This window comes from Macaca thibetana, chromosome 4 (assembly GCF_024542745.1).
Source record: "Macaca thibetana thibetana isolate TM-01 chromosome 4, ASM2454274v1, whole genome shotgun sequence".
NCBI lineage: Eukaryota > Metazoa > Chordata > Mammalia > Primates > Cercopithecidae > Macaca > Macaca thibetana.
This window is the reverse complement of record NC_065581.1, coordinates 33861650-33918980: the sequence shown is the minus strand read 5'-3', so window position 1 is coordinate 33918980 and position 57331 is coordinate 33861650. Positions and strand designations below refer to the sequence as shown.

The 57331-nt window shown below is 42.2% G+C and overlaps 2 protein-coding genes and 2 pseudogenes across 3 annotated transcripts; 2 read left to right on the top strand and 2 right to left on the bottom strand.

The window, feature by feature from the left end:
• Positions 1-4667: 4667 nt before the first annotated feature.
• Positions 4668-8578, top strand: LOC126953360 (collagen alpha-2(XI) chain-like; annotated as a pseudogene).
• A 9188-nt stretch (positions 8579-17766) lies between these two features.
• On the top strand, positions 17767-46571 carry LOC126952777 (HLA class II histocompatibility antigen, DP alpha 1 chain). 2 transcript variants are annotated; one of them, XM_050787791.1, is made up of 6 exons: positions 17767-17785; positions 37518-37718; positions 41706-41951; positions 42297-42578; positions 42792-42958; positions 46227-46571. In XM_050787791.1, exons 1-5 carry the CDS (start codon positions 17782-17784, stop codon positions 42944-42946), a joined length of 888 nt encoding a protein of 295 aa, XP_050643748.1. In that variant the 5' UTR covers positions 17767-17781; the 3' UTR covers positions 42947-42958; positions 46227-46571. The 2 variants fall into 2 exon arrangements, with proteins under 2 accessions (XP_050643748.1, XP_050643749.1); XM_050787792.1 differs by lacking the exon at positions 17767-17785 and adding an exon at positions 35374-35422.
• On the bottom strand, positions 24347-35253 carry LOC126952793 (HLA class II histocompatibility antigen, DP beta 1 chain). Its single transcript, XM_050787821.1, has 6 exons — positions 35043-35253; positions 30292-30555; positions 26185-26466; positions 25540-25650; positions 25188-25211; positions 24347-24578 (listed from the first exon to the last, which is right to left on the bottom strand). Exons 1-5 carry the CDS (start codon positions 35140-35142, stop codon positions 25192-25194), a joined length of 777 nt encoding a protein of 258 aa, XP_050643778.1. The 5' UTR covers positions 35143-35253; the 3' UTR covers positions 24347-24578; positions 25188-25191.
• LOC126952223 (60S ribosomal protein L32-like) lies at positions 31895-34843 on the bottom strand (annotated as a pseudogene).
• Positions 46572-57331: the final 10760 nt, after the last annotated feature.

Here is a 57331-nt window from a genome sequence, read left to right as displayed (position 1 = left end):
ACAGATGGAGAACAGTGACACTCATTTTAACCAGTGAGAGTCATGAGTTTTGGGGAGATGATGTGTTTTCTTTGCTCTGAAGGTGATCTCATATTCTGCTGACCCATCTATGGGCATTACCATTTCCTGAATTCTGCCACACCTCACACACCCACAGGACATGGCCTGGTGTGGAAGAAATACTATCTCAGTGTGTAAAAGGTTATTCAATGGCATGATTTAGAGAGATTAGAGTACCCATTCCAGAACTGAAAATGAGGCCTGGAGTCTGTCTTGGCTTTGTTCAAGGCCATGCTTCAGATTAGTGCCCATTCATGTTTTCTTTCTCCCACATGTCTGTGGGTCCTGAGATGTGCGGAGGATACTGGCTCCTTCCATAGGACCGTCATCGGGGTCAACAGGGCTCAAACTAGGGACCTTACACCTGGGAGCATGGACACACCAACTACACGACCATGTAAGTATGCATGTAAGGACACCGCCTCTCTTGGACTTCAATACTTTGTCTTCAATATGGGGATGATATAACCTGCCTCTACAGCAGGACTCTTAAGATCAAATTAGATCAACAGATCTGTAACTGCTTTGGAAAAATGAGACTATAAATTATACAGTGAATGAGGAAGAAATGAAAAAAATGTCATAAAAGACCCTACCTTTTCCAAAACATCTGATTCGGTTGTGTTTATACTGAATAGTTTAGTAAATTTTCAAAGAATATTACTCCTTAATTTAAAGACCTATAAATGTGATCCTGTATGACCTCCTAATTTAATAAAGAAAATGTAAAAGTGGCTTCATTTATTTATCTAAACATTAAAATTTAAATAGAAGACTAGCATGTAAAATTCAAGAGAAGAAAATAATTATGCAGTAAAAGGGGTCAGTATAGGATTGTGGGGAAAAAGCTCAGGTTCCCTGCCATAGTCACCAAGACAGCGTGGTACTGGTGTAAAAACAGGCACATAGACAAAGGTAACAGAGTAGAGAACCCAGGAATAAACTCAAATACTTACAGCCAACTGATCTTCGACAAAGCAAACAAAAACATAAAGTGGGGAAAGAACACCCTTTTCAACAAATGGTGCTGGGATAATTGGTTATCCACACGTAAGAGAATGAAACTGGATCCTCATCTCTCACCTTACACAAAAATCAACTCAAGATGGATTAAGGACTTAAACCTGAGACCTGAGACTATACGAATTCTAGAAGATAACATGGGAAAAACCCTTCTAGACCTTGGCTTAGGCAGGGATTTCATGACCAAGAACCCAAAAGCAAATGCAATAAAAACAAAGATAAATAGTTGAGACTTAATTAAACTAAAGAGCTTTTGCACGGCAAAAGGAATCATCAGCAGAATAAACAGACAACCCACAGAGTAGTCACAATCTATACATCTCACAAAGGACTAATATCCAGAATCTACAATGAACACAAGCAAATCGGTAAGAAAAAACAACCCCATCAGAAAGTGGGCTAAGGACATGAATAGACAGTTCTCAAAAGAAGATGTACAAATGGCCAAGAAACACAAAAAATGCTCAACATCACTAATGATCAGGGAAACGCAAATCAAAACCACAATGTGGTACCACCTTACTCCTGCAAGAATGGCCATAATCAAAAAATCAAAAAACAGTAGATGTTGGTGTGGATATGGTGATCAGGGAACACTTCTACACTGCTGGTGGGAATGTAAACTAGTACAGTCACTATGGAAAACAGTGAGGAGATTCCTTAAAGAACTAAAAGTGGAACTACAATTTGATCCAGCAATCCTGCTACTAGGTATCTACCCAGAGGAAAAGAAGTCATTATATGAAAAAGACACTTGCACATGCGTGTTTATAGCAGCACAATTCGCAATCACAAAATCATGGAACCAACTCAAATGCCCATCAGTCAACGAGTGGATAAAGAAACTGTGAGATGTATCTATATCTATATATTGTAAGATATATATATCGAGATATATAGATATAGATATATATGATGGAATACTACTCAGCCATAAAAAGGAATGAGTTAATGGCATTTGCAGCAACCTGGATGAGATTGGAGACTTATTCTAAATGAACTAACTCAGAAATGGAAAACTAAACATATGTTCTCACTGATATGTGGGAGCTAAGCTAAGAGGACGAAAAGCATAAGAATGATACAATAGACTTTGGGGACCTGGGAGGAAAGGTGTCAGGGGGCGAGGGATAAAAGACTACAAATAGGGTACAGTGTATACTGCTCAGGTGATAGGTGCACCAAAATCTCACAAGTCATCAGTAAAGAACTTACTCGTGTAACCAAATATCACTTGTACCACTATAACCTACGGGGGAAAAAACAACATAACTATGAACCAACTAATAAAAAAGCAACCTTGCCTTCAGTCTGCATCCTACCCTAGAGACACTCTCTCTGTGTCCTCCCACTTGGAGCTAAGCTTCTGACTTTTGTCTCCAGTACATCCCTGAGGACCCTCTCATCATGGCCATCAGGAACCTCTGCAGAAGGTCAAATCCAGTGGGTTCTTCTCAGTGCCTCTGACTTGAGTTACTGATAATATTTGCACTGTAATCCACTTCTTTCTAATGAGCTACTCTGTCCTTATTTTTCTCCTATTTACTGAATCCCCCTTATCATCCTTTGAAATCATCTCTTAATTATCATGTTCTCTCATCATATCCTGAGATCCCTGCATTTCTGATTTTTGGCACTCTTCCTGGAAAAGCTCATCTAACCTGCAACTATGCCTGATGACTCTCAGTTCTCTGGCTTAAACTCCTCTCCTGAGACCACCCATCATACATGAATGTTTATGTATTATTATTCCTTAGATAACTTTCAGATATGCTAAGTGCAATAGCCCCACACTGAACTCAGTGTCTTCTCTCAGCCAGGCTGTCTTCTCTCATTACCCTTTCTAATGAATGGAATTGAGATGTTTTCACTGGGCTGGGGAGACGTTGGTCAAAGGATACATCCATTTCATTTCATTTAGGATACATTTCAAAGGACACATTTCATTTAGATTGGAGGAATAATTTTAAGAGTTTTATTGTATAACATGGACTATAGTTGCTAACAATGTATTGTTGAAAATTGCCAAAAGGGTGGATTTTAAGTGTTCTCACCACAAAAAATAAGTATATGAGGTGAGCCATAAATTCTTTAGCTTGATGTAGCCGGTCCATGATGTACCTACACTTCAAAACAACATACATGATAAATATAAACATTTTTTGTCAACCAAAATAATTTAGAAAAGTCACACACACACACACACACACACACACACACACAGAAAAGAGAGATGATTGCATTGGCTAGTCTAGGAATAAGAGTTATCTGGGAGTTTTCTACGTCGGATACCACCGACATCACTCACCAATAATCCCTTTAATGTCAATCAAATTAAGTCCTCTTCTTCCATCATTTTGCTCCTGTGCCCATTTCCTCTCTCTTTATTCAGGCACTGTTGGTCTTGCCTCTTGAACCAACTTCTTCCACTCATGCTGCCCACTGTTGCCATAGTGATCTTCCTAAATTGCAAATGTGCCATCACTCTCCCGCTTAAAATCCTTCAATAATTCCTTATGACTTCCAGGACTCCCGAGTAACGACTCCTGAGTTTTGCATGTAACATCTGTCATGATCCAGCCCCTGCCCATCTATTTTTCCTCTTTTCTTGCTGCTGTTCCACATCCAAAGCAGGCTCCATTCATACTGAAGCATCCGAAGTTCTTCAAATATGTCATGTGCCACACTGGGCCCACGCTTTTGAACCTGCTTCCTGCTGTGTGAGAGTGGCTTCTGCCCTGTTTTCGGACTGTCTACACTGAAGCCATCTGTTCCCCAGGAAGCCTTCCCTGATGCCTTGACAGCAGCATCTTGTGCATGCCCCATATCTGCACTTATCCATCTGGGCCTGTGTTGTCTTGTCACTTGTGGTCCCTTCTGTGAATTGTAAGCATCTGGAGGACAAGATGTATATCTTACTTTTATTTGAATATTTAGCGTCTAACAGTGTTTGACATATAGTAGGTTTTTAATACTATCTTTTTACTATGACATTATAGTATATGTTAATATACAGTAGGACATAGGATATATTCTCTCTCTTTCCAATTTTTCATTGTTTACACACATTTATAATTCTATCTATAAGGATTTACAATGACTTATATAAAATGAATGAAATGGATGGAGAATGTTAGATATTAAGAGACAGTGTGGAAAGCCGGGCTGGGACTAGGGATGCACTTACCTTAGGTACAAAATTTAGGAAGATATCAAAAGAACTCAGTAATAAAAGTCAATCATATTTTAATGAAATATCTTAAGAAATCTAAATTAATGGAACAAAATGTCAAAAGAGAACTATTCAAAGAAAATGGAGAAGCAGAGAGGCAGAAGATTAGTGGAATATGCTGGCACATAAGCCAAGGAAGTAAAGATTTCCAGGAAGGAGGAAGTAGAGTGGAGTCAGAAGTTCAACAAAAGTCATTTCAGAAATCTTACCTTGGTGTTGAAATCCTTACAGAGAGCAGTTTTACATAACGTGAGCAATTATTTCTCCTTCATCCCCATCATTCCAGAATTGAGCTTCTTCTCTGGCTTCAGAAATGTGGCCCTTCCCCTTGTCAGGTTATGTTGGAGACGCGATGCTTACAGATGCCCTCAAAGTCAGCAGGGGTTTGGGGGTGAAATTCATTGACTTTAGGGAACTCCTTGACTTCTAAGTGCTGTTCACCTGGAGGACCAGAGCAGGCACAGAGATGACCATGTAGCTTCTGCCTGGGACCTAAACAGGGCAGAGAAATAGGAGGATCAAGTATAAAGGGAGTGGGAAAGATGGGTCTGGGCTTACAGTACTGAACCCAGGGATGATCGTAACTGTATGTGTCTCGAGGACGGTGACGAAATATGTGAAAGAAAGAGGACTTAGGAGAGCTCTGAATTCCAGCTGTCCTACAAACTCCATCTCAGCTTTCTTTCTCAGTTCATGTGCTCTCTACCCCAAAGCCTGATGGAATTGCTGACCCTTCAAGTTCTCTTTTCATCTGCACACCTTCCCTCCTGCTGCACACCATTCAGCATCATCACACACTTCTCCAGCCTCCTCTCTTCCCAGTCTCACCCCTTCCTAGTTCCCACAGCTGAACTGTCCTGCTGAGGAGTTCTTAGCAGCCCACTGTGGCCACAAGTGCAAGTTCTGCTCCCTTCTGAAACAAAGTCTCCCATTTATTCCCTCCTGAGGGCATGTCCCTTCCCCTGACCCACATGGACTCTCCTAGGTGCACCCCCTGTGGATTTGTTCCTGGGTCTGAGATTCCTTCCTTCCCTGATGGTGTCTGGAGGGCAAGGGGTATCTGTCCCCCTACTGAGTGTCATAAGCTGCCCAACTCAGCACACCCACCCTCTACCTCTTCCTAGGTGTAGTGACATGGTGAGGGAGGTAATGGGGTGGGGTCTGGAATCAGACTCCAGGAGGAAAGGGGTTGTGGCTCTCTTTGCCTCTCACTCTGTGTGTATTTCTCTCGGGCATCAGGAGGATTTCCCAAAGATTTTTCTCTTGACTATTTTCTGGACCCGTCCTGGTCTCCAAGCTCCCCCTCCTGACTCTCTACAGTGCCCAGGGAGTCCAACAGTTGAGCCTGGAGCTGGGCCAACCTGTCTGCTTCCTGTATGAGGATTGGACTGGACGATTTCAACCCCCTGCTCAGCTGGTCTTCTGGGGCCTCACCCTAGTAGTTGGTAAGTAAATCAATTTGCTCCTCTGGTCTGCCCGGCCCACACTTTTGGGAGAAAGTGCCCTAGAACCTGTATACTCTAAACTGTGAAACCCTGTTCCTTCTTTTGGCCACACTACACCTATGCACTGCCCAAAGTTCAGTCAATTCTAGCCCAGAGTTTGGGCTCAGAGTGCATCGTTCTCTGCATGTTGTGTTAGCCTGTACCTTGGGCAAGTTACTTAAATTTTTTGAGCCTCAGTTTCTACATCTTAGGATGGACAGTAAATAGAATCAGCACAATCAAGTGAGAAAGTGATGGCCCAGTGTCTGGTGAATGGTAAGCACTCAATAAATGGTAGCTATTGTGATTACTGTTCTCATCATCATTGGTTTCAACTTTCATCAACCGCTCTCCAACCCTGTTGATGCCCCTGATTCAGTCAGTCACTTGAACCTCTCACTCTTTGACCAGGTGGCACCGTGTGGCTATGGCCGTGAAGGGCCAGTCTGTCACCCTCATTGTTGACTGCAAGATGTGAGTCACCTGGCCTCTCCCCTGAAGCACTGGTTTAGTGTTGGACACCTGTGGGGTGATAATCCTTGGTGCCTGTATTCTGGATGAAGAAGTCTTTGAGGTAACCACTGAAATCAGAGAAAGGAGTGACTTCTGGTCCCCTATCTTGTGCCCACTCCCTTTCTGGCCCCAGTATGCAATGTTCCTATTTCTTAAGCCTTCATTTTTTTTTCTCATGAATTTTTATTTGCATTTCCTATCTTCAGGACTACTGATCTCTGCAGAATAACTAGATGTCCACTTATGTGGCAGGACTGTCCACAGCCGCTTATTCTGTCCTTCAGTCTTCATCTCCCCATCTATTCATCCCTTGAACCCATCTCTCTCCTCATCCACCCCATCCATCCACTCATTCACCAGCCCATGTACGCACACATCCACCAACCACTCCCCCAACCATTTACCCACCTATGCATCACATGCTTACCCATCTACTCATGCATGAAGGCTTATATCCACTCACCTGCCCATCCTCCCCCTGCTTAACGACTCTCCCCTTCTTTACACCCATCTATTTGACTATGCTTTTGTTCATCTGTCCTCTTCAACTTATCCATCCATCTATTCACTCACCCACCCACTCACACGCCCCATCTACCCATGCATACAAGGATGCATGCATGCATCCGTTCAGCCACCCATCTATCCATTATCCTTCCTGGAACTCAACTACTCTCTCCTTCAATACACTCACGCACCCATCTCCTCACCCACTCACTTCCCATCCAACCATTCATTCACCCACCTATTCAATTCCACTCATCTATCTATTCACTCATCTGATTCCATCTACTCTGTACCTCCTGCTCATCTACCCACCAAGCCTCGCATGCATAATTCCCTTTGCAGGAGCCCCATTCTACCTGTTTTGTGCCTTTCTTTTCACTCTGGATCACGGTAGCCATATTGTTGAAAGTTCACTTCCTGGATCCTCCTTTCTTGGTTGCTTCCTGTCTGTACAGCCACTTCCTGTTTGTCCGGATTGTTTTGTGGCCATCTTGGCTATGTTTAATTTTCCTTAGCCCTGGCATCACTCTTGCATCCAAGTATTTGTCATTTTGTTCTGTGTCCTTTAGTTGCTCTCATATCTTCCAGTATTCCTTGTCAGTGGGACTGCTTCCTGTCTACTCTGCTCCATCTTCTGCCCTCCTTGCAGTTATGGATGCCTTCTCTACCCTGCTGCTGCATCCCACACCTCCCACTCTTGGCACCCTTAACCTTCTGATGCCTTTCCTTTATGCTGTTGTCTGGGTCTTTGGGGTTGATGTTGGATATGGGAGAATTTTGAAACTGATCATTGCTGTCAGGATGAAGGTGGAGAGGGGCATTCTGAAGATCTTTGTTTTGGTGAGTTGGGGTGGTGGTGAATGTTTCACCTTCTCCATACTCTTATCTTGGCTAGGGCCTGGATTGGGAACAGGCATCTGAGTGGAGGTGTGCAAGGGAGGAAACTGGTTGGCTTGGAGTGTACATGAGGGCCAGAGGAAGGGCAAAGCATCCTTGCTGGGAGAGGAGCTGTGTGATGTATTGTAGGGGGCTGCTCTGGGGCTTGGATAACTGAGCCCGATAACTATGTCTTTTGCAAAAGCCAGTTATGAGGCCTCAGTTTGGAATATCTCTGGGGAATGCTCTCCAAATTTACTTGGAGTATGGATACTTAACTTGTGTGGGGTTTTTACATTTTTTAACTCCTTCAAATTCTAAATAAAACTTTGTGCATAAGGGCATATACTTTTTCTTTTCTGGAGAAAGACCTAAAGACTCAAAGTCCTCTTTCTGAAAGCTGCTCTCCGGGATTTGGAGAGGTTGTGTTTGCTGAGGTGGGACTGGGAACAGGGGTACTGGGAACCCTGAGGTCTCCTTGGCAGGCCTGAGAGTTTTGTGAACAGAGGTATTTAGGGGAGGCCTGTGGGGCTTGGGGGTAGGGCTGGTTTGGTTCCAGAGGACCTAAGAATCAAGGTTAGAGTTGAGATGGGGGCAGGCCTGGTGTCCTGGCTGCTCATGGGCCCCACTGGGGTTACATGTATGTCTCCCTCAGGTTGCCCATGGACCCTGGGAGCTGAAGGGAGAGAAGAGAGAGCCTGCAGTGCTGGAACCTGTAAGTTATGCTGGTCACAGGGCTGAGGTGGTGGAAAGAGGAGAAGCGAGTGGGGTTTGGTGTGCCGGCCCTGTTGCCTCTGAGTTTTAACCTTTGACTCCATAGGGTATGCTCCTGGAGGGGCCCCCTGGTTTTGAAGTCCCCGCCGTGAGTCTAGCAGTGACCTAGTAGCCATTATTTTCTCAGAGATCCCTCCTATGTGTTCATCTGTGCCTTCTTCACATATACTCAGGCCTCCTCCTCAGAACTCCGGAGCGTCCTTCCCATAAAAGTTTTTTTTAAAAAAATTATTTCAATAGTTTTTGGGGAACAGGTGGTGTTTGGTTATATGGATAATTTCTTTAGTGATGATTTCTGAGGTTTTGGTGCACCTATCACCTGAGGAATGTACACTGTATCCAGTGTGTAGTCTTTTATCCTTTACTCAGCTCCTACTCATACCCCTAAGTCCTCAAAGTCCATTATATCATTCTAATGCCTCTGTGTCTTCATAGCTTAGCTCCCACTTATAAGTGAGAACATACAATATTTGGTTTTCCATTCTTGAGTTACTTCCCTTAAAATAATGGTCTCTAACTCCCCCTAGGTTGCTTCAAATGCTATTATTTCATTCCTTCTCCGGGCTGAGTAGTATTCTAAGGTATATAGATCATATATATCTCATATATATAATATACATATATCACATTTTCTTCACTCACCTATTGATTGATGGACATTTGGGGTGGTTCCATATTTTTGCAATTGTGAATTGTGGTGCTGTAAACATGTGTGTGCAAATGTCTTTTTCATACAATGACTTCTTTTCCTCCAGTAGTGGGATTGCTGGATCGAATGGTAGATCTATTTTAGTTCTTTAAGGCATCTCTGTACTGTTTCCCATAGTGGTTGTACTAGTTTAATTTCCCACTAGTAGTGTAGAAGTGTTCCCTTTTCATCACACCTACTCCAACGTCTATTATTTTTTTGATTTTTAACTTATGACCATTATTGCAAGAGTAAAGTGGTTTTGAAATCACATAATGGTTTTGATTTGCATTTCCCTGATAATTAGTGATGTTGAGCATTTTTTCATATGTTTGTCTACCATTTGTATATCTTCTTTTGAGAATTGTCTGTTCCTCTCCTTAGCCCACTCTTTGATGGGATTATTTGTTTATTTCTTGCTGATTTGTTTGAGTTCGTTGTAGATTCTGGATATTAGCCCTTTTTTGTATGTATAGCTTGCAAATATTTTCTCCCACTCTGTGGACTGTTTACTCTGATGATTATTTCTTTTCCTTTGAATAAACTTTTTAGTTTAATTAGGTCCCATCTGCTTATTTTGTTTCTTTTGCATTTGCTTTTGGGTTCTTGGTCATGAACTCTTTGCCTACGCCAATGTTTACAAGAATTTTTCCCATGTTATCTTCCAGAATTGTTATGATTTCAGGTCTTAGATTTAAGTCTTTGATCTCTCTTGGTTGATTTTTGTATAAGGTGAGAGATGAGGATCCAGTTTAATTCTTCCACATGTGGCTTGCCAATTTCCCCAGTACCATCTGTTGAACATGATGTCCTTCCCCCATTTTATGTTTTTGTTTGATCAGTTGGCTGTAAATATTTGGCTTTATTTCTGGGACTTCTATTCTGTTCAATTTGTCTATGTGCCTGTTTTTATATCATTCCCATGCTGTTTTGGTGACTATAGCCTTGCAGGTAATGTGATGCCTCCAGATTTATTCTTTTTGATTAATCTTGCTTTGGGTATGTGGGCTCTTTTGTGGTTCCATATGAATTTTAGGATTGTTTTTTCTAGTTCTGTAAAGAATGATGACGGCATTTTGATGGGAATTGCATTGAATTTGTAATTGCTTTTGGCAGTACGGTCATTTTCACAATATTGATTCTACTCATCCATGAGCATGGGACGTGGTTCTACTTGTTTGTGTCATCTATAATTTCTTTCGGCCATGTTTTTAGTTTTCCTTGTAGAGGTCTTTTACCTCCTTGGTTAGGTATACTCCTAAGTATTTTATTTTTTTTTTTTGTAGCTACTGTAAAAGGGATTGAGTTCTTGATTTAATTCTCAGCTTGGTCACTGTTGGTGTGTAGCAGTGCTACTGATTTGTGTACATTGGTTTTTTATCCTGAAACTTTACTGAATTCATATATCAGATCTAGGAGCTCTTTGGATAAGTCTTTATGGTTTTCTAGGTATACAATCATATCCTCAGTGAGCAGCGACAGTTTGATTTCCTGTTTACTGATTTGTCTGACAGCTCTGGCTAGGATTTCCAGTACTTGTCTTGTTCCAGTTCTCAAGGGGAATGCTTCCAACTTTTCCCCATTCAGTATACAGTTGGCTGTGGGTTTGTCATAGATGGTTTTCATTACCTTAAGTTATGATCTTTGTATGTCAAGTTTGCTGACGGTTTTAATCATAAAGTGATGCTGGATTTTGTCAAATGCTTTTTTGGTGTCTATTGAGATTTTTGTTTTCAAATCTGTTTACATGATATATCACATTTATTGACTTGTGCATATTAAACTATCATTGCATCCCTGGCATGAAACCCAATTGATCATCATGTATGATCTTTTTGATATACTGTTGGATTCGTTAGCTTGTATTTTGTTGAGGATTTTTGCATCTATTTTCATCAGAGATATTGGTCTGTAGTTTTCTTGTTAGTTATATCCTTTCCTGGTTTTGGTATTAGGGTGATCCTGGGTTCATAGAATAATTTAGAGAAGATTTTCTCTTTCTCTATGGTTTGGAATAGTTTCAGTAGGATTGGTACCAATTCTCTTCTTTGAATGTCTGATTGAATTCAGCTGTGAATCCATGTGAACCTGTGATTATTTTATTGTTGGCAGATTTTTAAAACTTACCATTTCAATCCTTCTGGTTTTTGTTGGTCTGTTCAGAGTTTCTATTTCTTCCTGATTTATTCTAGGAGGGTTGTATATTTCTGGGAATCTATCTCCTCTAGGTTTTCTAGTTTGTGTGTGTGAAGGTGTTCATAGTAGCTTTGAATGATATTTTACATTTCTGTAATATTAGTGGTATTTTCTTCCATTTCATTTCTAATTGAGGTTATTTGGATCCTCTTCTTGGTTAATCTCACTAATAGTCTATCAATTTTGTTTATCGTTTCAAATAATCAGCTTCATGTTTCATTTATCTTTTGTTTCAATTTCATTTATTTCTCCTCTCTTTCTTATTTCTTTTCTTCTGCTGGGTTTGGGTTTGGTTTGTTCTTGTTTTTCTAGTTCCTTGAGGTGTGACTTTACATTTTGTATTTGTGCTCTTTTAGACTTTTTGACGCAGGCATTTGATGCTATGAACTTTCCTCTAAGGACTGCTTTTACTGTGTCTGAGTGGTTTTCACAAGTTGTGTCACTATTATCCTTCACTTCAAAGAATTTTGCATCTTGATTTCATTGTTGACCTGAAGATCATTCAGGAGCAGATTATTTAATTTCCATGTATTTGTATAATTTTGAGGGTTTCTTTTGGAGTAAATTTTCAATTTTATTCCACTGTGGTCTGAGAGGGTACTTGATATAATTTTGATTATCTTAAATTTATTGAGACTTGTTTTGAGGCCTACTATGTGGTCTATCTTGGAGAATGTTTCATGTGCTGATGAGAAGAATGTATATTCTGCAGTTGTTGAGTAGAATGTTCTGTAAATATCTGTTATTTCTTCTAGTGTAATTTAAGTCCATTGTTTCATTGTTGACTCTGTCTTGATGATTTTCTAGTGCTGTCAGTGGAGTACTGAACTCTCCACTATTATTGTGTTTTTGTCTGTCTCATTTCTCATATCTAGTAATAATTGTTTTATGAATTTGGAAGCTCCCATGTTAGGTGCATATATGTTCAGGAGTGTGATATTTTCCTGTTGGACTTATCCTTTTACATTATATAATGTCCCTCTTTGAATTTTTAAACTGTTATTGCTTTAAAGTCTGTTTTGACAGGTATAAGAATAGCTACTCCTGCTTGCTTTTGTTTTCTGTTTGTATGGAATATCTTTTTCCACTCCTTTACCTTAAGTTTTTGTGAGTCCTTACGCATTAGATGACTCTTGAAGACTGTGGATACTTGACTGGTGAATTTTTGTCCTTTCTGCCATTCTGTATCTTTTAAGTGGAGAGTTTAGGCCATTTACATTCAATGTTAATAGTGAGATGGGAGGTACTGTTCTATTTCTTGTACTAATTGTTGCCTGAATTCCTTATTTTTTTTCCCTTTCCATTATTGTTTTATAGGCCCTGTGAGATTTATGCTTTGAGGAGGTTCTATTTTGCTGTATTTTGGGGTTTTGTTTGAAGTCTTAGAACTCCTTTTAGCATTTCGTATAGTGCTGGTTTGGTAGTGGTGTAGTCTGTCAGCATTTGTCTGAAAAAGACTGTGTCTCTCCATAATGAAGCTTAATTTTGCTGGATACAAAATTCTTGCCAGAAAATTATTTTGTTTGAGGAGGCTAAAGATAAGACCCCAATCCTTTCTGGTTTATAGGCTGCTGTTAATCCGATAGGTTTTCCTTTATAGGTTACCTGATGTCTTTGCCTCACAGCTCTTAAGATTCTTTCCTTTGTCTTGGCTTTAGATAACCTGATAACTATGTGCCTGGGAGATAATCTTTTTGTGATACATTTCCCAGGTAGTCTTTGAGCTTCCTGTATTTGGTTGTGTAGATCTCTAGTGAGACCAGGGAAGTTTTCCTCGATTATTCCCTCAAATACGTTTTCCAAACTTTTAGATTTTTGTTCTTCCTCAAGAATGCCAATTATTCTTAGGCGATTTAACATAATCCCAAATTTCTTGGAGGCTTTATTTATTAAAATTCTTTTTTCTTTGTTTTGGACAGGACTAATTTGAAAGTCTTGCTGTTTGAGCTACGAAGTTCTTTCTTCAACTTGTTTGATCCTATTGTTGAAACTTTCCAGTGCATTTGTGTTGCTCTAAGTGGTCATTTCCAGAAGTTGGATTGTTTCTTCTTTATGATATCTATGTCCCTGGAGCATTTTTAATCCATATCCTGTGTTTTTAAAAATTTTCTTTAAGTTGTTTTTCACCTTTCTCTGGTATCTTTTTGAGTAGCTTAAAATCAACCTTCTGAATTCTCTATCTAGCAATTCAGAGATTTCTTCTTAGTTTGGATCCATTGCTGGGGTCTAGTGTGGAGGTGGTAGGGGAGTGAAGTAGACTCTGTGAGAGTCCTTGGTTGTAGATAGACTTAGTGTGGTGGCTTTCTCAAATGCTGGTTATGCTAGCAGTGCAGTTGTCATGTGGACAGACCGAGAACCACTGGTTAGTCAGGATTTTTCAGAGAGTGGAATTAACTGTTTTCCTCTTTCTTGGAGCAGTTATTCTGTCATGAGTTGTTGTAATGTCCTGAGTTGTTTGGCCTCCAGCTGGGATATGGTGCTTTCAAGAGAGCACCAGCTACAATAGTAGAAGGGGGATGTAAGATAAGTACATAAGTACATAAGTAGAAGGGGGATCTAAGCTGGCCAAGATAAACATTTGGTTTCTTAGGCAATGGGCAGTGTCATAAAGTTCCCAAGAGTTTACATCTTCTGTGATTGGCTACCAGGTGGGTAGAGAAATGCCCTCAGGTGTGGGCAGGGTTAGGCAGGTCTGAGCTCAGACTCTTCTTGGGCGGGGCTTGCTGTAGCCACTGTGAGGGATGGAGTGGGAGGTTTTTCTCCAGCCAATGGAATTATGTTCCGGAGGGGATTATGGCTGCCTCTGTCACCAGAGAAGTAGGGGAAAGCTGGTAGCAATAGGCTTCAGCCAGCTCCCATGCAGTTGGTGAGGCAGGTCTTGCTCCTGCTGTGCCACACTAACAGCATTGAGTTTATCTCCAGGCAGCCTTCAGGAGGGACTCAGACCTCACTCCAGGCCGTAAGTTTCCTGCTTAGAAAGCAAGCACAGCTCTCAGGCCATGTGCCTCCCTCTCTGCCCACAATGTTGGCAGTAACTTCTGCTCTTTCTCCAGCAGTTCCTGTTCACCCCCAGATTCTGCTCCAGAGGATTTGTGCCCAGTCAAAATTATAACAAATTTCAGTTGGACGCTTCTTTCACACTGTGACCCTTTCCAAATTTTGCCATCTGCCTTCCTCCAGGGCCCTTGTGATATATAGTCAGGGATGGCATCCCTGGGCGTGAACTAAAGACTGGGTGTACCTACAAGACTCCACTGCTGCATCTACTTTTTTTTTTTTTTTGAGACAGAGTCTCACTCTGTAACTGAGGCTGGAGTGCAGTGGGGCGATCTCGGCTTACTGCAAGCTCAGCCTCCCAGGTTTACGCCATTCTCCTGCCTCAGCCTCCCGAATAGCTGGGACTACAGGCATCTGCCACCACGCCTGGCTAATTTTTTTGTCTTTTTGGTAGAGACAGGGTTTCACTGTGTTAGCCAGGATGGTCTCGATCTCCTGACCTCGTGATCCGCCCGCCTTGGCCTCCCAAAGTGCTGGGATTACAGGCGTGAGCCACCACGCCTGGCCTACTTTTATATTTCATGCTAAATCTATTTCAGGTCTAAGTAAAGTTAAATCCTTTTCCTGTAATCTGGATTTTCGGGTTCCCCAGTGGGGATATGTGTTCGGTGGCAGGTTTTTCCCCTCTCATGCTTTGGGGATGCACAGTTTTTCACCTGTCTGGTGGAATTCGCAGTGGCCCCTCACTTCTTTAAAAGGATCTATGAATTCCTTCGGTTTTCTGCATATTCTCCTGCAGTGGTTCCTTTCTTGAGGGATGTGTGAAGTGAGTTCCTCAAGATATTTCTTGTCAGGTGAACAGTCTGTGATCTCTGTAGGGCTTTTACTACCCTTGGGCACTGTTTGCCCCACAGAGTGGGCCTCACTTATGCAGGATCTGGGAAGAGGCTGATTATAATCTGGTGTCTGAGGCCTGGCAGCACCAGACTCTCTTCAGTGAGTCAGGCTCAAATCTGAGCACATCTGCAGAGCTTATGTTTGCTGTGTTGCTCATGGAAGGCAGGGAATCAAAAATTGTTTTCTTTGAGATGGACTCTCACTGTTTCCTAGGCTGGTTTCAAACTCCTGGCCTCAAGTGATCCTCCTGTCTCGGCCTCTGAAATCACTGAGGTTACAGGTATGGGCCACGGTGCCCAGCCTGTTATCGATTTTCTCCCGTTTCATTCAGTCCTCAACCCAATGCACTTCTCCCTTTTTCTTTCCCTCATCTCTGATGCTGCTCTCATGGTGGCAACTAATGACTTTTATACAACTCAAGCCAGTGGTCACTCTTCCGTTTCTGTCTTATGTGTGTCATTAGTGTATTTGAGATGCATCCTCACCTCTTTCCTGGAAGTTTTCTCTTGTCTGTTGTCTTTTATGAATCCACTTCCTCTCTGTTTTCCTACCACTTTCTAGTCCTCTCCTTCTCAGCCTCTGTCTTCATGTCTGTGTTTATCTGGATGCAGGAGCACACACTCAGATCCCTGCTCTCCTGAATTTGTATACTTTTCTTGAGTAACCTGACCCAAAATTAGAACTTCACCCACCATGAGCCTCCTTCCAGTTTATGTCACTAACCTAGTGTAGCATGACACCCATCCATTTATTTCACTGCCTTCAAATCAACTGCATTTGTTTCCCTAGAAGTTAAAATTCAGTATGTCCCAAACAGAAAATTTTATCTTCTCTCAATCACTTCATTATCACCTTTGCAGTCATTGATGCCACAATTCTCCACGTTGCCTGGTTATTCTAGACTTCTTCATATCCCTACTTCTGGCAGACGATTTAGTGATTCCTATGGCCTCTCATGTCATTACTGCCATCAAACCCATCTGCTGTCCTCTTCACCCCATGTTCCTGCCCCTGCCTACACCCTCGTTACTTCCCACCAGAGGGCTTAAAAGTCCTACTGGTCTTTCCTTGAGTCCAGCCTCCTCCAGCCCATCCTTCCTATCGGTGCCCCATATAAACACAAATCTGACCATGTTACTCTCCTGCTTAAGATCCTTCACAGTTTCCCCCGTGTCCTGTGGGATAAAATACAAACACCTGTCATCAGCACACAAGGCAGGTTACAGTGCAGCCCGGTCCACATCTCCCCTGGCTTCAGTCACACTGAAGAACTGCAGTTCTCCTTGCAACTTTATGCCTCTCTGCTCCTGAGCCTGCTTTTCCTGCTGGAAAGCCATTTCCCCTTTCTCTGTTTTGCTATCTGCAGGTGAACACTGTTCCTAGGAACCTTTCCTAAACCATATTTTAACTTTGTTCCTAAGTAGCTCTTGGTATACCTTGTGATACTCAGTGGTGATCAAACCACACATGTAGCAATCATCTTTTCTTTGTCTCTTTTGTTCTTGAATTTCAAGTAGATTGAGGACAAAGTCCCTATCTTTAGAGTTACATCCTTATTACCTGGAGAGTGAAAGTTCACAATAAGCATTTATTTAACTGAATGAAAATTAATATTTGAAGTGTGAAATTTGCTTCAAAATGTGCCAACTTTTAGTTTTCAGATTTTGTGAATATAATAAATATAAAGTAGCCTAAGCTGAACCAATTACATCTGTGTAGCCCAGTCTGTACACCATGTATTTTTTTTTCCTTTGGGCTTCATTTCTGTAGGTGAATAATTCTCTAGACCCTAAACTCAGTGGGCGACCCTCACCATCCGTGTGCGACACTGAACCTGCTGTCACTCTGTGCATCCAAGTAGAGGACTGGTTCTCCCCGTGTTGGTCTGGGAGGGGAAATCCTCGCTTAGGGACCATCAACCATGTAGTGCCATTTTGCTTCACTTCCTCTTCCAGGCTGAACCCCAAACTCTTTCATCTTTACTTTTTCACTGTAATAATAATTCACTTTTTGTTATCAACCAGTTGCTGCTTCTTACATATCAGGTAAAGCTAAGATACTATCCCATAGATGTTTCAAATACAACAACTTGTATTTCCAGGTGAAACTACACTCCACAAGACAATTTTGTGAATGTTATGTGAATGATAATACTTTTAAATTTACTCTGCGTAAGATGTAAGTGTTGTGGATAAAATTATATAAGGAACCATTTTTATTCTAAAAGTAAGAATGTAACTTGAAGTCAATAAATGCCACTAGAACTCTGGAGGTATTTTCATGTCCTTCACGATTTTTTTCCACTCTGAAATATTTATTCCATCCTTCCACTTCCCTGCCTTGCTTTATGGCTAGATCAGCAATTTTTAATGTATTGTCTTGTAGGGTTTCTGAGATCCTGTGGGAATGGGGCAGGAGGACTACTCAACATTGTTTCTACCAGGAGTTGTGTGACTTGGACAACTTACTATACCTCTGGGGTCAGTTCCCTACTATGGAAAATAATTTCTTCTACATGGGGGTGTGAAGACTCAATGAGTAAGTTTAGCACATAGTAAGTGCCCAATAAATATTATCTTATTGTCTTAAATATTATCATTATCATAGATGGATATTAAGTCTTCGGGGACAAGAGAAACAACCTATATCATCCATGGGTCATTTCTGTCTTTGTTTCTTCTCACTCCTTTTCTTTTCTTTCGTTTTGCATTTCTCATTTTCTGTGTTATTCCTTCATGTTCCCAATAACCTTCCTGTTACCTGTTTGCTTCCTGCATGCTGTGTAGCTTCTTTCATATTCATCCATTCTCCATCTTCTTCTCCTTCATGCAGCAGACCATGTGTCAACATATGCAGAGTTTGTGCAGACACACAGACCCTCTGGAGAGTATATGTTTGAGTTTGATGAGGAGGAGCAGTTCTATGTGAACCTGGATGAGAAGGAGATGGTCTGGCATCTACAGAGTTTATTCACACCTTTGACTGTGGCGCTCAGAGGCGTATTGCTGGCATCGTCACGGCAAGGAAGCACTTGAACACCCGGTTCAATGGTCCAAACAGGCCTGGGCCACAACTGGCATTGCCTATAGCTGCCTGTTCCTCTACAGTCCAACTGGAGGGATGGGAGGGCCTCTCTGCCACATAGAGAGCTAGAGGCCTTGCTGCCCACTCATGAATGAGCCCCTTCCCTGAGAGCGAGCAGCGTTGGGGCCACACAGCTGGGTTCTTAGGACAGCAGAGGGGGAGGTGTTTTCTTACTCAAGAGAAAGGCTGGGCTGAGGGGCCCAGGTCAGGAGAGAAGCTGTGACCCTGCCCGGGAGCCCTGGGGGAGCAGGAGGATGGGCCTGGGAGAGGTGGCCCCTAATCTGGTGAATATAGGGCTTGGGGTGGTGGAACCTTTGAGACTCAGTCAATGGCAGTAGGCTCATTGGGTTCTATCCCCTTTTGGAACCCCCCGATGTGACTGTCTTTCCTAAGGAGCCGGTGGCGCTGGGCCAGCCCCACACCCTCATCTGCCATGTTGATAAGTTCTTCCTGCCGGCGCTGAACATCACGTGGCTGCACAAGGGAGTCAGTCATTGAGGGTATTGCAGAGGCCATCTTCCTGCCTAGCAAGAAGCTCAGTTTCCACAGGTTCCACTACCCGATCCTCCTTCCCACGGCCGAGGACACCTGTGACCTCCAGGGGGAGCACTGGCACCTGCACCAGCCTCTCCTCAGGCACTGGGGTATGGGGCGCCCTCCCTCTGCCATCACGGCATTGGCACCACCTTTATTTCCTGGACCCATCACCCCTCAGCACCTGCTTCCCTCAATCCTATGTTTTATGGTCACTTTATCCAAATTTCACCATCTCATAATTTCAAATACCCAACACCTCCCACACCCAAGCCCAGCCTCTGCTCTCTGTACCTTATTACTCTGTCTTCCCTTAGAAGACAGATAACTAATCCGGGAACTAATCCAGGTGCCTGAGACCATGGAGATGCTGGTCTGTGCCCTCGGCCTGCTGATGGGCCTGGCGGGGATCCTCAATGGCACCATCGTCTCAAAGACCAAGCGATCTGACAGCATCCCTGGGTCCAGGGGCTCCTGTGAGTCATCCTAGAGGTGCATTAGGGACACAGTGGAATAGACGAGATAAAAAGTTAGGGGTGAAGAATGGGAAAGAGAAACACTTCACCAGGGGCTCTTTGAGCACTGATGTTTTAGTGCCATTGGGCTGGATGAAAACACTAACAAATGTAATGAGAAATGACATTCATTGGGTTGCTTACTGTGTTCCAGGCACTATTCTAAGTGCTTCTCATGTGTTCACTTATTTACATGTGGAGGTTGGTTCTTATTTATTTCATGTTACAGAGGGGGAATCAGACACGGGGGGAGGTGAAGGCCACACAACTTCAAAGTGCAAAGCTTGGATTTAAACTCAGGCTTTGGACCAACAGTGGCTGCAGTCTTGTCCAGTATTAGATTATTTCATCTGCACCCACAATCTGTCTTCCTCCATTTTACACAGCCTTAATTTTCTTCTGCCCGCAGAGGGATGTTCAGAACTCCCAATGCCACGTTAAACATTTCCAGCAACGAAGGACATCCTATCTTTTGCACAATCTCACAGGGAATCCACCTCATTTCTTTGAAATATATAAGCTATAGACTTTTGGTTCACTATCTTTAACACGTCATGAAATTGATTAAATTCTGTCTATGTCTTGAGCTGAATTCAGTTTAAATTAATATGAATTTTGTGGAGTCCACTAATGTGTTAACCACGTTATATATTTTCTGACACTGAAGGATCATTGCATTCCTAGAATAAATCTAAATTGGTCAAAACTGATTGTTTTTATAATGTACTGTTAGATTCAGTGACTGTCTCTGGAAATACAAATGAACCAACCTCATAAAATGATCTCAAAAATGCTGTTCCATTCTGTTTTCTAGAATCACACATGTAAGAGGCATAATCTGCTCCTGGAAATGTGGGAAGATGCCCCTAATGGCAATATGATCAGGACAGGGCCTTTTGGAAGGCGATTCTTTGCTTCCCATGACAATTTCTTTGATATTCTCTACTCTATTTTAGTTTTCTATTTCTTCCTGTCGTTTTGACCTTTATATCTTTCTAGAAATGTATCCATTTTATCTAAATTTTCAAATTTATACATATAGAGTTGGTTGTAAGATTTTTGCATATTAAAATGTGTGTACAAATAGTCATTTCCCCTTTTCATTCTGAATCTCCTGTATTTTCCTTAGGAGTCTCTCCAGAGGTCTCATTAAGTTTTCATTGCCTCAAAATTTGATTTTGTTTGTCTTCCCTATTTTTATATTTCATTGAATTCAGCTTTTGTCCTTATTGTTTACGTGTATATTCTTTTTTCTGTTTTTCTACTCTTCCATCCTCTTAATTCACATAATTATCTTGTTTGTTTTCAGTCATTTTGCTCTAACAAAATTGTTTAACAAATAGTCTGACATTCTATGCAGCATTTTGAATGAATGACATTCATTCATTCAATGTCATTTTGAATGACATTCTATGCAGCATTATTTCATCTTTCTATAAAGACTAAACATTATGTTTTCAGTTATTTCCTCTCCCTCCACTATTTCCCTGACTTTCTAGATGTCTAATTATCAAGATGTCAGATGTCTGTTTCTATCCTTCATTTCTCTTCACTTTTCCTTTACATTTTCTATGGTTTACTCCATCATATTTTCCTTGGGGCAGTTTCTCAGCCTGACTTTTTGCTTATTAATTACACTTCAGTTGCAAAAGTCCTATTTATTATCTCATTTATTATGTTTCTTATTCCAATCTTTATCAAAGCTCAGTATTTGTGCTTGATTCATTGGCTTCTTGCTTTTGCTTCAAATTCCCAAATTCTCCTTTACTTCTCTATTTAAGCCCTTTTATTGTGAGCTAGGGGACATTTGGAAGAAACACACAAACCAATAGAACGTACGTTGAATGATTATCACCACAAGCACTCATGTAACTAGCACCTGGGTGAAGAAATAGACTGTTGCCAGTATCCCTGTGCCTTTCCTTAGGCCAGCAGGTAGTTTGTAAACTTTTTAGGAGCCAAAGGCTACTGATATCCATAATGCCTAGCATTGCTCCTGGTACACAGTAGGTCTTCCATAAATATCTCTTGTAGAAGTATTTTATTATTTATTTAATATGTACTGCTTAAATATTTTCCACTTTCAAGGATTCCCACTCATTTGAAATTAGTTGCAGCCATGTGATTTACATTGGAAAATGAGATGCGAGAAGTGTGTTCTTTCTAGGAGGGATCATTAAGAGCCAGTGAATGATTTCTTAGGTTCCCTTCATTCTTCTGGGGAGGTTCTGGGAGCAGAGGTGCAGGAGAAAGCCTGTCAGCCTGGCTTCCTGAGTAAGATGATGAGCAGAGCTTCCCGGACGACTTACTTTGGACGTGTAGCATGAGCCAAACCTGGATATCTGGGTGTTTGTTACTTTAGCACAGCTGATCCTATTCTTACTGTGTAAAAGGAGCTGAAGGGAAGGTGCTCAATGAGACTTCAAAGAACCTGAGGGACAGGAGAACTAGAAGGATGTTTCATCCCATAAGCCAAGTGCACAGGACTTTCAGGGACAGTTTACAATGTGATGTGCTCAAAAGGCGTCAACTGTGGTAAGTGTTCACTGACCTGGTAGCAAATGGTTATTAGAATCCCTTTAAAGAGCATCTTCACAGCCCATGCCCAACTCCCACCTCCTTCCACTTTCACCATCCCCTGGCTCAGCCTCACTGCTACTTTACAAATGGGCACAAAGGGAGGATGAAATGACTTCTCCTTAGGGTCCCCCTTGATCACCATCTGGGGGTGCATCATCTGTTGGGTGGACCACCTTCTCCTTAGGGGACTGTGAGGGGTAGAAAATGAAGGGACCAGGTGGAAAGCGGTGGGGGATACAACACTCAGCTGGGAATGCTAAGCCTGTTGGGTTTGCTCTACTGCAGGCGTCAATCTTTCTGAGTCAGAGGCTGACACAGGGGAGTCACCAGCTTCATCTCTCCTTTAAAGCTCCAGTCCCAGCTTTCCTTTGAATCTCTGCTCTTCAGCCCCCGTGACTGATATACCTCAAGACTCCTCTACCTCCTGGCTGCCTTTGATCCTGCTGCACACAGCACTCAGCAAAGGGCCTGACTCTTAGAAAACACTATAAATATTGAAAATTTGAAGTCTAGTGACAAGGTGGTCCCCAATTTGGATGGTCTCTCAGCTCTTGTCTCCTCTGGGACCTTTCTCTGCACTGTATTCTTCCTTAGAAATCCCAGAGTTTCATAAACACCTGCATATGTCACAGTGAGACATGTCTGATGTCTTCTTTCTGTGACTGCAGGGCCTTTCCTTATCTCCTTATACCGTCAGTTCCCTAAGAGCACATATCCTGTTCCTGCAATGTGGGTGCAGATCCCTCAGTTTCTGATCCTGCCAGGTGTTAGTCCAGAGATTGTTCACTCCACTCTGGGTACTCCCTAACCTGTAACGTGGGTATAGGTGACAAGCATGGAACAGAATGACTCTGATGGGATATGGTTTGGAATGTTGACTGCTCCGTGGCTCTGAGGGTAAGATTTATGTGCTCTGGGTCCGAGGATCTCATAGTCATCTCAATTTGAAGACTTTCTGCAATTCTCATGACCTCCTTCCATCGATGACTCCCTGGATTAAAATCATATTAATTTTCCACTGCAAAGGTTTCTCACAAGTTTCTTGTGAAGCCAAAGTGAAAATAAGACAGATAAAGGGTCCTCATTTATTTACTATATACTGGCCTCATTACCCCATTATGTGACAGCTGAAATTACTACACAGAAACAAGTCAGTAGCATTTTCCTTTATAGTTTTTGAGGAAACGAGGCTGAGCAGGGATAAGGATGTTTTAAAAAGATAAAATGATTGTGTCCTATTCCCTAGGTTAAGAGGATTATGAGACATAATTTGTTATCCTTATGGGTGGCTTCTCTTGCCTGACTCCCTCACTTAGTCGATCCTCTCTCCAGACTCCAGCTATATTTACTTATATCTGTGCCAGTAAAGCCCAGTCTGTACCTTCAGTCCCACCTCTCTTGGAATTGGAGGCAGCTGGTCCCCAGGTGGTGGATATTATTTGCAAGGGGAGGTGGGCAAGAGGAGCACAGTAGTTTTTGGGAACTGACCAGGGACAGGCGCCCAGGGACATACAAGGCCCAGAAGATGCTTGTAAGAGGCCAGGGAGACTGAAGGCATCAACTGGATGTATCAGAGAGCTGCTGTGCACTGCTTATGTGTATCAGGAGTGAAGAATCCATCCTCTACACAAAAAAGAAAGTTTACAACAAACATGTCCTCTACCTTGACTGAAAGGTGTCAATATGAGACGCAAAACACATAACAATGTTGGATTGTTAAAAAAAAAACAAAAACAAAAAAAAAAAGGCCAGTGTTTGAAGAAAAGTGCTACACATATTTCTTTGCTCTTTCCCTAGTGTGGAGGCATTTCTATCTGTATGAAAATGAAGACAGGAGGTCTAGGCTGGTGGATGAATGCAAACTTAGACGACAAATGACGTCTACTGGATGCATTCGAAAGGCCAAGTCATATTTGGTTAAGTAGTATTTGTGATGGCATGCAAAGAAAATGGTTAAAGTGTATTAGATTTATAAAATTTATAATTTTAAATTCTGATATTAATTTAACTTCTTAATAGTAATGATAAAACATCCTCTTAGTAAGGTATATGTTGAATTAGTGCTGTGTGAATATGGGTCCTATCAGGCAGATTTGCAGTCTGCTCACTATGGAATAGCTAAGAATAGTGGTCAGAGACCTAAATGGAGGAAGGCACTAAACGTGCTTTGGGGGCAGCTCACTGAAATACAGTCAATTCAGAAGAGTGGCATGTCTAACAGGCCTCATTATACAATAGTTAACACATCCCCATTTTCATGGTTCTCTTCTTTCCTACATATAAACCAAAATGAACTTCTTTATTAACTTCTACTGTTTACTAAAACCCTCAGAGAAAAGTGATGAGAGATGATTTGGTGCATATTTTTAAAGGAAAACAAACACTCATGTTGGATTTTGATTATTTGTGGTGCTAAGAGGAAGGGAACATGGTTGGAGGCCCAGTTCAAGAAACTGTGCATCAAATCAAAGAGCTGAATGACAGAAACTGACTTCAGAGCAACTTCTTGGCAGCAGTATCCTCTTGGGAAGCTGGAGGTCTGTCCTGGAACCAGGTGCTAACGAAACAGCAAATGCTTGTTCTAAGGCACATTAGTCTTTTCGGTGAGGTCAGGAACCCTGTGGGGGTAAAGGACAAGTTATCCCAGGTTGCGGGCCTCCTTTCTTTAAGTCCTAGAGAGAAAAATTATGGTGAGAGGCTGAGTCTCAGGCTGATAAAGAACAGAGTTGGCCGGGCGCGGTGGCTCACGCCTGTAATCCCAGCACTTTGGGAGGCCGAGACGGGCGGATCACAGGGTCAGGAGATCGAGACCATCCTAGCTAACACGGTGAAACCCCGTCTCTACTGAAAGTACAGAAAACTAGCCGGGCGAGGTGGCGGGTGCCTGTAGTCCCAGCTACTCGGGAGGCTGAGGCAGGAGAATGGCGTAAACCCAGGAGGCGGAGCTAGTAGTGAGCTGAGTTCGCGCCACTGCACTCCAGCCTGGGTGACAGAGCAAAGATTCCGTCTCAAAAAAAAAAAAAAAAAAAAAGAACAGAGTTGATCTCTGCTTCCTTCAGCAATGGAGCCATGCAATGCTCTTTCCCCACTCACCCGAGAGCTGAGGTTGAAAGAGGGGTTCAGGCCTGAGATTCTCTTCCTAGAGGAGCCTCAGGGCCACATTGCACAGAAAGGACTCATATCTTCCTGCAACCCACCCCACAAGGAAATCAAAGCAGGAATATTACCTGTTCATACAGATCCTCGTTGAACTGAAATGAAAGAGGAAAGGTTATATATTCAGCCATTGAAACCACCTCAGATAATTTGAGAAACATTTCCATCCCACCAACTTCCATTGGCCATCACTCAATGGACGCCTCGCAAGAGCCTGAGTACTTGGGACCTCATGCATCTGGCTGCATTAAGATCCTAGCCTGGGATACCTCTTGCTATAGGTCATGTTTGTTCCCCGTCTATCTGATTTCAGTGGCCTCTAGAGCTTTCTGACTTTTCTTTTCTGTCTGAACCCCTCATCATGGAGTAAGTGTGAATACGCCAGGGGAAGGTAACTCCCACTCACCCTGCAGGCCTTCTCACCTTTCTTGCTTCTCCTGTGCATGAAGATGCCCACTCCGCAGATGATGAGCCCCAGCACGAAGCCCCCGGCTCCCGTCAGCGTCTTACTCCGGGCAGAATCAGACTGTGCCTCTGGGAAGGACAGACCCAGGTTTAGTGTCACCTTCACCAGCTGCGCCCCTATTCACGTCCTGTCTGAAATTCTGGAGCCTGATGCAGAATATCAGGACGAGGACTGTGCCGGGGGAAAAGCTGGCTTAAGAGGAAGTTCAGAAAGAGCCACCCTCATATCTGGAACAGGGGTGTGATCTCAACCAGGTGGCAAATGCTGATTCTGGAAGTTGCCTCTCAAAATGCCTGAGAAGAGGCTAAAATGCTGAAGGAAGAGATCCGTTCCTATGTGTGAGGTCAGTTCAGGAAGGTGTCTGTGTCCTTAGATTCTCTGACAAGTGGGGGAACTATGAATCCTTAGGACCCCTAGGCCAGGGTCAGGCAAGTCTCCATTGCCCCAGCTTGAAACTACACTCAGGAGCCCGTACAGAAGAAAGATGGCGTTGGACATGGCCACAGGGTATAGACGCAGAAGACAAGATGAGTGAACCCCAGAGCCAGAGAGTCCCTGCTCTTCAGAGATGGGGTCTAGAGGGTCATCAGAGACTAACTCACTCCACTCCACGGTGACAGGACTGTCCAGGCTGGGGTGCTCCACTTGGCAGGTGTAGACGTCTCCCTGCTGGGGGGTCATTTCCAGCATCACTAGGATCTGGAAGGTCCAGTCTCCATTACGGATCAGGTTGGTGGACACGACCCCAGTTGTTTCCTCCTGTCCATTCAGGAACCATCGGACTTGAATGCTGCCTGGGTAGAAATCTGTCACATGGCAGACAAGCAGGTTGTGGTGCTGTAAGGGACCCTTCTTGGAGGGGGCGATGTTCACCCTCGGCTGGACTAGGGATGGGGAAAAAAAAATGTGGGATAGCATTTGAGATTATTCTTTCTTTCTTTTTTTCTTTGAGACCGGGTCTTGCTCTGTCACCCAGTCTGGAGCGCAGTGGTGCAATATTGGCTTACTGCAGTCTCAGCCTCCCGGGTTCAAGGGATTCTCCTGCTTCAGCCTCCCGAGTAGCTGGGATTATAGGTGCCTGCCACCACACCCAGCTAATATTTTGTATTTTTAGTAGTGGCGGGGTTTCACCATGTTGGCCGGTCTGGTCTCCAACTCCTGACATCAAGTGATCTGCCCTCTCGCCCTCCCAAAGTGCTGGGATTACAGGCCTGAGCCACTGCATCTGGCCAGATCATTATTTCTTAGGCATGTTCACTATGTAATTGATCCTAGATGTTGAAAATAGGAATAATGTGATTAGCCTAGTGGGTAAGGGTAGCACTGAAAAGATAGAAATAGACCTTCAAGCAGAGCATGCATGATCTTGAACAAAATAATAATTAGTAAGCATATAGGGGAATGGTGGGGATTCAGAGGTAGTACTCTGTAGCACGTTTAGGAGAAATTTTAACCAAAGTAATTTGGGCGAAGAATATTTAACCAACTGTGAAATTACCTATCTTTTCAAAGTTCTATCTTGATACAAAGGATGCAAAATTTACTCAAATAATATCTTGAAATTAAGATATACAGACAATGGAATTATGGTGGCCTGTTAATCTAATAACTTTATTTCATGAAAATACAAAGAAAATGAAGAGAGCTTGACATGTCTTATTCTGTAAATAACCTATGTATTTTTTTACCTCACCTACAAAAACTCAAAATCTTCATATATACAGAATATCCTGAGCCCCTACATGCTTGAGTAGTAGAAATCCCGTCCTTTCCGAGTTCCTCCTCTGTGCTGTGTCTTCAGGTCCCGTGAAGGTTTCACAGATGACCAGGTACTGCCTCCCTCTGCATTTCTGGATTTGTGCCCCAGCTTGTTCTGTTGTTCTCAGGTCAATTTCCACAACTGCCACCTGCAACTTTGCTTTTGGGTCTCTGCCACCAGTACCTTTTTCCTCCTTAGAAGGCAGAAAAGGCCAGGCAGGGTGGTCATGCCTATAATCTTAGCACTTTGGGAGGCTGCAGCATGAGGATCACTTGAGCCCAGGGTTTCGAGACCAGCCTGGGCAACATAGTGAGAATCCATCTCTAAAAAGAAAAGCAAATTAGCTGGACATGGTGGTACCTGTATCTGTAGTTCTAGCTACATGGGAGGCTGAGGCAGGAGGATCACTTAAGCCCAGGAGGTTGAGGCTGCAGTTAACCATGATGGTGTCACAGCACTCCAGTCTGGGAGACAGAGTGAGAACCTGTCTCAAAAACAAACACAAATACAAAACAAAAAACAAACACAGAAAAGGGTCAAGTGCCCCTAGAGAACAGCTCATTCAGAGGAATTCCCTAGAGAACATCTCATCAAGAGATGTGTCTCAAATTAGTCTTCTAGGTCCCTAATCACTCAGTTCTTTCCTTTCTACTTCTGGAGAACAAAAATACCCTGACATGGGGCTGGGCCAGGTGAAAGCACTGTCTTGAACTGACCCACAACCTTCACTCCCTATTGTATTTTTGCCTTGTTCACAGACTGATCCACATTGCCAACCTCTTCCCTCAATGTGAGTTTATTTCAGGGGCACCTGTGTCTCAGTACTTCATCACCTCTGTAAACTCAACGTCCACTAGACTATTCAACCCATGTCTAAATCTCAGTTGTGAATTATGTACAATTTCTTCCCCATAGAGCTCGTGGGAACCATGAAATCAGGGGGAATACTTGAGTGTCTGTTTTAAGGTCCTAGAACATTCCATGAGAGGCATCTTGCTCAATATTCTTTGACGGGAGATGGTCAGCCTGGAGCACATCAGCAACCTCCAGGGGGTGCTGGAGCTAAGGCTTGATACCCAATGGCCTCATTTCTGACCCAGTTCAAATACATTTCACCAAGGCAATGATTCCTGTTTGTTTTAGTTGCCTTCTCTAATGCCCAGAAAACATTTGCTCAATTACTTCTAGATTTGGGTGGGCATCCACATTGGAATTGTCACTACTCCCTTTCCTCGCCCTTCCGACCTCTCCCCTGCCTCTGTGTTTTCCCTGTTTCCTACCTCATCTCCTTGCCTGTCGTCCCTCCTCTACCCAGCATCCTTAATTGTGTTCTGAAGACACAGCTCCAACCTTCTCTTTTTCAATTTTCAAAAATTGACAATACTTATCTGGCTACATGGGAACCTCTAGGGAGCTGATTACAAACAGATCCCCAGACCTCCCCACCCAGGAAATCTGAGTCTCGAGGCGGTGAGTCTGGGGATCTGTGCATCACAGAGGATCTCCAGGAGAGTCTTCTGAGAAGTGAGGTTGGGGACCTGCAGGTCTAGAGGAGAAACCCACACTCCTTAGGCTGGCATTACATTTATTTGAACGATTATTAAGTAATTGCATTACTTTTATTTGAAATCCTCTCTCAACCATTACCTCAGCAACTTTCCTAAGCTCATGTCACTCACCTCATCCCCACCCAGTGTGTTCACCTTCTCACTCCTAGCAGGTGCACTTCCTTTCACTTTCCAGGAACAAGGAAATCAAAGATGTGATCTCCCCAGCTTCCTCCTCCTCCCTTTATTTTTTTCTCTTTCAAGGACAAAGGTCTAGGGCTCACCCCACACCTGATGCTGCTCCCTCGGGTCCCTCAGGTTGGTGCACCAGGCTCCCTACTCCACAAGTTCACAGGAGGAAGCCAAAGCTCCAAGGCCCTCCTGTCTCATCCTTAAGAAATCCTCTTACTGCACACATCTCACCTCTCTCCATCCCTTTACACCCAGACTTCCTGAAGGAAATAATGAATGAGCTCAGACACTGCCCTGTGCCAGCCATGGGGAGCCCAAGACAAATAAAATCCATCTCAGCCCTGAGGAGGATGTGCTATGCTCAGCCTCATCCACCCCTTCCCATTCCAGCTCCCACTGCTGCAGTCAACCTGCTCTCCCCAGGTGTCCCTGGTTTCCAAACCCACTTTCCGTCTTCTGTTTTCTGACCTTTCCAAGTCACTGGCACCACTGTCCACTACACTGCTGAGGTCCCCTCTCCTCAACTTCCAGGAATCTTTTTTGTGGGTCTATCCTCCCCTCAGCCTCCAGGACTCTTCTCTGCGGGCCTCTCCTCCCCTCAGCCTCCAGGACTCTTCTCTGAGGGCCTCTCCTCACACTGCACTTGGTTTTTTGTCTCCTTCACTGGCTTTTCTCTCTTGGCCAAATCACAACTGTCCAGTTCCCAGGATCCAGCCCTTTGCTCTTTCCCGGGGTCCCTCTCCCTGGGTGGTCTCATGTAGCCCAGTCTCCTCCCTGGCTGCAGACCCTTCTGTTTACCTTCCCCTCAGACCATCCATTTGGCCCCTCAAGCATCTGAAACCCAGGGGTCTCCCTGCAGGTTTCTTCTCTGTATGGCCTGCTGTGCCATCTCCACCTCCATCTCCACACCACACCCCTGCACGCTCTCTTGTGGCCTCCTTTCCTCTTATCCCACATGCAGTCAGCTGCCAGGCCTGATGAAGTCCAGGGGGTCTCTCTGCTCCTATCCTCCTCACTCCATGATCAGCCCAGTCCAGGTCCGCACGCTCCCTCCCCTGACATGCTCCAGATGGGCTCCCCCATGAATGCCCAGCCCAAAGTCCCCTTTCCACCTGGCACTAAGGTCCCTTAGGCCGGCCTGGCTGCTTCTGGGCCCTGGGCACGGCCCCCCGTGTCTGCCCTGGGACCCCCGGCCCAAAGCCCTCACTCACCTCGGCGCTGCAGGGTCACGGCCTCGTCCAGCTCGTAGTTGTGTCTGCACATCGTGTCCACCACTGCCCGCTTCTCCTCCAGGCGGTCCTTCTGGCTGTTCCAGTATTCCACAGCAGGCCGCCCCAGCTCCGTCACCGCCCGGAACTCCCCCACGTCGCTGTCGAAGCGCGCGTACTCCTCCCGGTTGTAGATGTGTCTCTCCAGGAAGCGCTGTGTCCCATTAAACGCGTAGCATTCCTGCCGTCCCTGGTACAGGTAATTCTCTGCGGGGAGGAGGAGGCCATGAAGGAGGGAGGTGTACTCTCACCTCTCACCTAATCTGCTCTTTCTTCCTCTCTGTCTCAATTTTAACGATGCTTCCCAAATCTTCCTACGCAGGGCTGGATTTTAAAATAGGAGTTTTCCTAGTACCGAGTTCTGTGGTCCTAGGCAGGTCGCTGAGCCTCTCCAGGCCTGTTTTCTCACCACACAGAGAGAATTTACTGAAAAGAATGAGATTCACTGCTCAGGGGGACTGAGTGATCACTAGGGAGGGGGCGAACACTGAGGGGAAGGCAGTCCCTTCTGCTGGCAGCTGGAGGAGGGGGGGGACGTTTCACGTGGGGTCGCTGGGAGAAAAAACAGGGGCGGGAGGAGCTGGGGACGTGGAGGGCGGAGCTGCTCCCCTTACTCAACTCCCTGCCTGACATTTCCATCCTGATATTAGTCCTGGTTCAAATGCCACCTCCTCCAGGAAGCCCTCCCTTCCTTCTTTCTCTTTTCCATAGCTAGGCGCTCTCTCTTCTCTACCAGTTTCTTGAGAATTCCTCAACCTGCTCCTGTTGTTTTGCATTTAGGAAATGTAGAAATATATTTCTTAAAACTTTCTTCAACTTTGGTAGGGGACCTGGACTGGGCCGGGCACGGTGACTCACACCTGTAATCCCAGCACTTCAGGAGGCCAATAGATCAAGACCTTCCTGGTCAACATGGTGAAACCCCATCTCTAATAAAATACAAAAAATTAGTTGGGCATGGTGGTGAGTGCCTGTAGTCCCAGTTACTCGGGAGGCTGAGGCAGGGGAATCACTTGAACCTGGGAGGAAAATGTTGCAGTGAGCTGAGATTGCGCCACTGCACTCCAGCCTAGCGAAAGAGCAAGGCTCCATCAAAAGAAAGAAAGAAAAGGAAGAAAGAAGAGAGAGAGAGAGAGAGAGAGAAAGAAAGAAAGAAAGAAAGAAAGAAAGAAAGAAGAAAAAGAAAGAAAGAAAAAGAAAGAAAGAAAGAGGAAGGAAGGAAAGAAGGAAGGGAGGGAGGGAGGGAAAGAAAGAGAGAGAGAGAGCAACAGGAGAGAGAAAGAAAGAAAGAAAGAAAAGAAAGAAAGAAGAAAGAAAGAAAGAAAAGAAAGAAGAAAAGAAAGAAAGAAAGAAAGAAAGAAGGAAGGAAGGAAGGAAGGAAAGAAAGGAAGGAAGGAAGGAAGGAAGGAAGAAGAAAGAAAGAAAAAGAAAGAAAGAAAGAAAGAAAGAAAGAAAGAAAGAAAGAAGGAAGGAAGGAAGGAAGGAAGGAAGGAAGGAAGGAAGGAAGGAAGGAAGGAAGGAAGGAAGGAAGGAAGGAAGGGACTCTGTAGCCTGAAAGTTAATTTTCAAACATGGCTGCAGAAAGACTTGGTGTCAAAAGATGTGGAAAATATTTTAAACAATGAAAATCACCACAACAACCAGGGACCTGTTGGGGTGGAGTCCTTTGGGTTTAGAGGAATTGATCTAATTTTTTTGGACAGTTTTTATGGTTTTATTTAAACACAAAACGTGGACGTGAACTTTCTCTCATTTTCTTTGCTGAGCAGCCCAGCATTGTGGTTGGTGACTCTGATGGCCGGCTGGGCAGCTCTTTCCGTGATGGGTTTGTGGTTCTTGGTGGAAACTTTCTGAGCCATCTCAGCACAGTAAGATTTGTGGCACATCAGCAGCACTTCAAGGTCCTTGATGTTGTGGACCAGAAACTTCTGGAAGCCACTGGGCAGCATGTGTTTTTTGTTGTTGTTGCTCCCATAAGCAAGATCTGGGCATCAAGATCTGACCCTTGAACCTTCTAAGAACCCTGTTGTCAAGACCTCTGGGTTTCCGCCAGTTACACTTAATTTTGACATATTGGTCTAAGTGGTGCCATATGAACTTGTTGGTCCTCTTTTTGAGGATCTTGGGCTGCATGAGGAGTCTGAGGGAGGCCACGATGTGGAGGAAGAGATGGCTGCCAGCTCCATAGGCAGCGCCAAGGAAGACAGCATTGATGTAATTTTTACATAAAGAACTTTGGCAGCCTTTCCCACATGCTGTTGTTCCTAGGGAGGCCAGTGAGCAGTGTCTGGCAGGTGTGTGTCTACACAGAAGTATTAGTGACGTGGCACATGTTTGTTTCTGTTTGAGTCTCTTCAGGCCTGCTCTGTTCTTGGGCACATTGGGGAAATTAAGGTACTGTGATTGTTCTGCTCATCTGTTTCATGCTCCACAAATTAACTTCTCCAGTTTATTAACATCAACCCTCACAAAAGCTGCATAGCTAGTCGCAGAGGACAGTGGAGATGGAGTGGGGCTGGGCTCAGGGGCACCATAGAGTCCACCTTTAGTCTCCAGTGTCATTGCTAAGGCAAGATCCCAGGCCTTGACTCAGATATCCTGACCTGCCTCTTCTCCTGGTGCCTTGGGCCCCAGCCCCATAAACTTCCAGGCCCAGCGCCCCCCAGCTCCTTGAGACCAGATTCCTCCTCCTCTGCCATCCACCCGCCCCTCCCTGTTCAGTTGCCCCGCTCTGAGTGTGGATTCTCCCATTTTCTTTTGTTAGTCTTTGTTTCTCCTCTTCAATCACCGGTAAAAGAATATCTTTTCACTCAAGAATAAGAATTTTGAATTTTTTCTTTGCAGCATTTAATTCCTTTTTTATTTACCCAGTCTTAGGTAATTTTTAAAATACATTTAACTTTTGAAATGGAATTTTATCTGCCAAGGAGATATAAGCGATGAGGGGTTTCATGATGTAATCTGAAACCTTTGGTTTTGAATATAAGAAAGCTTATCCTGTTTGTGGAACCCTTAACAATTGAGTTGCCCAGAGCACAGTTTGAAACCACTGATCTGAATGAATTGATCTCTCACTCAGAACAGGAGATAGTAAAAACCTCCAGCTCCCTATGGATTGTCTCAGCCAAGCTTTCCTCCTTCAGCCTCTTTAAGCCACAGGCTGGCTCCTCAGCCCTTTTCTCTTGTGCCCTGTTTGAAGTTTGGGATGTGTGTGGAGTTGTAGGAGCATGCAGGGCATTGTGAAATCGGCCCTGCCCTCTCTACCCACTCCCCTATGGCTCCAGCTCTCCCTCCAGCAGGTTTTGATTGAACATTCATTCTACGCAGGGAGCTCCGGTAACACACCCTCAGTCCCTGTCACATGGCTCCACTGCCTCATCTCATTCCCCCAACAACCTCAACCCAGCCTTTGCCCCTCCCCACGTTCACTGTCCAGCATCACATGCCCCCTTCTGCTCTCTGCTCCCCAACCTCTGGGTTTCCTTGGTGGCTCCCAACACTGTCGCTCATCCCACATAACAGCTCTGCCTATGGGATGGGGGTGCTGCATCCCCTCACCTTCTGCTGGACACTGTTCAGTGTCACCTGCGCTGCTCCAGCCTCCTTTCTCCCCAGCCTCACCCCTCTGCAGTTCCCAGGGCTAAGCCGTCCTGTTGGTTAGTTCTCAGCATCCCTCTGTGCCTACAAGTTCAAGTTCTCCTACCCTTCCTGGACAATGAACCTGAGGTAAAGGGTTTGAGGGGCTGTATTCAGGAGATCCCAACCTTGCTACCCTGAAAGATGAGGAGGTGACATGATGTCAGTACCTTCTAGGTGTGTCCTAGGAGGGGTGTGGAGGGGTCTAGGAGGAAGGGTGTAAGCAGAAAAGGTGGAAGTCAGTGGAAAACTAAGGCACCTACTTTGCAGTCCTTCCTCTCAGAGTGTTGGTGTAAATTTGGACTAGAAATATCCTGAGAGTATCCTGAGAGAAAAACAATGGATCATAGATGCCATAATATTACACCAGCCACAGGGAGGCAGCAGGAAGAAGATATTTTTCACTTGGTTACTGCTTTCTCGGCTGTCTGATAACCTGCACTCAATCCCTGTCACGCACCCACACAACCTCATCTCATTCTTCCTACAAGTCTCAACCCACTCTAGTACTCTTACCAAGTTCTGGGGAGGCTGGGAGAAGTATCTTTAATGAGAATGCCTTCAGGGGCTAGAACCCGTACTCAAACCTCCCTCCTACCTTGCCTTAATTGTCCAAAGGGCGTGGGCTCCTGCTCCTACCTGGAGAATGATCCTCAGAGCCTGGACACTCCAGCTTAGGGATTTCTGCCTGAGTCCCCTCCAGGCTAGATGCAGATGTGAGCACACCCGGGAGCCTGCACTTGCCAACCTCTCTCTCTGTAAACATTGTCCATCAAGTTTATCCTGGATCTCTTGGCCCCATTTTCCCAAAGACAAGCATACTGACCACTGGGCATCTCTCTCTGTTTGCTGTACCCATGTCCTTGGAAAGAGAATAGGCCTGTAGGGTAGCAAGCTATTCTATACGGGATGAACCTCTTCTCTAGCTGGGAAGGGAGGACACTGCCTTAGGGCGGGAGCCCCTGCAGCCTGTCTCAGAATTTGATCCCTTAAAGAGAAATTCCCCTAGGAATTGTTCCCTGAACCAGACCCTCCAGGAATGGCAGCTCTTCTCTTACCTGGAGTGGCCCTGCCCTGGACCACAGATGTGAGCAGCACCATCAGTAACGCCATCAGACCCACTGTCCTAGGGGCTGCAGAAACCTGCAGAACCATCATGGAGCTGGAAAAGGATGGCAAAATGAAAAGAGCTGCAGTCAGGAAAAGAAGGACTCACTAAAGGGGGCTCCTGTCTGAAATATTAGAGACTATGAACCCAAGTAGTCTTCTATGACCCTGGGATTGGACAGAGTCTGAGAAAATAACCAATGGGCACTGAGCTTTGTATGAGTCATCACTCGCCGGGCAGACGGTTAGTGTGAAGGTTCTGAAAATATAAAGCCTGTGATGCAGTTAAGATGACAGATGGAGGACGGTGACACCCATTTTAAGCAGTCAAGTAAGTCATGAGGTTGGGGGAGATGATGTGTTTTGTTTGCTCTGACGCTGATCTCAAATATTCTGCTGGTCCACCTACAGGGATTATCATTTTCCCAATTCTGCCACACCTCACACACCCACAGGACATGGTCTGTTGTGGAAGAAATGCTATCTCAGTGTGTAAAAGGTCATTCAGTGGCATGGTTTAGAGGGATTAGAGTACCCATCCCAGAACTCAAATGAGGCCTGGAATCTGTCTGTCTTGCCTTTGTCCAAGGGTGTGTTTAAGATTAGCACCTATTCATATTTACTTTCTCCCAGAGGTCTGAGTCCTGAGATGTGCAGGAGATATCAGGTTCTTCCACAGGACTGTCATCAGGGTCAGCAGGGCTCAGTCTAGGGACCTTACACCGGGAGCATGAACACACCACCCACCCTGCCATGACAGTATGCAGCTTTAAGGACACCGCCTCTTTTGGACTTCGATTCCTTGTCTTCAATATGGAGATGATAGAACCTGCCTCATAGCAAAGCTCTTAAGTCAAATGAGATCAATAGGTCTGAAATTGCTTCAGAAAAATAAAGTCCATAGAGGATATAAATTGACTAGTAAATAAGGAAGAAAGAAAGTGGAAAAAAAAAAAATCAAAGACCCCACCTCCTTCAAAGCATCTGATTCTATTCTGTCTATAGTGAATATTTTTACAAACTTTCAAAGAACATTACTTCTTACTTAGACACTTATAAATGTGATCCTGTAGGACCACCAATTCTAATTTCAAAAAAGAATCAAATTGGCATCAATTATTTAAAATGTAAATAGAAGGCTGGCATGTAAAATGCAAAAGAAGAAAATAATTTGTAGTAGAAGATGTCCAGTAGGATTGAGGGGCCAGGAGAGGATTGTGGAGAAAAGCTCAGTTTTTTTTAGTAACTGCCTGGGTGGGACTCTTCTCCTTGTCATTTACCTGCCGCAGATAATTAGACAAATACTTAATTCCTCGATGTCTCAGGTAATTTACTTTTACAGTAGACATTAATAATACCTCCCTCAGGTTTAATGTGAGGTTTAAATGAGGTAATGCGTGAAAAGCACTAATAACAGCATCTCTCATGTACTAATCTGTTAGTAATTATTATTTATACAAGGTAAGGCTACCATAAATAAGAAAAAATATTAATGTAATATATGTACTTCATCATTACATTAAATAGTAAATGTTTTGTGATCTTCTCTGAGTATCAAAGAAATAGCTCAAAATTGAAATATTTAAAATGAGACTAGAAAAGTAATTTCTTAAATACAGTAAAGAGAATATAAAATTAAAAAATGAACATTACCTGTAACAGAAAAGCATTAGAGAAACCCTTCTTAAAAACAGGATCAAAATATGGGTGCACATTGTTACCATAGGTAATGCTGTCCTGGGTATTCTTACATGAAAATGAAATAACATGACTAGTAATTTAAAGATAAAAATGTTATTACACTGTTTAAATACCAGGAAAAGTCAAATACTAAGAAATCTATTAATAAAAATTATCTAGAAATTTCACTAACAAAGGTAACCAGGAATAGATAAATACTTAAAGATCAGCTTCATTCAAGTTAATTAAAACCTCTAAATAGAAATTATAACACCTCTGCAGAAATGATTAAATAAAAAGGAGATATCTTAGGGAGGTGGACATGAAAGAAAGATTAATTATGTATTTTATTAGATATCACATTCATTCTTAATTATCAACAGAAGATTTTTGTAAACTTGACAACGTAACATAAAACATTATTTAAAATACAGTGACCAAAAAGCATCAAAGATCATCTGACTGTCTGGGATGCGGGTGGGGGTTGGGAGAAGGAACATAATGGGAAACATTTGCCATCAGAAGAAGGTGTGACTTATCTTTCCACATCTCTTTCTCTAACTCTGAAAACGAACTGTGAACTGGAGCTCTCTTGACCACGCTGGTACCTAAAATTCTCCCATCTCTTCCCCAGCACCTTCCAGCATCCTCTTTACCCAGCAACAGAGAATGTCAGCTCTATTATTCCTCTGATTGGTGAAGCCCAGCCATGCCGACTCCTCTCCACCCATTTTGACCATTTCCAGTGCTAGAGGCCCACAGTTTCAGAGTCTCATCTGCCTCCACCCAGCCTCAGTTCATTAACACTGTTCCTGAGCTCATGGACATCAATTATAGACCCCACAACGTGTGCCCTGAAGACAGAATGTTCCAGACCAGAGCTATTGTCTTGAGAACCCTCTCCTTGGCTTTCCTGCTGAGTCTCCGAGGAGCTGGGGCCATCAAGGGTAAGTGCTCAGGAGGACACAAGAGTGCCGGGGTGAGTGTTGGGGAGGCTCACATCAATTGTTGCTTCAGGAATCAGAAATTTTAGGGGCTCATTGATCTGTCTGGCCCTCATGATAGTCTGTTTCCTCTGGCCCTCATAATAACAGCAATAACAGCCAGAATTTATGAGATGCCTGCATAGTTTCTTTCCCCATTTATATCTCACAGGAATCTTCAATGAAGATATTATTCCCTTCATTGAGAAATCATTCCCTTTATTTAGAAATTATTCCCTTCATTTAGAAATTATTCCCTTCATTTAGAAATTATTCCCTTCATTGAGAAATCATTCCCTTTATTTAGAAATTATTTTGAAAAAACTGAAGCTCAAAAAGATGAATACATTTTCCAAGGTTACACAGCAGATCAACGTGCCAAGTTTGAAGTCCAGACCCAGCTCTGAGGGTCATACACTGCCTTCCTCAGTTTCCTGCACATAGTGATCTTCCACCAGGGCCCTGCAGGGCCCCCACATCCCTCCCATCTCTCTGGGATCCCCAGCCTCTGTCTTTTGTGGCTGCTTCACAGGAACTCCGAGCTATGGGCTCTGCATTAGGAGAGAAAGTGCTGAGTTTTCCTGTATCCTCCCATCCTCCCTCTCTCCTAGGACCCTACGGCTCTTCCTGGGTCTTTGTGGGTGGTCACAAGCTTTCCTCTCTCAAGACAGCAGTGTTGCATTGTCTTGATAGCCCTTGTGATTCGGGTTCTGAGAGATCTGGGACTGCAAGGCGGGCCTAGGCTTTGGATAGCTGCAAGGACTCAGCCAGAGATGGACTGTGGTGAATGCTCTTTCTTCCTGTAGCTGATATCAGGGAGAATGACATCAAGCCTGTGTATGATGCTGTCATCCCAAAACCTAGTGATGGTGAAGGTTAGAATCCATAACATACAAGATGCACACTGGCCTCAGACAGTTTTATTTAAGATGTGTAGAATAAACAGGAGGTGAGGCTGTGGAGACCAGAAATATCTATTGTCCTATTCATGGTCACCTGGGTTATTTCTAATGTTATGTTACAATAAACACCACAATGGGCATCTCTTCATAGATTTGAATACTTTTTAGGATTCTTCCTAGAAATTCCTAATTAGCTCAGCTGTCTCTTCAGGGCTTCCCTGCCCCCAGTGGTTCCTTGTCTCTTAACATTTAAACATGTCCTTTACCTTAAAAACATAAGTGAAAATCAACTGATAAAAAACAACCATGACTTCAGTCTGCATCCTACCCTAGAGACACTTCCTTTGTGTCCTCACACTTGGAGCTAAACTTCTGACTTGTGTCCACTAGATCCCTCTCATCTTGGCCATCAGGAACCTCTGCAGAAGGTCAAATCCAGTGGGTTCTTCTCAGTGCCTCTGACTTGAGTTACTGATAATATTTGCACTGTAATCCACTTATTTGTGATGAACTACCCTGTTCTTACTTTTCTCCTGTTTCCCTGGATCCTCCTTATCATCCTTTAAATCACCTCTTAATTATCATGTTCTCTCATACCCTGAGATCTCTGCAGTTCTGACTTTTGGCACTCTTCCTGGAAAATCTCATCTAACCTGCACCTGCCTCTAATGACTGTCAGTTTTCTGGCCTAAACTCCTCTCCTGAGACCACCCATCATCCACAAATGTCTATGTATTATTTCTCCTTAGATGACTTCCAGATCGTCTAGTGCAACAGCCCCACAGTGAACTCAGTATCTTCTCCCGGTCAGGCTGTCTTCCCTGTGAGAAGTGGCTTTTGCCCTGTTTTCTGAATGCCTACATTGAAGCCATCTGTTCCCCAGGAAGCCTTCCCTGATGTGCTGTTTGATCGCATCTTGTGTATACCCATATATCTGCACTTATCCTTCTGAACCTGCTATTGCCTTGTCACTTGTGTTTCCTTCTGTGAATTGTACGAGTCTGCAGAACAGGACCTATGTGTTATTTTTATTTGAATATTTAGCATCTAACAGTGTTTGACATATAGTAGTCTTTTAATACACATTTTTGTCTAAATGGAAATGATATTTTTAAGTAAAATAATCTGTTTAATATCTGGTTGATCTTTAGACTGCAGAACTTGTGAAAGTGTTTTTTTTTGTTTTTTTTTGTTTTTTTTTTTTTTGAGACGGAGTCTCGCTCTGTCGCCCAGGCTGGAGTGCAGTGGCCGGATTTCAGCTCACTGCAAGCTCCGCCTCCCAGGTTCACGCCATTCTCCTGCCTCAGCCTCTGGAGTAGCTGGGACTACAGGCGCCCGCCACCTCGCCCGGCTAGTTTTTTTGTATTTTTTAGTAGAGACGGGGTTTCACCGTGTTAGCCAGGATGGTCTCGATCTCCCGACCTTGCGATCCGCCCGTCTCGGCCTCCCAAAGTGCTGGGATTACAGGCTTGAGCCACTGCGCCCGGCCGTGAAAGTGTTTTTTAAAAAGCATTTTTAAAACTATAAGGAATATTCACATATTAGGAAGATGAGTTCCCAATAATTGCTAGAGGACATTGTGTCTTTTTAGTTTACCCTCTTTTTCCTGATGAGTCCTTTGAGTCCTTTAAACTGAGAAGGAAGCTAAGTTTCCTTGTGAAATACCTACAGGATTTAATTTAATTTGTTTAGTTTGAAATACCACTCTCTGCTTGGCCACTTACAGTGACAGGGAGTCATTCTCAGTGCAAAATAAGACACAGACCCTATCCTCCAGACACTTACAATTACAGTGACAGGGCATCATTCTCCCTGTCACTGTAAGTGGCCAAGCACAGACTGGGTCCCCACATGTCAGGGCTGCAAACTCACAGGGAAATTTGTGAGTTGGGAGGTGAGAGCCAATGAGCCCTGTGGTCCCTTCTAAACCCAGACTTTCACATATACATTCATTGTTTTCTTTTATGATGATAATTGCATTTATCCTCTTATCTTTGCTACTTCTTGCAAACTAATACAGATTAAGAAACAAAATAAATTAAATCCTACAGGTATTTCCAACTCAGCAATAATTTCTAGTTGGCCTCTAAAACAAAAATCAAAATATAAATGTGAGAAAAGTTTAGAATGCTTAGTACCTGGGTAAGGAAATAATCTGCACACTAAACCCCCGAGTCATGACTTTACCTGTACAACAAACCTGCACATGTACCCCTCCCTGAATATAAAATAAATGTTAAAATATTTCTTAAAAGGAAACAAAAAGTTTGGAACAAATGCCAAAATAACTGTACTGTACTTTTGAATTTATATGCCCCAAGTGAAAAATATTATCAACAAAGCTGTACATTCTAGTTTCATGCTCATAAACTAAGACAGAAACTTTAAAACTGTCAAGAACACGAAAATTTGAAGGATATTTTCTTTGTCCTCCCAATTTTCTATTTTTTCTCTCTTTCTGCAATAAGAAAAATAAAATGTCCACTTTCCCACCCCATGACTCGAAAAACAATTTTACATCTGTGTCTTAGAAGAATTAAGACCTTAAGGGTAGAAAAAATCTACTAGTTCCACCAGTAGCTGTATGACCTTGGCCAGTTATTAATATATAACCTCTCTGCATTTCCTTACCTGTAAAATAGTATGCTATGTATTTGCTTCATAGGGTTATTGTGATAATTCAACGAGTGAAATATGTAAAGTATTTAGAAGGATGCCTGGCGCAAGTAAGTGCTCAACAAATGTTAGCTGTCATTGTTACTATTGCTATTTTGTAGGGTCAGGATGCCCAGACTTTCAAAGGCCAGGAAGCAGCTTGACTTATCAATGATAAACTTCATTTTGTTCTTCGCTCCTTTCTTTTTATAACTACTCAACTGCTCTGTATTATTTCCTTAATGGTGTTGGTCTCTCTTCCCCATATGTCCTGCCTTTGACCTCTTACCTTCTTCCTTTTTATATTCGTAAGTCTTTATTCATTCTCGAGCTTTCACCACTTGCATATTCAAATTGACATTTTGTCATGTTTTTCTCTACTTTCTTTATGCAGCGGACCATGTATCAACTTATGCCTTGTTTGTACAGACACATAGACCAACAGGGGAGTTTATGTTTGAGTTTGATGAAGATGAGATGTTCTATGTGGATCTGGACAAGAAGGAGACCGTCTGGCATCTGGAGGAGTTTGGCCGAGCCTTTTCCTTTGAGGCTCAGGGCGGGCTGGCTAACATTGCTATATTGAACAACAACTTGAATATCACGATCCAGCGTTCCAACTACACTCAGGCCGCCAATGGTATTGCCTATCTTTGCCTCTTCCTCTGTAGCCCAACTGGAAGGGATGAGAGGGCCTCTCTGCCACCCTTAGACTAGGAAGCCTAAGTGCCCCCTGCTGTGTGATCCTCTTCTCCTAGTGGCCATGGGCTGATCCCACTACAGCAAGGGCTTGCATCCTCTCTTCTCAGGAGAGAGAAAGGTGAGCAGAGTGAGGCTGGTCAGTGGTGTGATACCCCTCTCTGTGATTCAGAGCTGCCATAAAATCTAAGGCTGAGGTAGAGGACCACCCTCCTCCCCCACAAGAAGTGGAGCCTTTGTGATTCATCCCAGAAGAGGGGCCTAACCTGGTGCTCTCTCCTCCCAGATCCCCCTGAGGTGACCGTGTTTCCCAAGGAGCCTGTGGAGCTGGGCCAGCCCAACACCCTCATCTGCCACATTGACAAGTTCTTCCCTCCGGTGCTCAACGTCACGTGGCTGTGCAACGGGGAGCCGGTCACTGAGGGTGTCGCTGAGAGCCTCTTCCTGCCCAGAACAGATTACAGCTTCCACAAGTTCCATTACCTGACCTTTGTGCCCTCAGCCGAGGACTACTATGACTGCAGGGTGGAGCACTGGGGCTTGGACCAGCCGCTCCTCAAACACTGGGGTATGCAGCTCCTTTTCTCTCCATAATCTTCTGGCATCCTCTATTCCAAGGACCTGGTGTCCTCTGCACCAGCTTTCCCCACTGGCCAGGTCTCAGTCCTCTCCTCATCCTAATGTCCAATTAACTGTCCATAACCTTCAATTCCCACACCCATCCCACACCAGAACCACCCTCACTGCACCTCCTGACCCTATCTCTTCATTCTTCCCCCAGAGGCCCAAGAGCCAATCCAGATGCCTGAGACAACGGAGACTGTGCTCTGTGCCCTGGGCCTGGTGCTGGGCCTAGTGGGCATCATCGTGGGCACCGTCCTCATCATAAAGTCTCTGCGTTCTGGCCGTGACCCCCGGGCCCAGGGGCCCCTGTGAAGTACTGTAAAGGTGGGAATGTAAAGAGGAGGCTCTAGGATTTGTAGAATGTAAGGAAGGGAGGAAAAATTCAATCTGATAATTGTTCATTGATCTTCTAATGGGTTAAAAGCATTCAGCCGCATAACAACAACAACATTGATAACTAACAGTAGTTAATATGCTCAGGCGCTATTCTGAGCGTTTACGTTTATTAACTCACTTTATTCTCACAAATAGTCTTTGAGGTAGGTACTATTATTTTCACCATTTCACATGAGAAATACTTCTATCTTTTTACATACACAGAGACCTTAAGCACCTTGATCAAGTTCCCACAGCTATGAAGTAGTAGGGCTAGCTTCCAATCCAGAAAGTCTAGATCCAAGACTGTTTATCCACTATACTATACACCCTATTTTGTGAAGGAAAAGACCAAGTTCAAATTCTCCAAGAGTCCATTGTCTATTAATGGAGGCAGAGCTATATTTCTATACATAATTACAACACAGTGTGGTGGGTACCTGTACTATTTACTGTCTTTACTTGGACTCATTCCATGGCAATGCCACACAAAAAATGCCCCTCCAGAGATCTTATAGTTTTCTATTTTTCATAACACTCACCATGTTTTATATTTGTAAGTGTTTTGGGAATTCTCTTAGCATTAGATAGTGAACTTCCATGCAGATGACCACATCTAATTCATTATTATTGTTGTTATTCATGCTGGACATCAGGTACAAAAGGTTAAGGACTTCTCAGTTCATTATACTATCATCATTGGTGCCTCCGAGCTCTCAATCTCTCTCGATTTATTTGGTCCCTTTTATCCCCAGTCGTTACTCCCATATCTAACCTCTTACCCCGACCTCATAGGCAAACATTTTAATGAATTTGCTGTTTCCTTTCATTTGCATAGATCCTATATAATACGTATTAGTGTTCAGTGTACATGTATTTTAATTAGCCAAAATGACATTAAATTATAGATCTAATTTTGTACATCCAGTTTGTTTCTTCCAAATCTTCCATAATGTTTTGCTCTATAAGTCCATGCATTAGTCCATTTTGCATTGCTATAAAGGAATACCTGAAGTTACCTAATTTATGAAGAAAAGAGCTTTAATTGGCTCACAGATCTGCAGGCTGTATGAGAAACACGGCACCGGCATCTGCTTCTGTTGGGGGATTCAGGAAGCTTTTACTCATGGTGGAAGGCAAGGGGAGCCGGTGCATCACATGGTCAGAGAAGGAGAAAGAGAGAGAGAAAGAGGTGCCAGGCTCTTTTTAACAACCAGGTTTCATGCGCACTAATAGAGTGAGAACTCACTCATTACCCTAGAGAGGGAACCAAGCTATTCATGAGGGAGTCTCTCTCATGATTCAAATACCTCCCACCAGGCCCCAGCTGCAACACTGGGGATCAATTTTCAACATGAGACTAGGAAGGGACAAATATCCAAATCATATCAATCCACGTATCTATATTGCTCCTGGATTATCCCTGGATCTCCATTATTGCAAGCGATGATTGTATCTCACATGGACCTGCGTATGCATGTGGACCTGATCTGCATTCCTGGAATGTATGTATCCTAGAAAGGGGTTGCTGGGTTGATGGAGATGCAGCTCCTTAATTTGACTAAGTACTGCTCATCTGTTCATCAGAATGGCTATACTCATCTGTACTTCCATTGTCAGTACCTGAAATATCCTGCAACTCCCAAATGTACATCAACACCAGACATTATCCAGTTTTCTAACTTTTGCCAATTTCATGTGCATAAAGAAATATGCTGTTTTATTTTGCACTTCTTTAATTGCTTATAATTGGGGCTATAATTGGGACTGATTAGCCACTTGGGGGTTCCTTTTCTATAAATTGCCTGTTCAAATTATTTGCCCATACTGTGGGCTTCTATATTTTTCTTATTGATTTGCAGGAGATCCTTATATAGTTCTGCTAGTAGTCCCTTGTCAGTTGTAGGCATTGCAAATGTTTTCCCCTAATCTGACTTCTGGCAACTTTCTCCTTGGTTTCCTTTATTGAAGAGAAATCCTTAGTATTTTGTAATGAAGGCCATCAACTGTTTTTTGTTTGTTTGTTTGTGTGTGTTTTTGAAAAGAAGTCTTCCCTGTAAGATATCAAAGATATTCTTAAAATATCTCCTGTAGTTTTAAATTTCACATTTATTACTTTAATTCATCTAGGATTCATCTTTGTGTTTGATGGGGAGCATGTTTTATTTTTCTCTACATAAAGGGCCAGTGTTCCCACAACTACTAAATAGTTCACCTTTTCTCCATAAGTTTATGGCATGTCCTTTGCTGTACTGAAAGCTCCCATTACAGACGGGCCTCTGTTTGGGTTCCATCTTGTTCCACTGTTCTGTTTGTCTCTTCTTGTACCAGTGTCCTAGTATTTTGATTACTACGACATTCTAGTGTGTGTTAGTATCCAGTAGGAGAAACTCTTCCTTATTTTTCTTTGTTCACTCAATTTATAATTATATCTATAATGATTTATAACAGAATAAAGTGAATGGAGAATGTCAGATGTTAAGAGGAAGTATGGAAAGGAGGGCTGGGACTAGGGTGATGTAAGGGATGCACTTGACTTAGGTGCAAAATTTGGGGGATACCAAAAGAACTCAGTAATAAAAGTGAATCATATTTTAATGAAATATCTTGAAAAAGCAAAATTAATGCAAAGATACATGATTAACAAAATATCAAAAGAGGAGTATTTAACAAAAATGGAGAAGAATCAGAGAGGCAGAATAATTAGAATATGTTGTCACATAAGCCAAGGAATTAAAGAATTCCAGGAAGGAGGAAGTGCTGCTGTCAGATGTTCAACAGAGATCATTTTAGAAAATTTATCTTGGTTTTGAAATCCTTTCAAAGAGCAGTTTACACAATGTGAGCAAGTATCCTTCCTTCATTGCCTTCATTGATATGGTTTGGATGTTTGTCCCTTCCAAGTTTTTTGCAGGGTTAAGCTTCTTCTCTGCCCTCAGTAATGTGGCCCTTACCCTTGTCAGGATACTTTGGAGACATGAAGCATGTAGGATGGCCTCAAAGTCAGCTGAGGGTTGAGGGTGAAATTTGATGACTTTAGGGAACTCCTTGGCTCCTATGCGCTGTTCACCAGGGCATATGCAGGAATGACCACCTTCTCCCCGGGACCTGAACAGGGCAGAGAAATGGGAAGATCAGGTATAAAGGGAGTGGGGAAGATGGGTCTGGGCTTCAGTAGTGAACCCAGGAATGACAGTAACTGTGTGTGTTGCTGCAGGTGACAAAATACCTGAACAGAAGAGGACTTAGGAGAGATCTGAACTCCAGCTGCCCTACAAACTCCATCTCAGCTTTTCTTCTCACTTCATGTGTTCGCTACCCCAGTGGCTGACTGAATTGCTGACCCTTCAAGCTCTCTCCTTATCTGTTGCCTTAAAATAGTCATTCCTTAGTAAAGTTTCCAACAAATGGAAGGTAATGAATAAATGTTGACACTTTGGTAGCACTGATATGGACACTATCCCTTCACTGAGCCTTTTATCCTTTGTTCTCCTTTGAAGCATCCTTCACTGTCACCTTCCCGAGAATACCCTAAGACCAATAAATACTTCAGTATTTCAGAGCTGGGAGACTCTGAGTCATTCTTACTGGAAGTCTAGGATCAGGTCACATGTGAATACTATTTCTTGAAAGTGTGGTTTCAAGCTCTGTTGCAGATGAAGTTACTAAAGGTTCTGATCCCACCTGAATGGCAAGGTCTGAGGATAGTGATTCAGCCCTGGGTTCTTCCCTAACTACAGGATAGGGTGGGGTAGAGAAAGGATATTTGGGGGAAATTTTACTTGGATGAAGATTTTCTTGGATGTAGTTTGAAGACTGCAGTGTTTGAAATCTCTTGAGGGAAGAGATTAAGTCTGTCTGGATCAAGATTTCAGGCAGATTTGGATTCCATTCACAGCCCCTGAGCTCCCTTCCCAAGGCTGGATTGTAATTATAGCAATATCTCATGGAGGATATTTTCTACATGATAAACTAAGAGCCAATAAATAAAATTTTAAAATTCCCTCATTCATTGCAATTTTTACCAGCCATAGTCATTCCATGTGGGAGAACTTAAATCATCATTACCAGAGCTTTCAAAGATTTGAGAACAGTTGTGATTATGAAGAAAAATATCTTAATTGAGCAAGGATTTTGTTTCTTTATGAGTGTTCATTGGATATTAAGATGAAAAGAGCATGAGATGGTAAAAATGCGGATAAATATAAAAACACGTTTTCTAGATTTTTTAAGTTAAAAAAGATAATTGTTTAAAGTAAAAATTATTTGGGGCTTTATAACATACCCAGAAGTAAAACATGATGACAATGGCACAAATAATAGATGGGAGAAATGGAAGTATAATGTTGTAAGTTTCTTTTACATGTGAAGTGGTATGTTATTATTTGAAGGTAGAATGTATTAAGATGAATATTTTAAACTCCTGACAATTACTGAAAAAAAAAGAGGTATAGCTAAGAGGCCAATGGAGAAGATAAAATAGAATACTAAGCATAATTAATTCAAAATAAAAAATGGAAAATCTGATAAGACAAAGAGAAAACAAACTGTAAGATGGTAGAGTTTAAAACAACCATACTAATAATTGAATTAAATGCATATGGTCTAAACATTGTAAAAGGCAAAGATTGTCAGAATGCACAAAAAATGAATAGGCCAACTTTATGCTGTCTACATAATGCCCTCTTTAAATATGAAGGCAAAGACAAAAAGTTAAAAAACGGGGAAAAATACATATACACCATGGAATATCATGCAACCATAAAAAAGAATGAGTTCATGTCCTTTGCTGGGACATGGATGGAGCTGGAAGCCATCATTCACAGCAAACTAACACAGGAACAGAAAACCAAACACCGCATGTTCTCACTCATAAGTGGGAGTTGAACTATGAGAAGACATGGACACAGGGAGGGGAACATTACACACTAGGGCCTGTTGGGGGTTGGGGGCAACGGGAGGGAGAGCATTAGGACAAATTCTAACACATGCAGGGCTTAGAACTTAGATGATGGGTTGACAGGTGCAGCAAACCATCACGGCACATGTATACCTTTGTAACAAACCTGCACGTTCTGCACATGTATCCCAGAACTTAAAGTTAAAAACAAAAGAATGGGAAAATAATGCCAACCATGGAAATGTTGGTGGCTGTATTAATATCAGAGATATAGAACTCACAATAAGAAATATTACCAAGGAGAAAGAAGGATAGTTCATAATGATAAAAGGATCATTTTATTACCAACATATAACAACCCTAAATGTGTACGTTCTTAGAAAATATGTCTTAAATCACACTAAACCAAAAATGATAGAAATAAAAGCAGAAATAGACAGATTCACAATTATATTTTAGTATTCTAGCACTCAGTAAACAATAAAATATTTAGGAAAAAACTCAATGAGGACACAGAAGATTTAAATAACATTATCAATAAACCAGTGTGATCTAATCAAGATCTATAGAATATTTCACACAATAGTGGCAGAATACACATTATTTTCAAATGCTCAAGAATATTCCACATGACAGACTATACATTGGGTCATAAACACATATAAACAAATATCTAAATAAATAAGTACATGTCTCTGTTGAAATCATACAGAATACATTCTTGGACCACAATAGTATTAAATTAGAAACCAATAACAGAAAAATACCTTGAAAGTCCCAAATACCTAGAAATTTAAAAGTATACTAGTGAATATCACCTGGATTTTAAAAGAGTCAGAAGGAAAATTAGAAAATATTTTGAACTGAATGAATATGAAAGCACACTATATCAAAATTAGTATGATACAGTAATTAGAGAATAATTTATAACTTTACATAATTGGAAAGGAAGAAAACTCTAAAATCAATTATCTATGCTCCCATCTTTAGAAGCTAGGAAAAAAAGATCAAATTAATCCCAAGATTAATAAGAGCAGAAATAAATGCAATAAAATGGACAAGCAGTAAAGAAAATAAACAGTCAATTGCTGGTTTTCAAAAAGGCTCAATACATTCATGAATCTCTAGCTAGATGGATCAAGAAAAAGAGATAAGACTCAAATCCCCAATATCAGGAATGGAAGTGGGTACATCACAACAAATCATACGGACATTAAAAGTATTATGATAAAATACTATGAAAATGCCAATAAACAAAAATGACAATAAATTTGACAATTTATATTGTTAAATTAAATTAAATGTGGTGTAAATCTTTCTCCATATCTTGAGTTCCTACATAGCAAACTCACCTAACATAATGGCATTATGCAAACAAACTACAGTCTAACTTAAGAGTGTTGTAATAAATAGCTGAGTCTCAGCCAATCACAGGCTGCCAAGTGATCATACTATGTCCCCCATAAAGCAAATGCCTCATCACACCATGCCCATATAAGGCAAACACTGAGCTGTAACCAATTGGCTGTTTTTGAGTATCACTTCCTGTTTTTATCTATAAACACTGCCTTCTCATGCTGGATAGAGCTCTCTGAGTCTTTCTGGGTCCTGAGGGCTGTCTAATTCATGAATTGTTCTTTGCTAAATAAACTCCGTTAAATTCAATTTGTCTAAAATTTTTATTTTAGCAACATGAAATAGAAACATTTCTTGAATGATTCAAATTACCAAAACTAAATCAAGAAGAATCTGAATCGATGAAAGAAATTAAGTTTGTAATTTAAAAAATCCTTCTCACAGAGAAGGCCAAATGGTTTCCAGATCAGATGGCTTCACTGATTAATTCTATTATACATTTCAGGAAGAAACCATACCAACTCAATACAAACTCTTTCAATAAAACAGCAGAAGAAAACACATCCCAATAATTTACAAGTCCAGTATACTAACACCAAACAATGACATTAAAAGAAAAGGAGGCCGGGTACGGTGGCTCAAGCCTGTAATCCCAGCACTTTGGGAGGCCGAGACGGGCGGATCACGAGGTCAGGAGATCGAGACCATCCTGGCTAACACAGTGAAACCCCGTCTCTACTAAAAAATACAAAAAACTAGCCGGGCGAGGTGGCGGGCGCCTGTAGTCCCAACTACTTGGGAGGCTGAGGCAGGAGAATGGCGTGAACCCGGGAGGCGGAGCTTGCAGTGAGCTGAGATCCGGCCACTGCACTCCAGCCCGGGCGGCAGAGACTCCGTCTCAAAAAAAAAAAAAAAAGAAAAGGAAACTAAAGACATGCATACATCACAAACATAGCCACAAAAATGTTTAACAAAATATTATAAAATTGAATTTGACAATATATTAAAAAGGATGATATAACATGATCATAAGAGTTTATGCCAGGAATGGAAGGCATGTTTAACATGCAAAAAAAATCAATGTGATTCCACATCTTAACAGAATACAAAAGAAAAATTTTATACTTATGTAAATGGATGCAGAAAAAAAGCATTTGCTCATTCATGATAAAGAGTCCTAGAAAACTAGGAATAAAAGGGAATTACTTCACCTGATAAGGTGTGTTCATGAAAGCCAGCAACTGAATTTTTCAATTTTGGGGGGAGCATTTTACTTCCTCCATAAAACTATTAAATTATCTAATGTGAAAGTGGAATTCAGTGAAGAAATGTTCCCTACTGGAAAAATACAAAATGCTGGATATTGTGTGAACAGTTTCTATGCATTCTATATAAATGAAACTATTGACTATATAATGCATTTGTTGAAAAAAGAAGATGACCTTCTGTTGTGGGAAGTCAAGGACCCTAAACGGAGGGACCTGCTGGAGCCATGGCAGAGGAACATAAATTGTGAAGATTTCATTTTAATATGGACATTTATCTGTTCCCAAATAATACTTTTATAATTTCTTATTCCTGTAATCTCTTAATCCTGTTGTCCTCATAAGCTGAGGATGTATGTCACCTCAGGACCACTGTGATAATTGTGTTAACTATACAAATGGATTGTAAAACATGTGTGTTTGAACAATATGAAATCAGTGCACCTTGAAAAAGAACAGAACAGAATAACAGTGATTTTTAGGCAACAAGGGAAGACAACCATAAGGTCTGATTGCCTGTGGGGTCGGGCAAAAAGAGTCCTATTTTTCTTCTTGCGGAGAGCCTATAAATAGATGTGCAAGTAGGGAAGATATCACTAAATTCTTTTCCTAGCAAGGAATATCAATATTAATACCCTGGGAAAGGAATGCATTCCTGGGGGGAGATCTATAAATGGCCACTCTGGGAATAAAGGAAAATGGAAAACAAGAGTACAATAGTTCAAAGGGTTGTGATTTTGGAGCCATTAAAGAATCTGGTCAAGTTTGATCTGGTGAAGTGAAAAAAGCAGAACCAGGATTGGTTTAAGAATCTCTGACTCCAAATAACTATACCTCAATTATGGAGGTCCTAGGAAGTCAGGCAAGGGTGTGTTGCTTTATTTATGAAAAAAGTGTACTCACGTATCTCTAAATATGTAAGGTACATGATTGATTCCTTTTTTATTGTCTTGAGTAGCAGGATCTGCTCCTAGCAACGTGCAGATGGGGCTTATGTAAGCCCTAAGCACTCGTGTATGACAGAGGAACAGAAGGTTCTTCCTTAGGGTGAGAGAACTTCGAGCAAGATTACTCCAGTCCGTCCTCACTTTTGCTCTCTCTTTCTTTTTTCAGCTCACATAGAAAAGCCTTTTCTGGTATTTAAGCTCAATTGCTCTTACTGTGGGACAGTGGAGGCTGTGTGTTACACCCATAAAAACTATTTGTCTCCATTTCCTCTCCAAAAAGGTAGCATTGCAGCACTTCCTTCTCTGCTTTCCCTTCTCTCTCTTAGCCAGGGGCTCCATTGCTCAGGGTTAGAATACACAGTCAACTAAAAAATTCTGTCCCAGAAAGGGGCTATTGAACACTCAACTGTCTGTTTGATGGTTGAAGCTAAGCTCTAAGAGTGAGAGTAAAATGTTGATGGAGCAGGTTTGGAGAAAGCTGTGATGACAAGAATTATTACTTCTGCTTAATTACTTTCCCTCCAGTCATTGAGATTTGAGTGTGAGGCATCCTCACTTGTGCCAGGTAATAGAGGTACTGAGATTGTCCTGAGTGAGTTGCAGAGAAGGGAGAGGTGTTAAACAGAGATATTGTATCCTTGAATTCTGGAAAGAGAAGTGGCATGCTATCAAGAGAATAGTTCTGTATCATAGTAGGAAAATGTATCAGAGGTGTCACGTGGACATAGAAGTGAGAGAACTGAGGGTTGAAGTGGGTTCTTGGGAAGGTCATGGCCTCTGCTGTTGAGAAAATCTGAAGTGTATGCCAACTAGGGTTAGAATTGCTGCCTCACAGGAAGTAGCACCCATGCAGCCACCAATTAGAGCTGCCCTGCCTGGATCCTTTTAGTATTTTAGGATTGATAAACAGGTATGAATAAAAAATGAGCAAACTCCTGCAAGGTAAAACTAAGGAGAAAAAATAGAAATAGTGCATGGAAACGAGTTAGAAAAGAATAATACAGTATATAAGTACAAGTCTAAACAGGTATGCATAAAAAGTGAGCAAACTCATGCAAGGTAAAACTAAGGAGAAAAAAATAGAAATAGTGCATGGAAATGAGTTAGAAAAGAATAAAACAGTATATAAGTACAAGTCTCCATACCTGTCAGCACATGGGAATAGTTTTGGTGTGTGCTAAAATAGTTTTTCCTTAGAGCTTCAGGTTGTAAATTGCCAAGGCAAGTCTGCTTGGTGCTGGAGTCTGGAGTCTTTACTTTTCTTCTAGTTACAGCTCTCAGAGGCCTGTTCAGGTTCTCAGAAGCATAGTACCCATTAGCTACTTTGTTAGATCTACTGTGAAATTTGGCTTCTATATCTGTTTTTACAATTTAATGTTGGATCAAAAAGACTGGTTGGCCTCTTAGAAGCCTTTTTAAATTCTACTGAGCTGGAAACTGTTAAGAGAAAGAGCTGTTTACTCCCTGAGGAGCACTTCTGAGTTACTTCTACTTCACAGGTTCTAACCTGTCATCAAGCCATTCCATTTCAAGTTGCCAGCTGTTTCCTTTCCTTGAGACAAACTCTGACTTAACTCAGATTTGATTCTCCAGGTTTCCTCAAAGAACTGATCTGGTCCAGCATGGTGGCTCCTGCCTGTAATCCCAGCACTTTAGTAGGCTGAGGTGGGAGAATCACTTGAGTTCAGAAGTTTGAGATCAGCCTGGGTAATATGGTGAGATCCCATTTCTACAAAAAATAAAAATAAAAATTAGTGAGGTGCAGTGGTATGTGCCTGTGATCCCAACTACTCAGGAGGCTAATGTGGGAGAATAGCTTTTCCCCCCAGTGAAAACAAACTCAAAAAATTGGAAAAAGTGACTATTACACGAGATGTACAAATATAAACGTAAGGACACGGGAAGCATGAAAAAGCAAGGAAATATGACACCTTCAACGAAACACAATAATTCTCCAGAAGCAGAGTACAATAAAAAAAAATTCACAAAATCCCAGAAAGAATTCAAAATTGTGACATAACAAAGCTCAGTGAGACACAAGAGAACTCCAAGAAACAAAATAAATAAATCAGAAAAGCAATTGAAGATTTAAATGAGAAATTTACCAAAGAGATAGATAACATGAAAAAGAACCAAAGAGAAATCCTGGAACTGAAGAAGTCCTTGAATTAAATACAAAATACATTTGAAAGCCTTAACAATCAACTAGACCAAGAAGAGGAAGAACCTCAGAACTTGAAGAAATTTCTTTTTAAATAACCCAGTCAGACAAAAATAATGAAAAAAAGACTTTTAACAATGAGCAAAGCAGGCCAGGGTGCAGTGACTCACACCTGTAATCCCAGCATTTTGAAATCACTTGAGCCCTGGACTTTGAGACCAGCCTGGGCAACACAATGAGACCTCATCTCTACAAAAAATACAAAAACTGGCCAGGCACCGTGGTGTGCACCTGTCGTTCCAGTTACTCAGAAGGCTGAGGTGGGAGGATCTCTTGAGCCCAGGAGGCAGAGGATGCAGTGAGCTGAAATTGCACCACTGCACTCCAGCCTGGGTGACAGAGAGAGACCCTGTCTTTACACAAAAGAAATAAATAATAGAAATTTTTTAAAAAGAGCAAAGCCTTCATGACATATGGAACACCATATAGTGATCAAATATTTGAAATATCAGTGTCCTAGAGGGCAAACAAAGAACAAAACGGTTAGGAAACCTATTTAACAAAATAATAGGTGAACATTTCTCATGTCTAGCAAGAGATTTAGACATCCAGATATACCCAAAAAATACCAAACCAGATATTATGCAAAAAAGTCTTCTTTCCAACACATTATATTCAAACTCTCTAAAGTCAAAGACAAAGAGAGAATTCTAAAAACAGCAAGAGAAAAACATTCAGTCATTTATAAAATTACCCCTATCAGACTAACAGTGGATTTCCCAGTAGAAATCTTACAGGATGAAAGAAAAATGGTATGTTATATTCAAAGTGCTGACAGGATAAAACTGCCAGTAAGGTACTATGCCCAGAAAATGATCCTTCATAAATGAGTGAGAAATAAAGTCTTTCCCTGAGAAGAAAAAGTTGAGGAAATTCATTATTTATTAGACTGACCCTACAAGAAATGCACAAGAGACTTCTAAACTTGGAAATGAATAGATGACATTTACCATCATGAAGAACACATGAAAATATAGAACTCACTCTTCAGCAAACACAAAAATGAGAGTGAGAAACCACGCAAATGGTGTTACTACTGAAAAAGTATGATGAAAAACGATAAGAGAAAAAAAGAACAAAGAATATACAAAACAATGAAGAAACAATTAACAATATGATAGAAACAAAACCTCATGTATCAATTACTTTGAATGTAAATGAAATTTTTAAGTTCTCCACTTAAAAGATCCAGACTGGGCCGGGCGCGGTGGCGCAAGCCTGTAATCCCAGCACTTTGGGAGGCCGAGACGGGTGGATCACGAGGTCAGGAGATCGAGACCATCCTGGCTAACACGGTGAAACCCCGTCTCTACTAAAAAACACAAAAAACTAGCCGGGCGAGGCAGCGGGCGCCTATAGTCCCAGCTACTCGGGAGGCTGATGCAGGAGAATGGCGTGAACCCGGGAGGCGGAGCTTGCAGTGAGCTGAGATCCGGCCACTGCACTCCAGCCTGGATGACAGAGCGAGACTCCGTCTCAAAAAAAAAAAAAAAAAAAAAAGATACAGACTGGGCCAGATGCAGTGGCTCGTGCCTGTAATCTCAGCACTTTGGAAGGCCAAGGTAGGGGGGATCACTTGAGGTGAGGAGTTTGAGACCAGCCTAGCCAACATAGCAAAACATTGTCTCTACTAAAAATACAAAAAAAAAAAAATGTAGCCAGATGTAGTGGTATGGATCTGTAATCCCAGCTACTTAGGAGGCTGAGGGATAAGAATCACTTGAACTTGGAAGGTGGAGGTTGCAGGGAGCCAAGATCATGCCAGTGCACTCCAGCCTGGGTGACAGAGTGAAACTGGGTCAAAAAAAAAGAAAGAAAGAAAGGGAAGGGAAGGGAACAAGGAAGGAAGGAGAAGGAAAAGGAAGGGAGCAAAAGGAAGGAAAGAAGGAAGGAAAAAAAAAAAAGAAAGAAGAAAGAAAAAAAGAAAAAAGAAAGAAAGATGTAATCCCAGCACTCTGAGAGGCTGAGGCGGGTGGATCACGAGGTCAAGAGATCAAGACCATCCTGGCCAACATGGTGAAACTCCGTCTCTAGTAAAAAATACAAAAACCAGCTGGGTGTGGTGGCATATGCCTATAATCCCAGCTACTCGGGAGGCTAAGGCAGGAGAATCACTTGAACCTGAGAGGCAGAGGTTGCAGTGAACAGAGATCATGCCACTGCACTCCAGCCTGGTGACAGAGTGAGACTCCATCAAAAAAAAGAAAATAAAAGAAAAGAAAGAAAAAAAGAAGGAAGGAAGGAAGGAAGAAGAAGAAAGAAAGAAAGAAAGAAAAGAGAGAGAGAAAGAAAAGAAATTAAGAAAGAAAGAAAAAGAAAGGAAGAAAGAAAGAAAAAAAAAAGAAAGAAAGACAGAAAGAAAGACAGAAAGAAAGAGAAAGAAAGAAAGAAAGAAAGAAAGAAAGAAAGAAAGAAAGAAAAAAAAAAGAAAGAAAAAAAGGAAAGACTAGATGAATGGGTGAAAAAATATGGTCCAACTTTATGCTGCCTACAAGAAATGCATTTTACCTGCAAAGACTTATATACACTGAAAGTAAAGGGATAGAAAAAGATATTTTATGCAATAAAAAAGAGCAGCAGTAGCTATACTTATATCAGATAAAACAGACTTTAAGGCAAAAACAGTAAAATAGGACAAAGAAGGTCATTACATAATGATAAAGGGATCAATCTAGAAAGAGAATATAACAATTATATATATACACACACACACCCATTGGAGTATCTAGATTTATAAAACAAATATTACTAGATCTAAAAAGAGAGATAAATTCCAATAAAATATTAGTGGGGGACTTCAACACCCCACTCTCAGCAGTAGTCAGATCATCTAGATGGAAAATCAACAAAGAAATATTAGACATAAAATGATCTTTAGACCAAATGGACCTAACAGACATTTACAGGATATTTTATCGAGCGACTGTAGAATACACAATCTTCTCATCAGCACATGAACATTCTCCAGGATAGACCATATGTTAGGCCACAGAACAAGCCTCAACAAATTTTTAAAAATTGAAATTATATCTCCTCATACCACAATGGAATAAAACTAGAAATCAATACCAAGAGGAACTTTGAAAACTATACAAATACATGGAAATTAAACAATGTGCTCCTGAATGACCACTGGGTAAATAAAGAAATTAAGAGGGAGGCCAGTGTGGTGGCTCACACCTGTAATCCCAGCACTTTGGGAGGCAGAGGCAAGTGGATCATGAAGTCAGGAGTTCGAGACCAGCCTGGCCAATATGGTGAAACCCCTGTCTCTACTAAAAAATACAAAAATTAGCTGGGTATGGTGGTGTGTGCCTATAGTCCCAACTGCTCAGGAGACTGAGGCAGGAGAATCGCTTGAACCAGGAAGGTGGAGGTTGTAGTGAGCCAAGATCATGCCACTACACTCCAGCCTGGGTGACAGAGTGAGACTCTGCCTCAAACAAACAAAGAAAAAAAAAAGAAAAAAGAAAGAAAGAAAGAAAGAAAGAAAGAAAGAAAGAAAGAAAGAAAGAAAGAAAGAAAGAAAGAAAGAAAGAAAGAAAGAAAGAAAGAAAGAAAGAAATTAAGAGGGAAATAAAAAATTTCTTGAAACAAATAAAAATGGAAATATAACTTACCCAAACCTGTGGA

Bases quoted from the DNA above. Each gene is read 5' to 3' on its own strand.
- LOC126952777 (XM_050787792.1), top strand. From the start codon at position 35,389: ATGGAGGACGGTGACACCCATTTTAAGCAGTCAA. The intron at 35,423-37,517 runs GTAAGTCATGAG...GACCATTTCCAG, and splicing joins CACCCATTTTAAGCAGTCAA to TGCTAGAGGCCCACAGTTTC. The intron at 41,952-42,296 runs GTATTGCCTATC...CTCTCCTCCCAG, and splicing joins CTACACTCAGGCCGCCAATG to ATCCCCCTGAGGTGACCGTG.
- LOC126952793 (XM_050787821.1), bottom strand. From the start codon at position 35,142: ATGATGGTTCTGCAGGTTTCTGCAGCCCCTAGGACAGTGGGTCTGATG. The intron at 26,467-30,291 runs GTGAGTGAGGGC...CCCCATCCCTAG, and splicing joins CGTGACCCTGCAGCGCCGAG to TCCAGCCGAGGGTGAACATC. The intron at 25,212-25,539 runs GTGAGAAGGCCT...CTTTCATTTCAG, and splicing joins GCACAGGAGAAGCAAGAAAG to TTCAACGAGGATCTGTATGA.